The 65,182-nt window shown below is 33.4% G+C and overlaps 3 protein-coding genes and 1 long non-coding RNA gene across 5 annotated transcripts; 2 read left to right on the forward strand and 2 right to left on the reverse strand.

Moving 5' to 3' along the window:
* Positions 1 to 10,336: 10,336 nt before the first annotated feature.
* Positions 10,337 to 14,954, reverse strand: LOC124846149 (putative E3 ubiquitin-protein ligase LIN-1). 2 transcript variants are annotated; one of them, XM_047323451.2, is made up of 7 exons: positions 13,745 to 14,954; positions 13,499 to 13,637; positions 12,444 to 13,408; positions 12,185 to 12,332; positions 11,718 to 11,972; positions 11,288 to 11,597; positions 10,337 to 11,123 (listed from the first exon to the last, which is right to left on the reverse strand). In XM_047323451.2, exons 1-7 carry the CDS (start codon positions 14,833 to 14,835, stop codon positions 10,969 to 10,971), a joined length of 3,063 nt encoding a protein of 1,020 aa, XP_047179407.2. In that variant the 5' UTR covers positions 14,836 to 14,954; the 3' UTR covers positions 10,337 to 10,968. The 2 variants fall into 2 exon arrangements, with proteins under 2 accessions (XP_047179407.2, XP_047179348.2); XM_047323392.2 differs by having other exon boundaries at positions 10,337 to 11,120; positions 13,745 to 14,953.
* A 6,587-nt stretch (positions 14,955 to 21,541) lies between these two features.
* Positions 21,542 to 25,929, forward strand: LOC148194950 (pentatricopeptide repeat-containing protein At4g18520, chloroplastic-like). The gene is made up of 4 exons (XM_088094711.1): positions 21,542 to 21,832; positions 22,740 to 23,086; positions 23,322 to 23,490; positions 23,876 to 25,929. The coding sequence occupies exons 1-4, from the start codon at positions 21,679 to 21,681 to the stop codon at positions 25,651 to 25,653; spliced, it is 2,448 nt and encodes an 815-aa protein (XP_087950837.1). The 5' UTR covers positions 21,542 to 21,678; the 3' UTR covers positions 25,654 to 25,929.
* Positions 25,930 to 31,980: 6,051 nt separating this feature from the next.
* LOC148194951 (uncharacterized) lies at positions 31,981 to 32,574 on the reverse strand. The gene is made up of 3 exons (XR_015780575.1): positions 32,539 to 32,574; positions 32,295 to 32,444; positions 31,981 to 32,118 (listed from the first exon to the last, which is right to left on the reverse strand). It is a non-coding gene; the product is annotated as an uncharacterized LOC148194951 (long non-coding RNA).
* Positions 32,575 to 52,685: 20,111 nt separating this feature from the next.
* Positions 52,686 to 55,086, forward strand: LOC124849127 (polygalacturonase-like). Its single transcript, XM_047327003.2, has 4 exons — positions 52,686 to 53,209; positions 53,883 to 54,172; positions 54,261 to 54,489; positions 54,597 to 55,086. The coding sequence occupies exons 1-4, from the start codon at positions 52,754 to 52,756 to the stop codon at positions 54,813 to 54,815; spliced, it is 1,194 nt and encodes a 397-aa protein (XP_047182959.1). The 5' UTR covers positions 52,686 to 52,753; the 3' UTR covers positions 54,816 to 55,086.
* Positions 55,087 to 65,182: the final 10,096 nt, after the last annotated feature.

Below are 65,182 nucleotides of genomic sequence, written 5' to 3' on the forward strand. Positions count from 1 at the left end.
CTTCAATAATGTGAAGTAGTGGCTTAGTGAAATTGATTGCTATGCCAGTGATAATGTTTACAACTTTTAGTTGGAAACAAGAGTGATCTGACAGCAAATAGAGTTGTATCATATGACACAGCTAAAGTAAAACCTTGACATACATGTTTAAATATCAGAGTAATCGATTTTACTTTTGAATTGTGTATTCAATAACTCTACCTTTTCAATTTAGTTCTTACAAGTTCTTTGCTTTTTCAAAAGCTGTGAGAAGCTTCCCAGTCCCGTGGGACAAACATTTATAAACTGCAACAGTATTTTTTAGTTTTGAAAGAAAGTGGAACTAGTTTACTGCACTGCTTTATAAGTAAACTAAAAATTAGTTTACTGAACTATAATGTACTATAAGTGAACTTAATACCAGTTTAGTTCAATTCGTCTGAACTATTTTTTAATTCAGTTCAGACAAACTGTTTTGTAGTTAACTACAAATTTTTATAATATAGTGCAGTGCAGTATACTTTGCCCACCCCTACATGCTACTAACCTGGCAACCTTAGGTTCAAGGTGAGGTTTTAGGTTTTGTGCATTCTTTGCATAATTAAAAAGTATTTTCCATTCATTCTCATTATTATCAATTAGTTTAGTTCATTATTTTTCCATAAATTGCATAGCATACAACAATAGTATTAAGAAAATCTTCATGTCTACACCAGAGTTGTCAAGCTGTCAAATGTGGTTTCCAATTGTGATTTTTAATTTGTAGTTGTTTAACTTAGTTAACATGAAACTTCCACTCATATTCAACATTTTATATTTGTTTTAATAATTGCACACTTATATTATGCATTAGCACCCAAGGAAGGCAAAATTGGCTTAAACGTGTGGTTAGGTGTTTCAAAACTGCCAGCATTGTCCTTCACCATTATTTATGCAATAAAGGTTTTCTTTGTATAATCCCCTTGCTAAATATTTTTTTTTCTTTTTGTGTTTGTTTTGTGGTCATGCTAATAAATGAATTGTGGATTTCTAAACCTCGAAACAGCACTGAATATGCAAATGGGTTGAACTTTTTTTGAATTTTTTTAATGGTCTTGCCATTAAGTGTCTATGTTCAAAGTGTTGGGTTCAAAAAATGGAAAACTAGGGATGTTGTTCAAGAACGCTTAACATCTATAAGTGAGACTACAATTGTTATTAAGACAAGATCGTCTAAAGACTAGACCGTCTAGCTATTGGGTCTATCAAGGAGGAGGTTCTATGTGAGTTACACAAACACCAATAACATCTGAACCAATTATATAAGGGATCGACACCACTCTTTCACCTTTATATACTGCTCTACTTTCTCATTTCTATCCAATGTGGGACTTGGACTCACACTTGGATTTCCAACACTAGCAACTCAAGTTTTGAAGTTAAATAAACAACATTAAACGAAATATCATGTTGAAAGTAATGTTGCTTTAAAAAGTGTTTAAGAGAAATAAATTTTGGTACATCATTTCTAGACATAAACAAGCTTACAATAATGTTTTTTCTAAATTATATCGTGTGAAAGAAAAAGTTTTGTACAATGTGTCTAAAGAAAGGAAATGTCTTTTATAAAGAATTATCTAATGAATTATAGAATAACGCTTTCAAACTTATATTGTCTAAATGGACAACGTTTTACAAACAATATCTTACGAAAATAAGCGTCTCTCTAAAGCTTAAAAATATGTTTTACTCAGACAATGTTAATCAAGCAAGCGTCTTAAAAAATGTATTGTCTAAGGAAACTTGCTAAATGTTATAAATCACAAACAACTTTTTGAATATAAAGCATATAATCTTTCACACTATTTGATTATTATATGTTGAATGTTTTGCTAAATAATGCATTTATTAATGAGTTAACAAATGATAAAATATTTTGAACATGTAATCCATGTACGATAAAGTGTTTTGATACTTATATACCATGTTCTTGATATTTGTGCATATCACAAAAGTATAAAGACTTGATCAAAATCACTATACATAAGATAACGACGATGAGAGATATGAAGTATATTATGGAATGTTTCCCTTGAAGCCTTCTCCTCTGACTCATAGTATAAGCTATGTTTTGATAAAATCTATGACAAAGCAATGTACTTCTGTTATGTAGACTTGAGTCTGACTTCCTACCTAAAAAGGCTACTAGCTCTACATGAAGTCAACTTCTGTGTCTAACGGACATTTTTCAAAGAAAGTTATAAATAGACAGGTGCATGAAGAGAAGACAAGAATGATACAATAGTGAACTCTTGAATGCTCATACAAGCTTATTGTTACTTTATAGTGTCTAAAGCTATTTTTTAAGAGAAAGAACCTCTACAAAATCTTAGATTTCATTGTACTTTTTTATTCTCTCTTTGAGATTTACCAATACGTATTTGCTCATAACACTCATTATGTTATACATTCTGAAGAGAATTAAAATACTTGGTGTTTAGCTTAGTTGAGTTAAACAATTTTGTCTAGGTTTGATAGCAGGAGTGGTTAAACTCAGACTAGTTGTGTTAAATAGGTAAACTAGGAGTGGTGTTAATAATACTCATTGTAAACCTGAAGACGTAAAACTTGTGTAATATTCTTAAATATTAGTGAAACCCCTTAAAAGTTCTTGTAAGAGAACTAGACATATCTTAGATTGAGCGAACCAGTATAAAATTTGTGTTGTATTTCTTTGATCTTTAAAACGTTTCCCATATATGTTCTTTATAAAAACTAGCATCTAAACATCTTATTTAAATCGTCTACTTTTCGTGAATTCATTAGACATATTTGCGAAATTTTTTTAAACACTATTCATATTTTATTTTATTTTATTTTATTTTATTTAAATTAAAATAAATTTATATTTTATTATATTAAATTTAATTAAAATAAAATTTTAATTTATATTTTATTTTATTTATATTAACTTTTATATATTTTTTGTAATTTTATTTAAATATTATTTTTAAAATGTATAAAATACATATTTTTTAATATTTACGGATATCCGCGAGTATTGTGCGTTTTAAAATATCTGTGGATTTTTTGAAACGGATATCCTCGTAGGTAAAGGGCAGGTTGCGGGTGGATTTTCATTTTGCAGATCAGGTTAATGCTATAGAAATGATGTTAAAGAAGTGTCACATGCTCGTTTGTGTTTTTTTTTTAATTTCTTAATCTTTTTTTTGTTACATGTTGGTAGTCCCACGTAATAAAGTCTCAATTTAGTGTGTGTATATATATATATATGGTTTGCTAACGCGTGTTGTGGTTTTACCGTATAAGAGGCAAAAGAATAAAAGGGAAATTGATCATTTTATTGAGCATAAACAGTAAATATTTATAGTACATCATTTGTAATCAACTTTGGAAAAATATCTCCTAAATTAATTAATTAAATAATGCATAAAATCTAATTAACTAAATAATGCATAAAATCTTCCTAAAAATAAGATAAAAATATATTTTTATTTAACTGCTTTGACTCCTTCAATCAAATGTTGTTTGAGTCACAAAATCCCAACAATCTCCTCCTTGACTAAAAGTCAGCATATACTAAGTTTTTATCGTCCTTGACCGTATCATCTAAAGTTTTTTTCACTTTTGGAAGTCCCGATCACAATTTCTTGCTTAGTCTTCACGTCTTTACAATCTTTTACAAATTTCTCATCTATTTGTAGTTGATCTTTTGACTTTTCCGCATTTTCAGCTTCTGCTTCGGGAAGAGTTGTCTTAGGATGTTTTCTTTCTCTAATTTTTCTGGTTTAATTTGACTTTCACCAACTTTAACACCTACTAGCTCTACTTTCTTGTCATTCAAAGATGGTGTTCTTCTTTTAGGTTCTTTGACATCCTGCAGTTTGTTTGTTGCTCTCCAAGATTTGTCTTTTTGAAAAAACAACCTTGTTTGTTTTTCATATTGCAAAGTTGCGCATACGGGTGATTTCTCTTCTATTTTGGGAAGCCCTTGTACCTGCATATTGTCTTCAACCTTGTGCATAACAAATTGCTCTTCATCAATCAAATTCAAAGCAAAGCTCTTGCCTTTCATTCGAACTCTGAATAATTCTTTATTATCTGAATCTTTAATCATGCAGGTTTTATCTTCAAATAGAACTTTATAACCTTTCTCTAGAAGTTGGCCAACACTCAACAAGTTTTGATCAATTTCAGGAACGTATAGAACATTAGTAATTAATTTCAAACCTGTGCAACCTTTGACCGCGATGGTTCCTTTGTCCTTCACTGCTATTTTTGCTCCGTTTCCAATTCTGACAGTTGTGTTATAGGTTGCATCAAGATCTTTGAATAATTCTTTATTGTAAGTCATGTGGTTCGTGCAACCACTATCAATTAGCCAACTTTCTATTGATCTTGCAGTGGCAAAGCAAGAAACAACCAAAAGATCTTCTTCTTCACCCTCTTCAACAACAGCTTGTACATTCTCTTGTATCTTTGATGACTTGCAAATTTTCTCCACATGCCCTAATTGTCCACATTTATGGCATTTCACATCTGGCCTCCACCAACATTTCGTCTCTGGATGATTGTTTTTCTTACAAAAAGGACATGATGGAAAAACATGAAAGGATTTGCTATCATTTTTGTGGTTGAAAGACTTACCCTTGTTTTTCATAAATTTAGCTAGCAAAGCCCCTTCAATATGACCTTCTTCTCTCATGAGTCTTCTTTGTTCTGAAGCCTGAAGTGCAGTCAAAAGTTCTGCCAAGGTAATAGTAGAAAGATCTTTTGAGTTCTCCAAGGAAGTCAATGTGGCTTCATATCTTTCTGGAATTGTTACAAGTATTTTTTGAACAATTCTAGAATCAGGAATATCAGTACCAAGAAGACGTATTTTGTTTGCAATGCCGAGAAGCTTGTCTGCATAATCTTTGATTGTCTCCGAATCTTTCATCCTTTGCATCTCAAGTTCTCGAACCAGATTCAAAGCTTGCATTCCTTTGATTCTCTCACTGCCTTCATACTCCTCCAAAAACTTCCAGATTTCATATGTCGTTTTCAACGTCATTATTCTGTTGAAAATGACTAGAGATACGGTTGTGAACAAAATTGATTTGGCTTTGGATTTTCGAAGCCTCCTTTCTTTGTGATTTTTCATTTGAGCAACCGTAGGAATATCTAGCAAGGGAGACACTTTGTAGTCTTCTTCTACCGCTTCCCACACATCGTTAGCATCTAGATATACTTCCATTTTGACAGCCCACATTTGATAGTTTTGTCCATCAAATATAGGTATAGAAACGGTAGTAAAGGATGTTTGAGATTCCATCTTATGTGTGGTGGTTATTTTGTGGTTGTAGGTGTTTGTGGGTTATATCACAGATCCCGTAAGATCCTTTTTGCTCTTGATACCAATTGTTGTGGTTTTACCGTATAAGAGGCAAAAGAATAAAAGGGAAACTGATCATTTTATTGAGCATAAACAGTAAATATTTATAGTACATCATTTGTAATCAACTTTGGAAAAATATCTCCTAAATTAATTAATTAAATAATGCATAAAATCTAATTAATTAAATAATGCATAAAATCTTCCTAAAAATAAGATAAAAATATATTTTTATTTAACTGCTTTGACTCCTTCAATCAAATGTTGTTTGAGTCACAAAATCCCAACAACGCGTACGCCTGTTTTTTAGTTGGTACATTTTAGTAATGTGTATCGAGTTTTAGTAGACAAAATTACTCTTATATAACATGGATTCTAAGTTTTAAGGTTAAGGGTATAAGTTTTAAGGTTAAGGGTATTTTAATAATTTTCATATCTCAAAACTAAAAAAAAAGAAACTCCCAAATCCTTGTTCACCTCCCTTATCCCTCTCAACCCTTTCTCTTTCATCTCTCTCACTCTAACATTTTCTGTGTCATCCTATGGTAGCCCCAACTGAAAAAAATCAGAATCACTGGCTGTTAAACAATCTTACAAAAAATGATTTTATAATGAGTTTTCATTTTATAATTTTGGTTTAATAGGTTCGGAGGTCCCTATATTTGCGGGTTCGTTTCACTTGGGTCCTCCAATTTTAGAAGTGATCAATTAGGTCCCTAATTTAACAAAATTGAGTCAATAATACCCTTTCCGTTAAATGCAAGGGAATCTGAATGCAAATTAAAAATTGCAGAAATTGCCACGTATTAAGCTCAAACTCTGCCACCTGCAAATAAAATGATGCCTCAGCATGCCACGTGTTTAATTTGCATTCAGATTCCCTTGCATTTAACGGAAAGGGTATTATTGACTCAATTTTGTTAAATTAGGGACCTAATTGATCACTTCTAAAATTGGAGGACCCAAGTGAAACGAACCTGCAAATATAGGGACCTCCGAACCTATTAAACCTATAATTTTTTATCCAATTTTCACAAGCATAAAGGAATTGGTAATTGACCTGGAAAAAATCAGAAATACTCGCTCTTAAACAATTTCTTACGAAAAATGATTTTATAATGAGTTTTCATTTTATAATTTTTGTCTTATCTAAATTTATCTAATTTTCACAAGCATAATGACATGAAAGGAATTAGTAATTGGCCTGGAAAAAAATCAGAAATATTCTTTGTTAAACAATTTCTTACAAAAAAATAATTTTATAATGAGTTTTCATTTTATAATTTTTGTCGTATATAATTTTATCTAATTTTCACAAGCATAATGACATCTGAAGGAATTAGTAATTGGCCTGGAGGGTTTTTTTAGAGATGATGATTCAACATATACAAATGATGAAATTAGAGAGGTTAGTAAAGATGGTGAAATTGAAGAGATTTTGAATGAACATTTGCCTAAAGGTGAATATGTCAATGACTCAACTCTTTACAAAGGCAAATTGTTTAACGGCAAGTGTTTCTGATTTTTTTAATTGGGACTACAGTAAGGATGACAAAGAAAAGGTTGGAGTGTGAGAGATGAAAGAGAAAGGGTTGAGAAGAATGAGAGATGTCAGCAAGAGTTTGAGGGTTTCTTTTTTTTGAGAATAAAAATTATTAAAATACCCTTAACCTTAAAACTTAGAATTGATATTATATATGTATATAAGGGTATTTTTGTCAACTAAAACTCCATTGCTAAAATGTACCAACTGAAAAACATGCACGTGTTAACAAACACACACACACACACACACACATATATATATATATATATATATATATATATATATATATATATATATATATATATATATATAATTTAATTTTTTTTTAAATCAGACGAAAGTTGGTCTAGTATCACGCAACTCGTTTAAAAAACGGAGTGAATGGGTCAAATAATTATAATTTTTTTAGGTGTCTGTTAAGTGAGAGTCACCGGATTTCTACAATGTTAAAATAAAGTTTGATTAGCTGAACCATGGCTTATAAACACATTAATTTTTGTTCAGTTTTGGATGCTTTGTTAATCATTCAACAAAGATTTAATTGATACATGATATTGAATATAAAGTTTGCGTTTTTTAAAATTCTTACGCAAGTAAAGAAAAAGTCTTAGCAAAGTGTTCTGGGTAGAGACATAGCTAGAGAAACCTTAAACCCTATTACATCATTCGATTGTTGTTATTTTAAATCAACGGCTCCAATGATTTTAGTTTATTATTTTGTCTTTCTTTCTTGATTTCCCGAAACTACCCTTTGCCTCTTCTCTCATCCTTCTATGTTGCCAGAGTGTTATTATATCTTTCATTAATGTAAAACCTATAGCTCTGGTTTAGAGTTAGATTAATAGTAAAATCTTGATGGAACCCCTAAATTTTGAATAATTCGAATGTAATGATTATTAATCTATGGTATCTTAAAAATACATGAAAGAGAGAATTATTTATTGTTTCTAAAATCAAATTTGAATAAATCAAACGCACGATGAAAAAGATTTTCACCGCTAAATAATGGAGGCTACATAAGTTTTCTTTCTTCTCTCTGTCAAAGAAAAAAGGTCGAAGTGAGGAATCAAGTAGAGGTCAGTTTTTGGATTTATGCTCAATATCATTTGTTTACAAGGCATTTCCGTACAACGTTGCAACAGTTATTTGGATTATGCTATTCTAATGGAATCTTACATTACATTTGAACCTACATATTTTAGATTAATGGTTTTCAAGTTTTCCCTTAACCGGATGAAATGTTATGTGGTACATTCCAGTCCTCATTTCTCGTACCCTTTACTTTCTGGTGCAAAGAGAGGGTTTGAAGTTTGAATAGTGTTTGGTTCGTCACTATTATTCAAATGAGACACTACTGGAACCAAGAACTGAGAGTGGCATGTGAACAGAGTGAAGAATGGGGACCATGCACATTGAAAAACGATGATGATTGGTCATATAATTTCATGCAAAATTCGAGTTTGGATTCTTGTCTTACTCTTTTTGCTATGTATACGGCTGTTTTCATTGTTTTCTTGGAGATGGGGTTCTCTAATGCAGGTAAAGACAATGGAAGATACACTTGTGGCCACCCACTGCAAGCACATGGCTACATCATGGAGTTTGCCCAATCAAAAACCCTGTCATTTCCTGCTTAATTCATTGCTTAAAGATGAGAAGGAATAAATGTACCAAAATAAACTATTCTTGCCACTGGGGGAAGATTTCAAGGACAAAACTTGTGTTCATTGGTGAATCTTCTTAGTCATGCGATATTAAATATCTCACAGAATGATTCATGATTTCTTAATGCATACACTATATAGTCGTAGGAGAATTACATAGTAAAATGTGATTCGTATAAAATTTTTTAATTTTCAAGACAAATGTAAATAATGACAAAAAGTTTATTTCTAACACATTTCTTTTGTTACATAACCATGTTAGCATATTGAAAGAAGACAAATGTCATCATAAAAATACTGACACTGATTTTGTTGCTGTAATATGGATTATTCACTCAATGGGGGGAAAGTAGTTTATATCAACCGGCTATGCAGAAAGAAAGCGTTTGAAGAAACTTGGTTTGTCTTTATACGTGTGGGAAATTAGCATTACGTTAGATGACAAGATTTATAAATCGTACCAAAGGCCATATGCAGAGAGCCAAAACATCAATGTATAGATGACGTAGGACTTCACCTCTGTTCCAGCTATGCATGTTTGTTTTTGGCCTGAAAGTAACTAACAGTTGGAATCTAAGTGTCCCAAAAACTTATTCAGCTTTGCATACTTTCTTCACTATGCTTTCTTACCATATTTTCTTATTCTTAAAACTAAAGTGAGTTTATGTACGAGTAAATGTTATATTACATAAAAATAGACAAATACGGTTTAAAAAAAAACACTTCAGATAGTTGAAAATTCGAATGTGAGTCTAAGTCTCACATTAGATACAAATAAAAAAGTATAACACTATATAAAAATAAAAAATCCATTACCTCATTGTTTTAAGATTTTTGATAAAGAGTAGTGTCAATCCTTTATTCACCTTTCAACTTTGCATAGTTTATTTTATTGAGTATGATTTCTTACCATATTCTTAAAATTAAAGTTAGTTTATTTCTAAGGGAAAATGTTATATTACATAAAAATAGATAAATACACTTAAAAAAACACTTCAATTGTCAATTTTGAAATAATTGTTGAAATTTTTTTACTTGAATAAATTAAGAAAATTAACTATTTGAGGTATGAGTTGAAAAAACCTATACGCTTAAGGTTTGTGGGTACTTATTTTTATATATCATTCAACTTTTTCATTTTTTTTTTCAATATAAGACTTTCAACTCCGAGTTTTTAGTAACCTTGGAGAGGAGTGACGAACAAAAATATATTCTACGTTACAGGTTTCATGTTAGGTAGTGTAAAAACAAGAGAAGATTAAGTTGTATAGATTTAAAGGTACTCATGTGAAGAAGAACTTCTGTCTCAATGTCCTTAAACCTATACAACTCAAATTCTTCTTTAGGAATAATCTAATTTTTGTATTAAATTTGATTTCTTTATTTCATAAATTTTCCTCAACTTGATGAATTTTTTTTGTTTAACATGCAAACCGTAAAGTTCAGAGATATTCATTTCATAATTTTTTTTATTGGATACGAAATTTTTTACGTCGATTTTCTTAAAAAATCGACATAAATTGACATCGATTCTTTATAAGGTCTAAGGTAAATTTATATCAATCATTTAGAGGAACTGATGTAAAATTATGTAAGCGGACTTGTATTATACCTAAAAGGTCCAAAATAAAATAGTTAAAAAGTCTTCTTTTTTTTGTATTAGTATTGTCTCGAAAAAGGACACTGAAGAAAGAAAAGAATAAGAATTTCTTGACCAGCCTGACTACTGATCCAAGTTTAATACTTGCGTGGTTATGTGTGTATGGCATGGGTTTAATTTTGAAGTTACTATGAGCTTAGAAAAACAGTTATCTGCCCTCGTGAAGTTCCTAACGAGTGATCACATTCACATCCACATGTTTGTCTTCTATTCCCGAATGAGAATAGTTTTTTGCCAAGAGATTCCTTTTTCCTTAGAGAGGGTGGGGGGTTACTTTAGTCTGTCACAGCCTCCAGCATGAAGGTGCACATGCACAACCACGCACGCAAGAGATATAAGTTTGTTATCCATGCAAAATGCTTAATAAAGTGCCCCCCTTTTTCTCATCTCTTTTTTGTCCTCTTTCCTTTTCCTTTTGTGGGGTGATGGTAGAAAGACATTGACATAAGAACTCTTTTTGTAATCTAGGAACCAAAAGATAATACCATGATCAATGGGTAACTTCTTGTGTTGGATATGATTTAGCACGCAACACTATTTTACTGTTTTCCCGTGTTAGTTTTTTCTTTCTTTGGCTGAACAAGCTTTTCAGGTTGTGAGATCATAAGCTATCATAAAATGAAACTAGTAGACTTTTGCTAGAAACATTGCCACTCAAACTAATCAGCTATGCAAATTCAAGGGTGGTGGAGGTTACAATCACGCGTGTTTGAAAGAGAATGAACAAATAAACACACGGAAGAGTTCAACAATGAGCTTTGCTTTTCATTGTTTTGTACTGCAAGCTGCTTTTGGAGATGATTGCAATTAGCTCATTGGCAGTCCACGTAACAAGAGAGAGATTCTCAAGATGTTTGATTGAATCTTTATCCAGTGATGCCAGGAAAGAGACACATCCTGCTACGAGTTTGCCAAAAGAAAGGACATATCAAAAGAGAAGAGTTAAACAAGGATACAAAATTCTGATTAAAATCCCATTACTTTTTCTTGTGTCAAATCTAAAAGTTTGAGAGCAAAACTGAAGCAACTGGTCCCTTCATAGTTCAAGGTTTCATAGTTCATACCTGAAATTTTTACAAGGCATAGTAATGAATATGAAGCCAACACCCTTGCCCCAACATCTTTATCATAATTCAAGGATTTTAGTAGCAGTGGCGTGAGGATTGAGAATGCCATTGGTGGGAACTTTCTGTCATCAACTAAGTGAAGGTAGCTACTCATCCAAGAAATTGTTACAAGGCTAGCTCGTGCTAAACTTGGGACTCCATTGATTGAAGAATCTGAAAGTGCCTTTAGTAAATTCTGGTTTCCACTTTGGAACAAGACACAGGCTGCTTTTCTTCGCCATGTTTCAGATTCATTGTCCTCTTCGTTCTAATCAGCAACATGCAACCAATCAATATCTTGAATTGCAAGTGATACTAAAAGCGATTCGTGTTTATAGAACTAGGGATATGAAACTTTACAATTGCATAATTATAATCCAATAACTACCTTGTGAGCTGAATCATAAACAACAATTTCCTTGCCATATGAGGAACCTTCCATGCACTTTTCTTGAAAGCCAGCTTGGTGTAGAAAAGTTCTCTCCATTAATGATTCTCCTGTATAAGTAAAGTGTCCTGCTAACAAGAGTAAAGCTCTTGCTGATTGTTCTTGTATTATATCATTACACACTCGACAATCTAAAGCAACCATAATTGCCTCAATTGCTTCTGCTCTATAAAAGCTCTCTTTGAAAGGATCTTCCTGCAAAACAACTGCTTTTCCATTGGTGAACTCTTCAACAAACTAAACTTGATATATTACGGACTAATGGACGGTTAAACAGTCTAAGAGCTTGATTTTGGAAACAAAACAATTGGTTATAGAACAGCTTGGAAAATTATTCACCGAAATGTTTTTCTCCGAACAATATTGTTAATGTTTCCATACAAGGATTAGTAGGCTGAAAGAATTACCATAATTTCAAGCATCAATAATACTGCTGCAACCAGAGGCCGTTGTTCAGGTGGAGCTCTCTGAAGATAGATGAACAGAATGTGCATTGTGTTTAGGCCACCCCATCCATCTTTAAGTCCCCTTAAGAAATTTAAAATCTTGGTGGTTCTGACAATTTCAAGAGACTCACGTCAGCACTTTCTGGTAAAATTTAGTAAGGAAACAAAGAGAAGAAGAATAAAAAGATATCATCAAAAAAGTTAGGTAGGGAAAAAGTGCCTTTCAAGATAGAGCAACTCAGCTAGCACAGCAAAGGCACATCCACTGCAACTTTTACTATTGTCGAGAATAATGAGTTCTAGTAAAGAGCTCTTCTTTATATTGTCAGATAGAAAACTCCGGCAGCTTCCTTCAGCATGAATGCAACTATAAACAATCAAAGCAGCTTTGTTTCTCTGGTGAATCTCTCCTTCTTCAATTCTTTTCATAAGAAAGGTCAATCCCCCAAGAGAAACAACCTGCCTAGCATTCTCTAAATTCTTATCTTCATCAAAACCAGTAAGAAGTTGGTCCATAAAGTAAATTGCAGCCTCTTGAGGGCAGCATTGAACCGTGAAGAGGGTTAGAACTTTGTCTCCAAATTCTAACACTCGAAGTACAAGAGACACCCATTCTGGTGATAACATCTGTTTTGCCTGTGGCTTTAACAGATAAAGCAGAACGGCAGCTTTTAGGAACAGGCCAGTCCTTCTTAAAAGTCTCACAAAGATATCTAGTTGTGGATCCCAGCTCAATATAATTTGTCTAATTGCATCATTCCTCCCTACTAGTTCTGCTAAAACTGATATAGCCAATTCTAGAATTTCATCTATACTTGAGGCAAACAGTATCTCCAGGATAGCCTCAACTACACTAGATTGTGACACTGCTTCTTCAATTAGAGGGTCAACATGAGAGTTCAACCAGGCTTTGGCAATCACACGAATTGCAAATTCGCATTCACTGAGAACATCTGATGAACATATAGTTGTAATAGCTCGAACAAATTCGCTTGAAAGAGAGGTTGCTTCGTTTCTAAATGAACCATTGCAGGATGTGTAGTTGCTGTTCGTCAAGCTTTCTGCTTGCATACTCCTACAAGAAAAGCATTGGAAATAGTCCAATCTCTGTGACCCTGGCTTTAGTTCAGCATAACTATTGTCAATTGACCTTGAAGATTTTCCAAGGAATATAGAGTCTTGTTTCTGCCAAAGGTGAGAAATAAAAGGCCATTATATGTTTCAAATGCATTCTATATTTTAAATCTGTCATTCAATGAAGATACTGAAACTTACCTGAAGTGAACTGCGGTTGTAGTCATCTCCATACAAATTTTCATCATTCCCTGAGCCCCATTTGATTGTCAGCAATCCATTTTGATCAGCCAGGGCGGTAGATTTCAGTTCTAGTTTGGGGCCAAATACTTCCTTGTATCTATTGCAAGCAACCAAAACACAAATTACCATTTACCTTATTTGTTTCTTGTGAAAACATAACTAGAATGAATGAACCAGAGAATGCAAAATATCCACGTTACTTACAAGTTTTTGTTGGTTGAAGAACTCAAAACAAAAGAATCTGAAGACATTTTTCTTGATGATCCTCGACTTGGTCTTGATGGCAATGGAACAACAGGAAGAGGAGGCTCGTTTGCCCCAACTTTAAGCCACTGCTTGTAATACAAAGCAAACAAAGCAGTTCCCGTATCCACTTTTTTCCCATACACTTTACTCAAAGTCCTCATTGTATTATCCTTCGCATCCTGACATTCCCTCGAAGCCGAAAGTGCATCGAGTTCCTCAGCATACCAAATTTTAAGATGGAGAAGATGAGGAAGGAAGACGTGCTCCCAAAGGTCAGGAAGCAAGTAAGTCCTAGCCAAAAATGGTGAATCAGAAAACACTTGCAGAAGGTGCCTAGCACAAATCCTGTTGTTCTTCTGAAGCTTGTAAACTATTGCCAAGTAGAGCTGAGCACAAGCAGAGATATGGGAATTGGGTATTCCACAAGTTGAACCAGCTTCCTTTGATGTTTTACTTTTACTGTTCAATGAAGAAACTATGGTCAAAAGCTCAATGGAGTTCCTTAAGCTTTCCATCTTTATCTCTTTCCTTGTCCCTTGATCCTGCACCAACTTGTAAATATTCTCCATGGCTAGTTTCATGTTCACCAGAACCTCATCTTCTGACCCAGAACCGTTTCTCCTTCTGATCAAATAGGAACTGCACTTGTCTCTCACTATTTTCCTGAAATGATCATCTTTCAAAAATCTTCCAATGTAGCCACTGAGGATAGAAACCACTGCTCTGGTGGCTACTTCATTCATGGGAGGTCCCACGGTTCTGGAACCCGGTGATAGCAATGACTTGGAATTCTTCCAAATTTCAGAAACTGAACCAACCCTTTGAGAGTTGGATTGAAAAGACCAAGACCCAGTTCGTATGGTGGAGTTGTCCAAGTTGTTGTTGGAACAATCAAGGCTTTTTCGATCGTTGCATATGTGTAGAGGGAGTGAGTTTATTATTATCTCTGGTGTTTGTGGTGAGAATTTGAATTTTGGCTTCAAAGGGTTGAGGTTTGAAGTTGTTTGATAGAAGCCTTCTTCTGTGAGAAGCTCTCTCAGGGAAGTCATCTCCAATGGCAATGGGAGAAAGAAAGAAAGAAAGAAAGAAAGAAAAATTTGAGCTTTCAGTAAAACCACTTTCTTAGAATTCAGAGCCAACGAATACACAAATCAACTGTTTCTTCAGAGGAGAGAAACCGCCCGTGTTAAAAAAGAAAGAAAAAAAAAAGAAGTAAAAAAAAGGAAGAAAATAGAGAGTAGAAAATAATAGAAATTAGTTCAAAAGAAAGACAAATTTATTTATATTTAAAAATTTATTATTATAATACTTAATCAATTATATATATTCTTCATAGTTAAATACTTTCATTAAAAGTAACATGTATAATTTTTTCTCAAATAAATATATATTTTTTAAAATTACACACACTGAACCCAAATAGACCCATTATAATTTGATATAGAGAGTTGAGTGTTTACCAAATATATACTGACAATTAATCATAAAATATAATTATATATAATATAGAATTTGACTCCTCGATGTCAAATTTTAAGGTGTAAGGAGTAGAAAGATCTATTTGTATACATGAAAGGATAAGTAATCGATTTATAGTTTAGTATAATAAAAAAATTATTAAAAGGCTAATTTATTAATAGTTATCAGATATATTTATTAAAACGCTAATTTCTCTTTAAATAGTTACAGGACAATTATTAAAAGTTATCATGAAGGCTTTAGAAAATTTATTTATGTAATTTTTCTAAAAAAGATTTATTTGAGAAAAAACAATGATAATGTATTATATTTTATGTTATTTGTTCATCTTTTGAAAAAAAAAAAGTGCATAATAACAGTCATTCTTCCATTTTCTGTTTTTTGGCATTCTTTCAGTTTGCTGTTGAATTGGAAAGAAGAAAAAGTAGAGAAGAGAAGACAGCTAGGAATGAGAGTGGAGACAGTAAGAGACATAGGAACAGAAATGCAGACAAGAAAAGTGTTGGGCTAATCAATCAATCATGTATGCTGAATCTTTCAAGGTCTTTTAACTCGTAACTTCGTAACTTACTAAGTTTTCTTTTTTACTATAACAATATATAAAAACTAAATTTAAAACCACTTAATATTTTTATTATTTTAATCATAAATATTCAAATATAATTTTAGTTAGATTTGATTAACTTTTAAATATGTCCCGAATTGGTATATTTTTTATTAAATTTTCATTCAATTTTTTATTAGGTATTCAAATCTTATTGTATTCATTATTAATAATATATTTTATGATAATAAAATAATATTATAGTTAATATAAAATAATAAATCATTTTTATTATTTTATACCAATTTTAAAATTGTGGTAAAAAGAAACAAGATAATATCTAATCAATAAAAAATTAAAAGAAAATAATATAAAAATTTGTTTATTTAATAAATAAAAAATATTATTAAACAATCAATTGAAAATAAGTTTATAAGAACTTCAAATATTTATTTATTATTTTCATGTTTCATCATAATAATAACTTTCCTCTTGTTCGTGTTTACAAACAACATTATATATATATATATATATATATATATATGTTTAGTTTTAAGTAATTAATTTTCTTTTATCAAGCCTTATAGTTTATATTGTTTAAGAGTTAAGATTAAGGTAGTTTAAATATTTTTTCTTTTTTCATTCAAGACAGTTTTTAAGAATAAAATGATGATAAAGTTTCAGTCTCCAATAGGAATAATATCTTAGGTGATAAGTAATTTATCTTAATAATATCATTCCACAATCAGATATTGAAACATTAACACCAATTATGGAGTCGATAAGGGAGTTTAAGATGAACCATTAATTTTTTTAATAAACTCTCCATTAAGATGATGAATCATTCTTTTGGATTACCAGAAACTTATGTTTTTACCAATTTCAATAGTCTCATGTCATTTAGAAATCGAAGTAAAAAATAATTTAAATAATACTTTTTTTTAATCTCTAATACATGTTCCAAAATCAATAATATTTCAAAGAAAAAATATTGATGATAATAATATCATTGGACTGATATTACAAAACATCCAATATCTATTTTACTTATTTTACTTACAAAAAGTTCCTTTCTTTGTTAAAAACTCTTTTAACTATTAACAAATAAAAAGAATTAATTATATACTAATATTTTTCTTTTGTGATACTAATTATTGTATTTCCTAAATACAATATAATTATTGAATTATATATATATATATATATATATATATATATATATATATATATATATATATATATATATACTAATCGCTGAATTATTTAATTTAATTTAATATAAAAATATTATTATTAAATATTAAAGTAAATTGTGGGTACGAAAATGGAAACCATCGTTACTGTTTTGTGGTTTTGGTAGTAGTGTTGTTTTTGGACATAATAAAGGTACACACAGTATAGGACAACAAGGAGCACAGTTCATGGAGTTCCAACACAAAAGACAATGTTCGATAACATGTCTGAAACTTGAATTGTTTTTCTTTTTCATCAAGGTATAACTTCAAAATATACTTATTAATTTTTATGTTTTAAAATGTATTAAAAGAAAGTTAATATACTGATATTAATATATTTTTAATATTTAACAGAAGATAATAAAAAAAATCCAACAAAAAAATCTGGACTTTCACATTGTTAGGTTTCACAGTATATTTTTAACATTAAATACGTATATATTTAAGGCAATCTATAAACTAATAAAAAAAAATCAGTTCTAACATGGATTCTCCTATTTAAAAATGGATGGTGATATTTGGATTGATGTATTTATTTATGCCGGAGTAATTCTCGTGGATAAGAAAAAACACTGATGAAAAAAGTGGTTTATTTCTACTAATTTAAACAGAAATACGACCATGAAAATACGGGAAAGACATATTTGGACCTTTCTTTTTTTATGAAAATCTAACTCAAAGATGATTTATTTACAACTTTAACAGCAAATAATGTGATAATCAATTATCTTATATAAATAATAAATTTTATTTATTTATATTATACAATACAATCAATTATATAATTATTTATTATATATATAATAATAAATAAATCTATATAATAATATTGATAAAAAAATAATAAAAATAAATTAAATTTGTATAATAAATAATACTAATAAAAGTATAAAATGATAAAAATATTTGTTTTTACAGGGTCTAGACCGCATTCCTTGGTATAAGTGGTGTGATGAAAATAACTTTGAGGACTTTGATGTTACCCTTAAAGATTGTAATAAGAGGAAAAATCTATTTCCAAACAAATTCTAACACTCAATTCAGTAAAAGAACTTTAGTATCTATGAGAATAGAGTAGTAAGTATAAGAATTGAGTAAATATTCCTTCACAAATATAAATGGTATTTATAGGATTGGACTCTAAACCTATGTTATAATCCTAACAATATACTTATCTTAGATAATAATAATGAAGTTATCTTCTGTAATGATAGCCATCATATCAAATTGATGAGATTACATTAACATGTGAATATTTTTTCAATAGATGTCTTTTAGGTTATTCTAAGGTTTAGGATTTAGGGTTTAGGGTTTATAATTTATCTAAAACAAAAGAAAAAAATAGAAAGGAAAGAAAATGAGAACATGAAAAAAAGTATAAATATATATTTATAATAAACCTTGTTGTATTGCGGTATAAACTACCTTTACAAACATATGAGAGAATATGTACTATCTAGAAATAAATAGATATACAAGAGATTGACGTATTTGGAGTCTCATCATCATATGTACTATAAAATTTGGATCTGCATCACGAAAAAAAGCATAGGAGAAAGAAAAAAAAATTGTAGACTTTTTTTCATGTTAGCACACAATTAAATGTAAAATTAACCAAATGGTTTTAATTGGTGCAAATTATACAAAATAGGATGAAATTGAGACCTTTTTAATAACAGGGACGAAGTTGAAACTTAGTAGTGAATTTAGGTACTAAATAAGCAATTAAACCTAAATATTAATAATAATAATAATAGTAAAATTAAAATTACAATTCAAAATGAAATTAATTTTTAACAACAAATATAATTTGATCATTTTATAAATATATTATTTTATATATTTTTTAAAATTTATTATACCAATTAAATCATTTTATATCATTTTGATTTTTTTAATCTAAATAAGAATTTCCATTCTTTTCTTTCATTTTCTTCCTCTTTCTTTTTTCAATTTTTTCTCCTAATTCAAACACATAAGAGAAGTGAGTATTAAGGTTTTTATTTTATTATTAAAGTAAGGTCACTTTTTGGTAAGATATAGAAAGTGACATTTTAAAATTGATAGTATCTTTAAAATAATGAGAGTGAATTATTTTAATATTAAAATACTTAAGTATAAATAGAAAGTTTATAAACGAGATTTTTAAAACACATTATCTCTCTAGAAATTACTTTTAGAGTTTTTTGCCTTCTCTTTACTTTGTCTCACCTTATGTTCATATGTTTGAAAATCTAAGATGGTAGGAGCGATCCTCTCGGCGAGTTCTTTTTATTCATGATCAATTTTTTTCATTTGAGTATATAAGTTAATTTTTTTGCTCTTTTCTTGGTCAAATTTGTCCTCTCTTCACATGTGTTCCTAAAGTTTTCTATATGAATCTCTGTTGATGAGTGATTATAACAGTACGACTTGATCATCTTTGTAATATTTCTATGTGTAGATAGCACATTCTATGAAGTTGAAGGAGTTTTGATGTCTTAAAGAAGTTTGAGCAACTTCATTTGGTAAGAGAAGCTAGCTTGTATCTTTGAATGTGGTTAATTTATGGTTTAGTTGGATATTGCATGTTGATTGTGATGATATGGTACATTGTTGAAATTTGATTGGAGTGTGTTGATATGTTGTGGTAATGTGTTATTTTAGTGGTTAAAATGTGAGATTGTACTTTTATATGTTTCTTATGGGTTTTGATGAGTGATGGAATGCGAGAGTCTTAATTTGAGTAATTTGACAAATTGGAAGAACTTAGAAAGTTTTTTAAAACTATTTAAGTCAAAGGAAATAATAGAAAGTACCAATTTGAGCAAGTTAAACTCCCTCATTTGTAACACTTTCTATCATGGCATTGAGTGGTAGTAGAGGGGCACTAGGCGCCAATTCATATTTTCAAGTCAATGAGTATTTTTGCTTTAGGGAACTAGGTGTAGATGATACCCTCGAATGCCATTTTGGATCGTGGGCCTCTGACTTGGTTGTCATTGAGTGAGTATATGCTCTACTAGACGAAACCAAAGTCAAGGAGCTTGCTGACTTTGTGTTGCTAGAAGCCACCTTGTGCCACTGGGCATAAATCTAAAAAATTCATCGAGAAGGGTTCCAAGGGCCTTAGCGTTGTGCACCACAATGGTCTGTTGGGTGCCAAGCCCCTTGGAAGCCAACACTAGGCTCGCCTTTTATGTTGTTGGGTGTCATTCTGTTTTGTATGTGTTTGTGGGTTTTTTTTTTAGATTTCTTGATATTATTGGTATCATAAAAGTGTTATTAACTGATAAATACGAAACAAAGTATGAATTGGTGATAATGTAAAGATTTCCAAGGAGGAAATCCTATTTGAGGTGTGATTCCCTAGGGTGTGCATTAACATAAAGACTATTTCATGTTGCAAACCTATCCTAAACTCTACTCATCATTCATACTCATGCAGAAGAGAGTGATAGTGACATGAGGTCCTTTCATAAGAACAACTCTAAGGATTCTATATGTCAAAGACTAATCTTATGTGTGATAATTCGGTAAAACAGGGTATATTCACTCTAAATGTATAACTTCATGTGTTTGACTCAAGTACACATGTCTCAATAAATTGAGTCTAAAAGATTTTGGTTATATTTATATACTTATGTAATGTTGTAATTAAATGATTTATTGTATTATAGACATGTTGTTTCTTTTTGAGCTAGTTTATCCTTTTGTTGTATATTTGTTTTTTTTTTTCAATAATCACTTTTATGGTGTCAGTGATATAGAGTTGATAGGATGAGAACCTCCAATTTAAATCATAGGATAGTTTTTTCTTTAACGTGTACAATCTTAGAGAAAAAACATTAGTTTAATAGTTCCTTTGTATATATTATGTTAATATAGTTCTCTTTCTTTTGAATAATTATACAATGTTATATATACTTTGAATTATTTGTTTTTAATATTGACAATAAAATATTTAATTTTTATTAATTTTTCATATTGACAATAAAATACTTTGACTTCATTAAATACGTAATTATTTATCTTAATTATTTATTTATTTGCCATTAAAAAAAAACAAGGATGAATTATCTATAAAATAATCTAATTTTTTTTTTATAAAAAGTAACAAATTTCATAAATAAGTAAAATAAAATAATAACAATGATTTGAAATATTGATTAAAGAGTTTTTGTATTGTTGTTAATCAACACATAACAAAAGTTAGAACAAAAAGTTTGTGTATATCAAATATTAAATAATTCAATATTTTGTATTAAATAATTTAATCACGTTAATTGAAATGCATTTAACACATCAACTTATTGTAGGTTAAAAATTAATAAAAATTGTACCTGTTTAGACAAATTTATGTAAAAGTATTTACAAAAAAATAAAAATAAAAATTTGAAAAAGATACATTTAAATGAAGTAATTTTAAGTTACATATGCAGATCCCTTATCCCCTCACTGAACTCTTTAGATACTTCACCTCCCACAAAATATCAACAATCCATTCCATCCCAAAACTTAAGATATTTTTAAACTTCTTGCAAGTTTCAACCTTTTCATTTTTAGTTCTAATTTTTCTTCACCACCAGTGTCTGAGCTCAGAACTCTTTTTCTTCCTCCACAAAACCTCACAATCTCTTCCTATACTTTGACATATGGAGTTACCGTTAAGGACCGCAATTCTCCATTCCTCTTCTTCGTTTCAACAGAGATTTCACACTCACAAACCCACTCCAGAGTTACCCTCACCCTTCTCCTTGTTCGTTGCAAATCCACTTCGTCTTCCATGCTCAACTTTTCCTTCCAAAGGTCACTCACTGCTTTTCAACTCTATGTTTTCTCACCCCACTATTTTTTACCTGTTTTCTGTGTTATATATTATGTACTGTTGTTTGGGTAGAGCTTAGAAGGTAAAATCAGCATACGGAGTTCCATTTTTTTTTTGGTTTATCTTCACTGTCGTGATTTGTGACACTGAACAAACAAAAAGAAAGGTGAAGGACCCGAATTGTTTTTTTTTTAATGAAAACGGTTTTGATGTGATTAAAGAGTCAATAAATAATATTCGTTTTTCCCGGTTGAGATTTATTGATAACATTAAATTTTATGTTTTTTAGCTGCCCTTGTATTTTATTCAATGGAAAAAATGAACCAAAGATCACTGGAGAAGGATTGAGTCTAAAAGATGGGAGGAAACATCCCAAATACAGAAAAGTGTTTTACTTGGTGAACACCATGGCAAGCATGGAAATGAGCAGCATTATTTGCTTCTCTATGGCAACAGTTCGCAAAACCGCTGTAAATATGGAGTTGTCAAATATTTAGCGGAATCAAACTTATTTTAAACCTAATTTGTAATAAGTTAAAGTATTCATTCGGTCCCTCTAATGGTTTGCATTTCAAGTTTTAGTCCTTGTATGAGAAAATGGTAAGTTTTAGGTCCTGTAGGTTTTCTTTTGCAACGGTTTATCACTGCCAAAAGAATTTTGTAGCTTGTAACTTGTTTGATATTAACACCTGGAACCCAAACTTAGTTTTCATCCATGTGTAGGAACTAAAATTATGAGGAATAAATAAATAGTTTTGAAAGTTGTAACCCACTGTGATGGTGTATTTACAGCATAATTGTATTTATCTCACTTGAATTGATGGTGCGTTTCAGGAGAGGATCCTAAATGTTATGCTAATTATGCTAACTTGTTTCTTGATCTAGCAGATCAGCAGCATTACTTTCCAGTCAATGCACCTGACACAAAAGCAGTGCTGAATCCTATCAGTAAAGGGTTTTCATGTACTGGTGCCTCTTGTGGTGATAGTTCTTGTGATGATGTTGATGATGGTATGGGGTTCTTGGATAACTATGAAATGATCTTTAGAGATTGTGACAAGCTAATCGAGTCTTTCATGCTGCACGAGACCGATTGGAGAAAGTTTTTAATTTTAAACAAAAAGTGGAGCAATATTAGGCCCCATTTCTTTAGACACTGTCGGGACAAGGCAGATGCCATAGACAATCCAGTGCTGAAGAACAAACTGCTCTGGCTTGGAAAGAAGCTTAAAGAGGTCTTTCATTGCTTATTTGATATTGAAAATTATACCCATCACTCTGTCATCATGATATGGGTGGTGACTAATTAAAATCAATCTGGCACAGTTCTGTTCTATCTAACCTTTTATCCTCCACCCCTATAACAAAGAAACGTCATTAATGGAAACGTTGTATGTCTAAATATTATACCAATCCTTTAAATTGTTATTTATGGCATTCACAAAGTCATTTAATACTCCTCTTCTTCAGATAGATGAAGAGTTGCAGAGACACAATGAACTTATCCTAATGATCAAAGAGAATCCATCTGAAATTAGTGAAATTGTTTCAAGGAGTCGTAGAGATTTCACAAGAGAATTCTTTATGCATCTTCATACCTTAGCTGAATCTTCTGTCAACAATCTTGAAACACAAAATGGTGAGACTAAATGCTTTGAATTCTGAATTAGTGTTTCTTATGAGAGTATATTTTGCTTTCAAGTATTTGGTCAGCCACAGAACTGAATGATATCCCTTAGTTTCAGAGTTTTTAGATATTTTATAATGTTGGTGTCTTCTATAATCAAATCCATCCCCAGAAAAATCATATTACATTTTCATTCTCATCTCTCCAAAAGTTCTTTTATAACTCATTGTTCGGCTAGTGTTTGTCTGGCTTAGCCATAACCTTTGATAAACTGTGATAATATGCCTTGGGATTTTTATGTCCTTGATGTTAGTATTCAAGTAATGAGTCGATTTATAGTTCAAACTTGCCTAATTAATTAATCTGGTATATTTTCACCCTATGTTTATGTAAGAAGATTTTGCAAAGCTTCGGAACATGTTTTTGGCTGCCGTAAAAGACTATGACAGTGCAATGGAAAGCATTGAAACACTAAATGCTGCAGAATTGAACTTCCAAGATATTATCAAGTCTCCTTCAGATGCTTCCTGCTGGAAGATAGACAACTTAGGTGAGAAAAATCAATGCTTCAATCCAGAATTAGTTGCTCATTGGCTACAATTGTGTTATAATGTGGAAGAAGTTGGAAGGGTACATGCAATTGTCTTGAAATGTTTTAGACATTCAAATACTTATGTTGATAATAATTTGATTTGTAGCTATTTAAGATTGGTTGAGTTGGATCGGGCTCGTTGTGTGTTTGATGGAATGCCAAGAAAGAATACAGTTACATGGACTGCTATTATTGATGGATATTTAAAATGTAACTTGGATGATGAGGCTTTTAAGTTGTTTCAAGATTCTGTTAAACATGGGGTTCCAGCCAACAGTAAGATGTTTGTCTGTATCATGAATTTGTGTGGTAAAAGAGTGGATTTAAAGCTGGGGAAACAAATCCATGCTCGTATTTTGAAAAGCAGATGGAGGAATATAATTGTGGACAATGCTGTTGTTCATTTTTATGCAAAATGTGGCGATATATCAAGTGCATTTCGGGCATTTGATTGTATGGCAGAGCGAGATGTAATATGTTGGACAACTATGATCACTGCCTGTTCCCAACAAGGGTTTGGGTATGAAGCTATGTTGATGTTGTCACAAATGCTAGGTGAGGGGTTCTTTCCTAATGAATATACTATATGTAGTGCACTAAAGGCTTGTGGAGAAAATAAAGCACTGAAATTTGGAACACAGCTTCATGGTGCCATAATAAAGAATATCTGTAAGAGTGATGTTTTTATAGGAACTTCCCTAGTTGATATGTATGCAAAATGTGGATTGATGGTGGATTCTAAAGGGGTGTTTGATAGAATGAAAATCAGAAATACAGCTACTTGGACATCTATTATATCAGGATATGCTCGAAATGGGTTTGGTGAAGAGGCCATAAACTTCTTTCGATTAATGGAGAGTAAAAGAATGCATGTTAATAAATTGACAGTTTTAAGTGTCTTGATGGCTTGTGGCACAACAAAAGCTTTGCTAATTGGAAGAGAGGTTCATGCACAGATAATCAAACGTATTTTCCATACGAACATGTATATAGGAAGCACTTTGGTCTGGTTCTATTGCAAGTGTAAAGAATACTCTTATGCTTTCAAGGTGCTTCAGCACATGCCACTTAGGGATGTAGTTTCTTGGACTGCCATTATCTCTGGTTGTGCTAGACTTGGGCTTGAACAAGAGGCTCTGGAGTTTCTGCAAGAAATGATGGAAGAAGGCGTGTTACCTAATTCCTATACTTACTCATCAGCTTTGAAGGCTTGTGCAGAACTAGAAGCTCCAATGCTTGGAAAGTTAATTCATTCATATGCAAGCAAGTCTCCTGCCTCGTCTAATGTATTTGTGAACAGTGCTTTAATATATATGTATTCAAAATGCGGATGTGTTGCTGATGCTTTTCAAGTTTTTGACAACATGCCGGAGAGGAATTTGGTGTCTTGGGAATCCATGATCTTGGCTTATGCATGGAATGGACATGCTAGAGAGGCTCTGAAGCTCGTGCACAGAATGCAAGCTGAAGGTCTTGTGGTGGATGATTATATCCATACAATAGTTGTTAGTGCTTGTGGAGGTGTTGAGCATGGAGACATTCATCAGAGTGGTGAATCTTCTTCACATTACTTGTATTCCTAGTAATCTTCTACAAGATAGGAGCATCAATCAATATTGAAGAACAAGTGACCATACCTAATTAGATTATAGCTGCAGCTAAAGGATACTGTATATTCAGTAGACGAGGAGTATACATAATGATTTTTTAGAAACATTGTGCCACAAAATACTAGTGATAGGCTTCTTTTTCTCTCTTTGTATCTACCATTTATGTAAAAGAATGAACAATGATGAGAAAATGAAAAAAAATGAAAAGGAATATCTTAATCACTTCATCATCGAAAGGGATTTTTAACAGTGACACTGTCTCTGAAGACTGCATTTATGATGAAGGATGCTGCTCTCATATATATCTTTACGTTTTGTGCTTTATATTTTATATTGGGTTATGCTCGTCACACCTTAGGTACAATCCTAAAGCAAGAACAATGATATTTTGTGTTACACTATAAATAAACACAGAACATGCTATAATCTGCTTGTCTTTCTTGATTATTTTCAATGGCAAAATCATGTTTTGTCCTTTTCATTAAAGATATATTTAGTTTGTCTCAGTATTTTCATTTCTGATTATTCCTTTTTCATATCTTGATGTTTCGTTCCTTATATGCGAAGGTGATAAGTGTGATTTGTTATGAAAGTTATCTTCAAATGATGGATTAATACTAGGGTTATGTCTGGATTTTATCTTCCTTGGGCTCTGATACAAAGGTTGAGGAGGTTCAATATACATACATATCTTCACATTGGTAAGATATTGTCCGTTTTTGATCAAGTCCTCACAAATTTGTTTTTGGTACCACTCCAAAAAGCCTCTTACCAATGGAAGTATCTATGTGTATATAAATCCATGTCCAATTTTTTTTTATCGGATGTGAGACTTTATTTGTACCCAACAATATTAGTCACTTAATTGACTAAGATTAACATGTATTTATCTATGTCATGGTTTGAGAGATGTATGTGTGTGCATGTCTCGTACTTCATTTTCCTTGCATTTGTGCATTTTTTAACAGAAGCAAATGAGTACACTCCATCCTCTTTCTTCCTCCTTAATAATGTGAATTCAGAACCAAATACACTGATAATGATTTATTAACGTGTAAATGGAACATGTATTTGAATAATGCAATCTAAATCCTTGAATTAGGCAATGCAATTTCAATAATTTATTCTTTCCACAAAACTTTTAATCACTTAATCACACGTGAACAATGTTTAAACTGTAAGAGAGATGTGCCTTGACACTCCAATGCAATGTTTTAAAAACTTCAATTGCTCTTTGACTTGATTGGAATACGATATATTTTTGTAAGTTACCAGTTGCAGTAATAATGGTAAAATATTCTTTAAATTATGTGTGTATATATGTTACTTTTTTATATAATCATTTACAATTAACGTGGTGTAATGATTGATCAGAAGTGTATAATGACGTTCTTTTCACTAAAATTATGTATTTGATTATAAAAGTTTAATAAAGAGATAAATGTGAAAGTTTAAACAAAAAGTGAGGTTTTAATTTCAATAAAGTTAGAATTAAATGATAGCTTGGGACCTTTTTTTTATTATCATTACTACTAGTATATAAAACACAATGTATTTCTGAAAATAAATAAAAAATCTATATTATTATTAAATACTATAAATAAAAAGTTATAATCCTTTTGAAATATATTTTAAATTATCTTCTATGTTAAGAAATACTGAACAATAAAAATGAAATAAATTATTATAAAACAAATGGACAGTTATACTTAATAGTAATCTTGACAAATAAAATTGTATACACCAAAGATAATCTTTTTTTTTTATCAGCAAACTAAATATGTATTAATTAATATCAAATTAAGGATTATTCGGTGCTCTGTTGGAGGCTATCCACTGTGGTCTGATTATGTTGCTAGAAAAATGGTTTATGTGAAATATTAAAGTATAGTTTATGAATGCATTTATCTGGTATTGTAGGTTCATTATACCAAAAATCACAACAGCCACTGCTGCTCAGCCACTCAACACTTTATCTTGCTAATAGTTCTGTTGTAATATGCATTCTCCTGCTAAAGGACTGCAGATCTCTGCATAATATGCAAAGTGTGGCATATGAGTGTAACTTTGCTCCTTAATCTGACCTTGTATACCCTTTTATTCCTAATCCCTAATCCTTAATTACCTCATGAATTTTGAACATGTTATAAGGTTAAGACACCAATATGAGTTGGTAAATTGTGATTAAGGAAATTTATTAGTTATCCACTCCACGTAAACGTCTTTGGAGCATTTGTTATTTCATTTATGAATATAGTATTACTTCTTTTTTTCCAAATCACCCATATTACTTTCGTCCATTTGCCATTTTGGCATTAAATGAGGTAATTTAAATTGATAGAGATGTCATTTTGGCATTAAATGATGCACAATTCTAATATAACTCATTTCTCGTTCCACATGTGCCCCATCACATATGATGAAAACTAGATGACTTACATATTCGTTTATTACTTCACACATGATGCATAATCTATTAATTATCACAATTCTTTTATTGATCAAATTATTTGTTGTAATTACTTTGTTACATATGACTTTTTAGTGAGAAGAATGTTTGTATGTTTCATTCTATTTTTAGTTATATCAATAAACGATTCAATAGAATTTTTAACCTCTCAACAGAAGGGTGATCAACTAAACTCTATTAAATCATGGTTATGATATTCACGTACAATCTTCAATACCCACTTCTCTCAATTTAAAATGACATTCACATTTTCTTGTTCTATATATACTAGGATGAACATGAGATTTGTATTTCCTATACTTTTTACCCCTTTCACATCCTAAACACCAACATCTTTTACATCTTTCTCCCAAGTTAACTATTAGCTTTATTAGATCTTATAATTACGACAACAATGCCAATATAAAAAGAAATCCTATTATATGGATTTGACAACCTACAGATACATTGTTTTCTGCAAACTATAAATATGAGATGATAATGTTCCCCCGATTTTAAATCTAGGTTTTGATATTGTGCCTCGAATTTTAAAATCCTATAACTAATTATGCCTCGAATTTTGAAAGCCCTACAAAATTAGTTATATTCCCAATGCAGATTTCAGATGCTTATATTTGAGTTCTTGCTTATAATTTAGTTGTAAGATGAATGCTTTATTTCGTTTATGACTATTTGTTAAGCCCAAATGATATTGAAAGATTAGTATTGGAATATTGGGTCTATAACTTGGGTATGCATCCACATAGAGATTGAGGAAGGGAGCATAATTTTGTTACTAATGAGGAGCATTGGTGACTTGAAGATAATGATTTTGATGATGTTACAAAGTGAAGAATATGAAGACCCTTGTTACATTAAGTTTAAAAGCATTCATGTATGTTGGTCCGGGAGGAAAACCGAACAGAGTACAATAGCTAAAAGGACAAACGATCACTAACGGATGAAGGCTGAACACAGGACAAACACAGTTGAAGACCGAACGACGTCAAACACAAGCCGAACGATATTGTGTCCAACTAACATTGTAGAAGAAAAAGTTAAGAGTTGGAAGGTATACGAGAATTGAGCCGAGCGGTGGAAAGCTGTGAGAGAGAAGAAGAAGGACCGAGCGGTGGAAAGCATGACCGAGACTAAGCAGTACGAACCGAGCGGTGGAGGGCATGACCGAGACCAAGCAAGGTATGACCGAGACTAAGCAGTAAGCACCGAACACTGGAAAGATGTGAGGAACCAAGCCAAACGACAGAAAGTTATAAGGGGTCGAGCCGAACGATGGAAGCCAATGAGGAATAGAGCCGAACGATGGAAGCCAATGAGGAATAGAGTCGAACGACAGAAGGCTGTGAGGGCTCAAAATCGAACAGTGGAAGGAGGTGAAGAACTGAAGCCGATCGGTTGAAGAGTTAATATCCTAATTGTTTCAAGTCTCGTAGATAATCGATTATCACTTACAATAATCGATTATCACCAACAGTTGGGAGATGTATTTTCAGTTTCTAACTCTACACGAACATGGGCTTTTAAATAGTTTTTTCCACAGCTATAAAAAGGGAACTTTTCGTTTAAGAGTATTAGAGCTTTGTGCCTAAGGGAAACTCTCTGTGAGTGAAAAAGAGACTATGCCATTTGAGAATAGAGTGTGTCTAAGGAAGTTCTCAAGTGATATCTCTTGCTCTTGTCAAGTCTTGTGAATAGGAGAAGCTCGCGCTTTGTGCATCAAAGGTCAAAGTAGTTCTCTTCAAGTTGGCAGAGTTGTTGCTTCCGGTTTGTTTGTCGAACGAGGTTTCTTCTGTTCGTTCGTCGAAGGAAGGTTTTGCTATTCTAGATTTCCATTCACTATTTTGTAATTGTGCAACTGTTTTTAGTGAAAAGCTTAATCACTATTCATAGTGATTAACGACTGGACGTAGAATCTTTTGATTCGAACGAGGATAAAAATCATTTGTGTAATTTTTCTACTCCCTACATTCTTTATATTTTTTGCACATCGATTGTTTGATCAAACATTTATAAAAAAATTAAAGGAACCATTTTTTAAATTGACCGTAACACGCTTTCTACAATTTTATTCCGTTGTGCGACTCGACGATACCGATTGCTGGTACCAACAAATTTGAATTATTTATTTATAGTCTTTGTAGTGGAGAAGTATATATGAGTTATGTAATATAATTTTATATAATATAAAATTATTTATTAATTTATTTGTTGTGCTATATAATATAATTTTACTAAGTTCTATATTACTAGGCATAATTTAAATGTACATTAACTTTTACATAGTGGTTAATGCTTATTCAAGGCTGTAGGCATTATAGATCAAGAGGTCCTAAAGGAAGTAGGTGATCAAAGTGGGTTTCATTCCTTTTAAATGTTTATCGAAGATGATGTTAGGTATTTTATGAGATTTTTTGTAAATATTATATGTATATTCATTATTTGATGAGGTTAGGATGTATAGTCATTATTAGATTATTATAAGTATAATGATTTTATGAGGTTATGATTGTATTATATTTAATGTAAATATTATAACTTTGAATGAATATACATGTTGGTTGATTGTTTTAGATTGCTATACGTTATTTGGTTGTTTTGGACTACATTATATGTAGGTTTGTACGTGTTAGGGAACATATACAAACCTTCCCTTAGAAAAAGAGAGACTTTTATACCGGTTCATGCTCTAACTAGTATAAAAAGTGATGCTTTCCTATACCAGTTAGTGCCCCAACAAGTATAGAATGTGAATCTTTTTATTATAACGATTGGTGCTGGAATTAGTATAAAAATTGCAATACTTTCTATACTTCCTGTTTCTATACTAATTTGTGAACCAGCATAAAAAGTCATTTTTAACCATGTAAAAAGGCTTTTCTATATTAGTGAATAGGTTAACAATAATATTCATAGATTTAGTAATACTTATAGATTTAGTAATACTTATCAGAATGAACTTTTTGAAACACATTAATAAACCAATTCCGAAATGCCTATGTTGGAAGGCATTAACGAATTTGGAAACACCTTACGAAATTGGCTTTCTGGAAGAGATTTATTATTATTTTTCAAAAAGTGTTCTCAGATCTGGTAATGTCATCTAGAATGGGCATTATGGAATGAGTTTATTAATGTGTATTGCATGTTGTATAATTTGAATATGAATTCTTACATAACAATTACAAATATAGCAAGGACCATAGGTGGTGCAAGCCAACCTGAAGGTAATATAGATGGTGCATATACAACTACTACTTCTATTCGTAGAAGAAATCATGATGAAGTTTCGGGTTCTATTGCTTTGGATATAGATCATGTAGTTGCAACTATAGGGATTGATGTGGAGCACGAGTAGCAAGAAGGATTTCCTAAAGGATCATTTGACACTTCTTTGCTAGTGAATTATGTTGATCATGTGACATGCAGACTCTAGGAGGATGAGCACTACAAAAAAGAAGGGCATTACCGAAGGCCAGAAGCCCTCGGAAACAGCCCAAAACCGTCGGTAAAAGGTAATTACCGAAGGCTTATCGACGGCCACAGAGCCCTCGGTAAATCCCTTGTCGCTAACATTTACCGAGGGCTTTTGCCCTTCGGTAATTACCGAGGGCCAAAAGCCTTCGGTAATTACCGAGGGCCAAAAGCCTTCGGTAATTACCGAAGGGCGAAAAAAAAAACAGAGCGTTGTTGCTGCAGAATGTGATGCATATATAATATAGTTAATCAAAATGGTATGCAGTATGAAGTCCTATCCCTACATGGACCATTTTGAAAACAGTTCAAGATATCTGTAGTTCTACATATATACATGAACCGATGAAGCAGCCAAAACAATAAACAACAGTAAATAAACAAGGAAGTATGATGCAAACCTGATCCTTCACCCGTTCCTCATCATATTCTTGATTTTGACGTTTGAATTCAGCAATGGAATTCTCAACCTCTTTGACGAGATCCTCGGTAGCAAACTACAAAACACACAAATGCACAAATCATTTTTATAAGCAAAAGTGACCTTTATACTTAGACAGATCACTGAGAATTGGTCCACTTGTTCCATATTTTGACAAGGAGAAAGAATTTGTTGTCAGCATGACCTGAACAAATATGTATATAATGGACACATCTTAAGCAAACATGTTACCTGCAGATTTTCACGCCTATATATATCACCCACTGCCAGATTCTGTTTTATCAAATTTGTTATATTTTCCTTCTGATGCTCAAGATATTGGTTCACAGCCTTTGGACTTGAGAGAGATGCCAGTTGTTGCTCACTTAGTTTCATTTTTGCCTGAGAGAGATCAGAGTTTGTTTGTCTTCCCATTAAACTGTGAATAAAAATGTAAAAAGATTGGCCTGAAAATGACGCATCATGCAATCAATACCTGTATTTCTAATAGGTTGGCTCCATAAATTAAATACAGTCCTAACCTTTAAATAATTTCAGTCTTAAAGGTGGTGTTTAATCCTACATCAACTAGAAAGGCAATTTCAATAGAGCTAATAAAGCTTGAATTTCACTTTACAAGTTTATGAGATTGAATTGGACTTTAAATCCAAATTCTAAAATGGATGTCTACCAAAAATAATGAAGATGATGATGATTACTCGGTATATCCATGTTAGATGCAAGTGTGCTTCATTATGCACACATAGAAAACACGTGCAAGGTACATGGTAATAACCTAGGAGATAAGACAAAATCAATCTAATGTAATATTACCTTAGAAATCTGATCTAAGATAGCATTATCAGTTGCTTGTTCTCGAGCTGTTTGCTCCACCTCTAGGCATCTCTGTAACAATAAGTCTTTGACCTGACAATTCATGCTAGAGAATTTTACTCTGATTTCAACTCAACAAAATTCCTCACTTCAGTTAACAATCATAGAACGGGTAAAAAGGTCACCTGCTCCACTGTGCTGCATCCAGGGAGAAGCTTATCAGCAATAGAATCATCCAGTTCTGGCAAATCTCTGTAAAAAAAGTTCTTTGCATTCAACCTGTTATGAATGAAAGAGAGTTTTAATAAGCATGATCAGTATATGCAGCAAAAGAGGTTTTTAAGCAATCTACAACAAGCACACAAGCAGAAGCAATATATAACCATATAGAAACAAAACAAGAAATTAAAATTGAAATGATACCAATAAGGAGTTGGACACTAATGGGAAAAACTGTAGTCTTTAAGGAAGAAAAGGTTCAGGCCAGATCCAGTAAGCCTACCATGTGGAAAGGGATTAACCATTCATTTCCAGGACCTGAGAGATTAGGCACATCTCCATCCCAACAGCACGAATAAATTAAATAAGAAAAAAAAAAGTAAAAAATTATGGCAGATTCCCAGAACAAACTTAAAGTTAAAAATGCAATCTTCACAGCATCGTCAATCAATCTACACTCATTCTTTCGTTTTTAGGAGAGAATAATTCAGCACTGCAATTTTGGATCAACCTTACATTGACATCATCTACCAAACCAGAACACAACTTCCTTATCCCCTAAGAAACTAGATTACATGTGTTAAATTCTATCTCATATATATTACAAGAAAATATACTTAGTTTTGAATCACAGAGAAAATGAAGTTACCCATTTCTATTTATCAATGAAAACAAAAAAGATTAAGGGAAAAAAACACATTTTGTTGAACTAAACCTAAGTTTCATTTTCCCTGCTTGGTTCAGATGTTCTGATTTGATGCAGAGCACACGTCTTTCATTTGGAATGGAAGTGAATTAGGGGTTTTCATTATACATTTGCACACAGTTCATTCACACAGTTCATTCACAAGTTCAGAGCACACCTCTTACCTCGTCACAGACCCCTACATTGGCCTCGCCTTGCGATAGTGGAAGCCCTGGTCACGCCGCCACAGCACCGTCGTCACGCCACTACAACACCGTCGTCACACTGTCACAACACTGTCACCACACCGCCACAGCACTGCTACAGAACCCCCAAATCGCCACAAACGACCAACCACCACAACCCACAAGGCAGCGTCACCGAACCTAGCACCCAACCCCCAAACCACCGTCAATGAACCAACCAAGCAACGGAGACTAGAGCAACCGTTAATTCACGGCACGAGCACAATGGGGAAGGAAAGGAGAGGGGAGCTGGAGACGAGGAAAGGGGAGGGAAATTGGGGAAATTCTGAGTATATGGGAACGAATACCAAATTCGAGAACTTAAATTATCGTGGACATTACCGAAGGCCAAAGACCCTCGGTATGTTATGTCTGACCCTCGATAAATAACTTAATGAGAGCCGTCGGGAAAGCCTTCGGTAAATGATCCTTACCGAAGGACTGAAAGGCCGTCGATAATATGCCTTCGGTAATCAGCACATTTCCTGTAGTGGAGGTTAGTAAACAAAATTTACCTTTATCTTAATTTGATGATGATTCTGTAATTCATATAGTATAACACATAGAGGTATTGTCTACGACTATAGAGAATTGAAATTGGTGTCTTATGGACGTAAATTAAGTAAACTAGGATTTTTATTGAAATATTGAGGACTGTATTCTTAATTTGGGATGTATTCTTAATTTGGGATGTTGTCTTTGTGCAACATTAGTTATAAGACAATCAATAAGGGATTGTTATCAACCTTTATGGAGAGGTGACATAGAGATACAAACACCTTTCATCTTTTTATTAGTGAGATGACCATAATACTAGATGATATATATGAACTACTTGGTATACCTATTATGGAACATATTTGTCCATTTGTACATCTTGAGCTTGTTACTATTGTGTTGCTTTTGGTGGAGTTACTAGGAGTAGAATAGTCAAATGTGACCTAAAAAATGAGGCATTGTCGTGGGGGCACATGTCAGACTTAATTGGCTGAGAGAGGTGTACAAAGACTTATTCCTCCAGCACATGGGAGTTTGCAACATAAGCGTTCTTATTGCATCTTGTGGGGTGTGCTATATTTGCAGACAAGAGTGTGACTTCTAATAATGTGTTGTATATATATAGTTGTTTAGGGATGTGAGGTATTGTTGCAAATATTCAAGGGTAGTCGCCACGTTGATACATATATATGAGTAACTAAATTATGCATGCTTTGCTCACATAAAGCAATTAGATGTTATAGGGCAATGATATATAATTTGAATACAAATTAAATTTGAATCACCGTGGAATCATCATGCTCCCCACCAATAAATAGAGTCACCACTATCTTTCTCACCTCCACATTCAATAAAAGAGATTAAAAAAAATATTTGCATTAAAAAAAATTATTAAACCAAAAATATGCAAGACAAAAGAACAAACCTCTAGCCACTTTCGAAATGGAAAGAAAATGGATGCTCATAATAACAACGCAGTGACACACTTTGTGTTGGCTGAGGAAGGAAAGGAGGAGATTGAAGAAGTGGTGACGAAAGTGGCAGCGTGGTTCACGTTTGGCCATGAGGAAGGGAGCAAAATGATTTTTGCAGTGGAGATCTGATGGAGCGACATCGCAATTGAAATTTTTTTGCTGGGAATACAATGTTAACCAGACGAATATGTCTCGATTATTTAAAAAACCGCTACTTAAAATTTTTGAAATAATTTCAAAAATGTCACGAGTGACATTTCTGTAATTATATATAGAAATTATAGGCAAAAGTTCTTTAAAGAATTGTTGCCTATAATTTTTGTAGATAATTATAAAATTAGCACTATCTATATCTGTAGATATTTTCAGAAAGGCTACTAATGGTATTTTTGAAATTATTTGCAAAGCTACAAATCAAAACATACACAATTATATATTTTAGTTACCGAAGTCTATAGTTATGAATTTTTTTTTAAAAATATTATCAGATTTTAAAATATTTCGTTGTAAAGTCTTGAAAACTCAACCAGCCTCCACCTGTCAAATCCCATTTTAATTACCCAAATACTCTGTTCAAAATTTGTGTTAAGAAACGCACCCAACCCCACACTCTGACCATCATTAAATGCACTCGCGCCACACGTGCAGTGCCATTAAAACGCACTCACACCCACTCTGCATGCAACTGCCAAGTGTCGCTTTGGAACATTCGAAATCGTTAGTGGAATCCAAGTGGCAGCAGGAGAATGGACGTTCGTCCTGCATGGGAAGGGGAAAATGATTTTCTAAAAAACTCTTCCCACTCTTCTGCATGCTTCTTCTTCTTCCCCAAAACTCTGACCTTCCAATTCTCTACCTTCTCTCTAGAACCTCCATCTTCTCTCTACCATAACTCACTTTCTTCTTCTCCGATCAAATTTCAGAAACCGTAGAACCATCCCTGGAGTCGTAAGCTTCGTTTTGAACCGATCACCTCAACGTTCTGACACCGGTAAGTTTCTCTTCTTCGTCGAACGTTTTCTGTCTCATGCAAAGTCAAACTCTGGTTGCATGAAGGGTTAAGTTCTTAGTATTTCTTGGCTTTTATGGTTAGATCTGATTGGAAGAATTAAGTGATCCCTTGAGGGTAGAAAACTGTTAGCGGACGAACCAAATACTTTGAGTTAGGACGTTCACTACTGATCCAAGTAAGGGAAGCTTATTAAGTTTAATTCATGTGTATGTGTTGTGCTGTATGACGTGTGTAAATTTATGAAGTATGAAATCTGTATTATTGATCTTTGGTATATGATCTGGATGATGAGATGATATATGGAAATTTTGAAATGTGCTGTGATATGAGTATTTAAATGTATGAAAGTTTATATTGAAAAATGAGTTACTGTAAGTGAGAATTTGAATATGAAATGCTATGATAATGAACGTTCGTTATCGAACGGTCTTTGACCGTTCGGTATTCTAGTAATTCCCTTGATAAACAGAACTCTTCCATTTGGAAAGAATACTGATTTAGGACGAACGCCCTCTTATAGTGGTCTTACGTTTGAGCGTTCGGCCAAACGTAGGTACTCTGAGTGTTGTGTGAGAAATTTAGAAGCTTGAAAAATACAAATTTCTATACTTAGTCAATTCCTAAATAATTCACTTCCAAATGGTTATCTTATAAATTTCTATTCTATTCATATTTCGTATCAGCTATGGGTCTCGACCCAAAGCGTTCGTTACGAGTGTCGCTCGGTCTTATACCGAACGCTCGTCCTTACACTCGATGACCAAACGTATGTATATAGCGTTCGTCCAAATATTTAATAAATATCTATTACCGCGTTCGGTCATTGACTGACGGTTATTCTCTTTTATTAATTCGTACTCGGTATCAGCATCTAAAAGCCTTGCGGTGTATTTATTCTTTTGGAGTTGATTTATAGTTAGTATACTTAAATTATTCCAAGTATAAAGTGAATCGTTCTAGAATCAGTTCATTTAACTGATTCAAGTGGTCATAACGTCCGTCCTTGAAAAGACGTTCGTTTCCTTCCGTTCAGAATCGAGAACTTCTTTGGATCATGTTAACGTTCGTCCTCATTATGAAGGGGGCTGAACGTTTGTCTTTTTATGGAATTAAGATGAAGTATGAAAATGATATTGAGTTGCAAAATTATTAACGATGAACAGTATATGAGGTGAAACTATGGTTGTGGAATTTGGACGAGCGTTCCGTGGAGGAACGACTCTTGTATTAAGTATTGAGAAGTGTGTGGTATGAGTGTGGTAAAGCTGCTGATGGCAGTTCATCCTGATGTTCCGTGAGTGCTCGTCCTCAAGTAGAGGGGAGTAGGTCATGTGTGGGAACGGCAGGAGGTCCTAGTCCTTCTGAGTACTTTGGACTGATAGGGCTAACCTCGGGTGGCAGCTGTTGTGTGTTTATCAGTTACTACATCACCCGGGTGCACGAACGCCTGTAGATACACAGATTCATGCAGTCCGGACGGTCTGTCTTATGAGAGTTTTTGGATGATTTTATGTGTTGAGATATTTCTATAAATACTGATATGTTGATTTGTATGAATGACTTATGAATTAAATTTATATAAGCTTACCCTGTGTTATTTCCTTGTGTTGTCGTTCGTACCTGTACGTCCGTCTTGTCTGTGCAATGATCATCCGTGTGGATGTGAGTAGACGGAGAGGCGTTGCTTGAAGAAACGCTGGAAGAAGAAAATTTGAAAGACGCCAATCTGGTCGAAGTAGAGGTTAAAGCCGAGCCCTAGAGTGCTCGTTAAGTTTAGTCTTTAAGTAATTCTGTTTAGAAAATTTTGAACGTTCGGTTACTGTTTGTAAAACCGTTCGTCTCTGAACCTGGAAATACTGCTGCGTTGTATTTAACTCTGTACTTAAGCTGTTCGACTTTATTAGGTCTTTATTAGTGTAAAAACTGCACTGTTTTACTGTTAAATGTAATTAATTTCTGATTATGGTTATTACTGTATTTTGGGATGTTACATTCATTTTTCTTAAAAACAAATTATATTGAACGATTTCGAAAGCCTAGTAAATGACAAGTATTTCCTTATTTATTTGGTTTTTTTTTTTCTAACTACCTTTTTCACAAATGATGCCTATTGGTATTTCTAACGACATGGTAGATGCATGATATTATATACAGTTTAACATTTTTCTTAATATCTTTGCCTACTTATTCCTCCAACTTTGCTTTTAATGAAATTTACGTTGAAATTCGTTTCTTTCATATTCTTTCATCTCTCTCGTTAGCTTCCACCGCCAATAACATGTATAAAACTTTGAAAAATCCCAACTCAACATGTAATTTCCGAAAACGGCTTTGACTTGATTATTGTGATTTAACTTTATTGGTAAGTTATATGCAACGAAACTTGTGGCATATTCTTACGATAGATTAAGCAACTCCCATGGTTCATGCATCATACAAAGAAATCCCCACGTCGTAACAATCATCAATAGTAAACTCAATTCTAAATATTTAAAAATTGTCGGCCAAACCTATTGTTTGAAAAAAATATGTTCGAACTTAGAAACTTATTTTTTAACACATTTTCAAATAGTAAGTTATACACAATCACAAACTCTGAGATCATGTAAAAAATTATTTTAAATTCGTTCAAAGAGTCACTACTTAAGTGAACGAGTACCCTCAAATTAACAACAAGCAAAGTTGAATCTAAAATTTTGACAATTTATTTAGAGTATTTTCAGGAATATAAAATTTATACTATTTTGCCTTTTTCACGTCACTTTTAATTTTTTTTAAATGTAGCACGCAATTGACTTACTATATGGGATTTTAGTTTGAAAGAAAAGCAATACATTATTTCGTAACGAACCTAACCCACTTCAAAACAGTGATTATTCTAGTTGTTTCCAAGTGCAGTTGCATGACATATTAGGAATCACAAGAATTGACAAAAAGGCGTTCGTGTGAATTAATACACGAGAAACATGCATCTATCTATGTAGATCTAGTGTAACACCGCCTACCCAAATTCGTTATCGGTAGGTTTCTTAAACTTCCAAATCTTGCAAAAAGGCAACATAGATAACATTGAAAATGTCAAACAAACTGATATTCCTTGTAAAATAAGTACCATGAAAAGGAAAAAAATAAATTAAAACAATTAGTTAAATCATTTTTAAATATTAAATGACATTCATGTTTACGGCGATATTTCTATGAAGATTGATTTGATATTCATTAAATCTTTTATTTTCATTACAGTGGAGAGAAACCAGAACAATTATTTTTTACTATTTGTAGTGATTAAAGAACTAATGTATATCCCGTCGAAGTAAAAAATGGTGTATTTTCGTTCTGGTTAAGAATCGAGGAAAAAGAAAATCTATTGTCTCAGTTGATTTGTACTAAGGCAGTAAGGGAGGGTTTTGACAGCGATTTTGTTTGCAACCAAAGCTATAGAGTGTATTTTATATTTTATTTTTTGTTTATTATCTCGGTTCTCTCTTCAATCGCTGTCATTTTGTTTTGATTTACTGCCATAATAATGGACACTTTGTTCGAAACGGTAAAAAGTTCCATTGTGTAAAAACAAAACCTGGACAAAAATACAAACAAACCATTATTTTAAGAACTAAAACAAAAGAAACCACACCGTTAAATGGCGAAATGAAGCAGAATGAATGGCACAACGTTGGTTCGAGATTGCATAGGCGAACAAAGAAGATGAACTATTCTATCCTTTGACTTTTCTTTTCTTTAACCCTAGTACTAGCTATCTCAATTCATAAGAAAACTGAGGCAATCACTAGTAAAAAATTGGGTTTTTACAGCGCATATTATGCCACGGTTCACTAGGAACCGCAACATAATGGTGCGCGGTGGCAGTTTTGTAAATAATCACAGCGTATATGCCGCGGTTCTGTGGAAACTGCGGCATATACCCCTATCAATTTATTGCAGGGACTGACTGAGTCAGAGAATTTCAGAAGTTACAGGAATATATGCCGCGGTTCGCTGGAAAACCGCGGCATATACCACAGTAACTTCTGAACCTCTCCGTCAGTCAGAGAATTTCAGAAGTTTCAGGGGTATATGCCGCGGTTTTCCAGCGAACCGCGGCATATACCCCCTGTCATCTACTGATATTCCCCAAAAGGCAGTTGGGGAGACAGTTGTATTCAGCACGTTACAGGGGTATAGGCCGCGGTTCTCAGAGTAACTGCGACCTATTCTCCTACCTGAAATAAATTTAAAATGAATTTGAAATATTTTAGAGGAATATACCGCGGTTGCGCGCTGAACCGCGGCATATAGTTTAAAAATAATTTCAAAAATGCCATTTAGGTTATTTTTTCAATGAGTATAGGCCGCGGTTCGTTGTGAAACCGCGGCATATAACCATCTTATACCGCGGTTAAGTAGTGAACCGCGGTAGATTCATGAGTCAGAGTTAAAATATAAAACTTTGGAACAGTATCGTCTTGTTCGCGCAGACAGACACGCTGCGAGCTTTCTCTCCCGCCGACCACCCATCATCTCAGTTCCCTCGTTTCTTCACCGTTTAAACTCAAAATTGTTCGGTCATTTCTAATTTTTGACGATAAGAAACAGTTTTAGCCGATCAAAATCGTTTGAAACGCCTGTCATTCCTCTCCGCTGCCATTTCCCTTTGTTGCACCAAGCTTTTTCGCCGCCCCTGTTCCAGGTATTTATGCCCTTTTGCATTCTTAACATGATTTCTTCATTAGTTTTTGCATAATAACAATTGCTATAGTTTTGGTAATGTATGAAATTACTATAGTTTTGGTAATGTGTGGTATAGTTTTTGCTAAAATTTTGGTAATGCATGAAATTGTTATAGTTTTGGTAATGTATGGTATAGTTTTTGCTATAGTTTTGGTAATGTGTGTTGTAGTTCTTGCATTATTTATAAACCTTAAAATATTATTCACTAAGTTTGATTTTTAGTAGCTTATCTTTTTATGTAATATTTAGGAATATGGATCGAAATTGGATTAATTTACCACGTATTAGTGCTGAGTACGAGAGAGGTGTAGAGGAATTTATACAATTTGCGCAACGTAATGAGGGGAGAAGTGATGATGAAGTGAAGTTTAGATGTCCTTGTGTGAACTGTTTTGAATGGGAGAAAGTTGAACGCAACTCAAATTAGAGAACATCTTATATGTGATGGTTTTCTAAGATGCTATACAACATGGATATGGCACGGCGAAGAAATGCATTTTCCCACTAACTCTCAAACTGTAAATGTTACTGATTCCACCATGGAAGAAGATCGACCGGATGAAGACAAATTGGAGGACATGATCCGCGATGTTGGAGCAGAAAATTTTGCCAAAGCTCATGTGTATGAGACGATGTCGACTGATGCGGAAACACCTTTGTATGTCGGTTCAACTAAGTTCACACGTTTGTCAGCGGTGTTAAGGCTCATGAATTTGAAGGCGAGTAATGGATGGACTAATAAGAGTTTTACAGAACTGTTGACGTTGTTGAATGAAATGTTGCTAGATGGAAATACACTGCCCACTCGTAATTATGATGCGAAGAAAATTCTTTGTCCAATGGGTATGGAGTATAAAAGGATACATGCTTGTCCCAATGACTGCATTTTGTATAGGAAAGAGTTTGAATTTTTGACAAAGTGTCCAAAATGTGGCTTATCACGATACAAGTCAAAAAACAATAGTGAAGATAATGGTCAGATAGAAAAAAATGGATCTGCTTTGAAAGTAGTTTGGTACCTTCCAATAGTGCCCAGACTTAAGCGTTTGTTTGCGAATCCCAAAGATGCTAAAAACCTTAGATGGCATGCAAATGAGAGAAAAATTGACGGGCTGCTTCGTCATCCAGTTGATTCAAAGCAATGGAAAAATATTGATCGACAATTCCCCGAATTTGGTAAAGAGTGTAGAAATCTTAGGCTTGGTTTAGCCACTGATGGAATGAACCCATTTGGTAATCTGAGTACCAATCACAGTTGTTGGCCAGTTATATTGATAATTTACAACTTATCTCCTGCATTGTGCATGAAGAGGAAGTACATGATGTTGTCTATGATGATATATGGTCCAAAGCAGCCTGGAAATGACATAGATGTTTATCTAAGCCCACTAGTTGAAGACTTGAAGGTTTTGTGAGTTGATGGGGTTGAAATAAATGATGCATTCGCTTCAGAGACTTTTATGATGCGTGCAATGTTATTTTGCACCATTAATGACTTTCCTGCTTATGGTAATTTGTCAGGATACAGTGTCAAGGGTCATAAAGCGTGTCCTATATGTGAAGAAAACACTGCAGCTCATCAATTGAAACATGGAAGAAAGACGGTGTATCTACGTCATCGGAGATTTCTAAAACGTAATCATCCATATCGAAGGTTAAAAAAAGCATTCAATGGAGATCAAGAGAGGGACGAAGCACCAAATCCACTTACTGGCCTTCAAGTTCTTGAAAAAGTTAATAAAATACATCATGTATTTGGGAAAACATCCAAGAAGTCATCTGTAACGACCCCTTGAAAGAAGAAATCAATATTCTTTGATTTTCCATATTGGTCAAAGTTAGATGTTCGACATTGCATAGATGTGATGCATGTAGAAAAGAATGTGTGTGATAGCTTGATTGGTACATTACTCAACATTCAGGGAAAGACAAAAGATGGAGTGAATGCTCGTTTGGATTTGGTTGACATGAATATCCGAGAAGAGTTGGCACCCAAGGAGATTGGTAAACATACTTATTTGCCCCCTGCATGTTACTCAATGTCTAGACAAGAGAAGATAAGTTTTTGTGTATGTTTAAAGAGTATCAAAGTACCACAAGGATACTCTTCAAATATGAAGAGTTTAGTGTCAATGCAGGACTTAAAGCTTGTTGGCATGAAGTCTCACGATTGTCACGTCTTAATGCAACAATTGTTACTGGTGGCTATTCGTGGAATTTTGCCCAAAAATGTTAGGCACACCATAAACAGGTTGTGTTCATTTTTCTCGTCAATATGTAGTAAAGCCATCGATCCTACAAAGTTAGATGAACTTCAAGGCGAGATTGTTATCATCTTGTGTCAACTAGAGATGTTTTTCCCTCCATCTTTTTTTGACATCATGGTACATTTACTTGTTCATTTGGTTAGAGAAATCAAGTTGTGCGGACCGGTATACTTAAGATGGATGTATCCTATTGAGCGTTATATGAAGATTTTGAAAGGGTACGTTAAAAATCCATATCGTCCTAAAGGTTCGATGATTGAAAGGTATATTGTTGAAGAAAGTATCGAGTTTTGTTCAGATTACATGACATCAACGAATTCAATAGGAGTTCCTCGCACAGCATGGTTGAATAAATTTTCTACAAGTAAAAGCATCCGAGGTGTCAATGTGGTGACAAAAGATCGCGAAGAATTGTTGCAAGCGCATCTTTATATATTGAACAACACAGATGAGGTGATCCCTTTTTTGGAAGAAAACAAAGCCATTGTTAAGAATAAAAATCCAAGACAATCAGAGAAATGGCAATTGATGGAGCATAACAAAACATTTATGTCTTGGTTTAAATCTGAAATTGACAAAGAGCCACATTCTTCTGAAACTTTATTGTGGCTTGCAAATGGTTTGAAGTTTGATGTCGTGTGTTGTACAGGTTATGAAGTCAATAATTGCACATTCTATACGAAGACTTTGGCATTGGCAACTTCTTGTTATGTCTATGCAAGACAACTATGCTTTGTGGTTCTGTTCATTGCACAGGCCTCCTCCCACACAACTCAAACAAGCAATTGATTAGTAAGAACCTCAATGTTTGGACTTTCTTTGTTATATAAATGAATGCTAAAACCTTTTTTTATATACAGTTCTATTCCAGCAAGTATGATGATGGGTGGGAGATCAATTGTTAATAGTAGAAAGATTGCTTGGATTTCTCTCAAGGTTTGACATATGTTAAAGTCATACTTTGTTATAATTGTTTTATTTTAATGTTATTCACTAACTATTATCAACTGTGATGATATATTGTAGTGTAACAGACAAAATGGGTCATATGAGTGCGAATACTATGTAATGTATTGGATGACCCATATTGTTCGTTCTCACATCACAAGTCGCTGGGAAACGATAATATTTAACTTTAACAAATTTTGATTTTTTCCCAAATGTTGAATTCATATACACTAATTAATATGAATTGTCTTTTGCAGAGATTCAAGACTACTACACCAGTTCCTGAGAAGTCACTATTATTCATTAGGAACGCTGCTGCGAAGTATATAATTAGATTATACAATAGCTCTTAGATTTAAACATTGCATTTGATTAGATTGAATTTTCTTAGACTTTGTACTTTATTTGATGTTGAAATACATTTGAACATGTGTTTGTTATGTTCAAATTGAATTTGTGTACATGTTTTTATGTGCAGGTCTGTTTTTGTGGTAGTGGATATCACAAAAACAGACCTGCAATTTTAAAAAACTGCAGGGGAATATGCCGTGGTTGTAACCACAACCGCGGCATATAGTGTTTCGTTTTTTTAAAAATGAGACATATGGCCGCGGTTAGTGCTAGAACCGCGGCATATACTGGAGTCTTTTGCCGCGGTTGAACTGCGGCATATCGTGGACAAATTTTTTTTTTTTAAAAAAAATTGGATTTAGGCAGCGGTTCCTTTGGACAACCGCGGCATATTCCGCAACCTATATACCACGGTCATAACCGCGACCTAAAGTCTCTTACTTACTACCGCGGCTGAATATGCCGCGGTTCGTAAACCGCGACGTATAGTGAAAAATAACCGCGATAAAATCCCCTCGTTGCACTAGTGAATAGAGTGGATATTGCCTTGGTTCTACTAAAAACCAAGGCCTAAAGTCACCCGAAAAATTAAAAATAATAACTTCAATGACATTTTTGAAATTTAATTCAAACTTTAGACTTTAGTTGGCATTATAACCAAGGCATAAAACCCTTATGGCACTAATTGCACAAAAAACCGAGGCATATAGTCTTGTCCAAACAATAAAGAGAACGAAATGATATAAATTTAAAACAATTATGGAACTGGTTCTACCTCTAACTGAAGCTATAGAGGAGATACAACCTCAGTTTTATAGACAACCGAGACATATAGTCTTGTCCAAGACAGGTGGGTAGTTGAAACGTTTGTCTGTAAAAAGGATGTGAGAGCCTATGGCCTCGGTTCTGAAGACAACCGAGGTATAGTCCTGTTAAGAGATTTTGGTAGTTGAAGTATTAGTCTGTGAAGATCTATGACCTTGATTTTATAGACAACTGAAGCCTATAGTCCTGTCCAAACATTTTGGCGGTTGAAACATCAGTTTGCAAAAGGAATGTCAAGGCCTATGACCTCGATTCTGCAGACAATCGATGTCTATAGTCCTGTCTAGACATAATCGGTTATGCATTAGTATGTCTATTTTTTTTTTTACTAGTGTTCTTTCCCGTGCCAAACTAAATGAACAAGGAATGTCTGTTATAAATTATTTTCTTCCATGAACTAATTGAGGAATGAAGCCATAGAGTGACTTTTAATACTATTCATAAACTTTCAAAATAAAAATAGTGGTAGGTCCATAATTAAGTGTGAACTTGCATAATAATGCGAGAAAAATGAAATGGATAATATAAATGAATGTTGATGAGTAGTTGTGAAGGAAAAACATGGATGCATCTGAAGCTGCGAATCATGTGTCTACACCTAAAAGTTATAGATTAGGGCTATATTTGCATGCTGGTCAACCAAAATCACATGGCTCCACAAACTGTATAGTTGCCATGAACAAGGAACCATGAAACAACTTCGTATTAGAAGTACCATTTTGTACGCTAACAAAAACTGTACACACAGGAAATTTGGGTGTGTTGTGGATTATATACTTTGCAGAAGACAGAGCTCATTTTCAGACACAACATGTGAGCCCTCTCCTGTGCCTCCACTTTTGCATTCTTTCAATTACATACATCAAATACTTAACTTCTTATATTCTTGAATTGCAGATGGTGAACGCTTCATTATATATTTTCAGAAACTTATGAGATTCATTATTTTATTTAACAACTGCTATAATTGTTTGTGACGTCACAATCAAACAAGACCCTTTAAACATTAGATATGCATGATTTAAATTTGTCTCAACTATCTATAAAACATGGAAGTATGTCTTAATGTGATCCAGATTACTTATATTAGACAGAATCCATGTTGTCTGTCACATTTAACTTGTCTGTCACGCTAACGAACTGTCCCTACAAAAAAGCAACATAAAATTAATTCTCAAATATTAGAATTGTTTAAATTCTAGTGTTATTAGAATCACTTTAACATTCTTTGACATAACGTAAAAGATTACTTTCTTTTTAAAAGCTAAAAACGTAAATTTTTTAAACTTTTTAATAAATAAATATTTATGTTACTGTTGTTGACTTGATCCGCGATAATAGAGAATAGAGTTAATTTAACAAACTTTATAATAGTATACTAATTATTTTTAACCTTTTTAAATGAAAATAAATATTTATGTTAATTTTAGATTAGTGTCGGTTTAGAGTTAATTAAATTGACAATAGTTTATATATTTTTAGTATTTATATTTATTTAAGTTAATGTCACTTTTTTACTAATTTATGTGTCTTTATGGTAATGAATAGGAAGGGTAAAAGTTACTTTTAATCTAAAAGTTTATATTTAATTAAAAATGACAAAAAAATTTAATTCATAATTTTTCTTACTTAATCTTTATATAAATATCTCTCTCCATATTCCTTACACACTATCTTCCTTTACATTCATAAATTTCACCACAGTCATATTTTCGTTAAAGAATTAGTGTTCACGATTGTCACACATGTGACATAAATATGACACTACTACCTAATTAAGGATGGTTTTTGTGTGTTTGCATCGAGGACTAGATATTGATTTTCTTTTACTGAGGGAACTCCAATTTCGATAAAGAAATTGGTATACATGTAAGATAAATTAGTTCAATTTGTAAAAATAGAAAATAATTATTGAGTTCACTTATTACAGTAACAAACTACAAATAAAAAAATAAAAATATATAATTTTGTTTGAAAATATATTTCAGAAATTGTTATTTATATACGAATAAGAGACATAGACTTTCTTAAGATGAATATATACGTGTTCTACATGCAATAGTGTGCCCGTCAACCAGTTGAATTTAATATTGGGGATGTCTATAATTCTCTCTTCAAAGTAAGAAATTATTATCTCTCTAGATTTGGTAGGAATGAACAATATTACTAATTGTAATAGGAACACATAATGAACTTAGTGTAGTGTGGTTCAATTTGTTTCTCTGATACAGTTTGTGACCTTGTTTATGCCTTATTGTGTCGTTCCAATTCTGTCATGACTTGTTATGTACTACTCACCACGTTTTGCTTTCATTTTATTCTTGTGTAATTAAATATATACATTATACAACATACAAAATTCTAGACTAGTTCTGGTTAATTCTTTAATATGATTTCAAGAATAAATGCAATCCTTACTGTCAAGCATTTTATTATTGGGTCTGAACAGTGTTGTAACTAATAACCTCCAACACTGAACTCTGTACTGGTACCTTGTAAGATGAGCATGTTGTGTACAAACTGCAAAGAATCAATTCAACATTTTTTTTATATAGCAAACTTAATTTGGGATATAATAACAATCTCACACATCAAAACCATGCAACATTTTTTGAAATTAATGAGAAGTATATATGATCATAAAAAATAACATTTTGTTCAAAAATGCAAAGGATGAGAAAGAGATGGCTCAAGAGTTTGGAAAACCTAAACCAAACTTAATAATGAAGTCTTTTATTTAAAATTTATTTTTTTATATAAAATTATTTATTAAATTTTGTAATTAATTTTATTTAACTTTCACACTGTTATCTAATTTAAATTCATGTCCTATCCATTACGGTAGAAGGGGCTTTTCACGACAGTTAAAATAACTCTTCAACAATGATTTTCGAACCCTCATAGATTTCAATGTCGTTAAAAGTTTGACAAAAAAGACAATGGTTAAAACAACCATCATCAAAAGTTTCAAAAGATCATAATTATTTTTAATCGTCGCTAAAAGTCATAAAAAAATAACATGTTACATGTCACGATGAGATTAACAAAGGCAAACCTACCAATGTGAAGCAAAAAAAACATCTTCATTCGAGTGTTAAAAAGCACAAAAGTTTTCCATGAGTTAATCATTTACTTGCTTATAAACCGTGAAAATAAATAAAAAAGTAGACAAATTATTGAATAAATGTAAAGTACCAACCATAGGCGAGGAGGAAAGTCACAATGAGGATTTTGTAGCATAGTATGGATAGCTTCGTGGAGGAGTTTCGCAATGTAGTGTGTAGAGTTTTGCATAGGAGTATCATGGTGTGGGTTTACAACAAGATGTGAAAGAAGTTTGCTGTGTGTAATGAGATCGGTAATGCTTCACAATTGAGATTTGTGTAGACTAGTTAGCGACTCACAAAGGTTTACCATTGACACTAACGACGATTGTGAGATGAAAAGGGAAGACAAAATGAAAAGGTAAGGGAAAAATAAAATAAAAGCGCAAGGGGCAATAAGAATCACTCAAATGAAAGTTACATCGGATAAAGAAGCATGTTTTCTTTTTATGAAAGTACTACATATTTGACGACGGTTCTCAATATAACTATTGTCATTTCTGAAAGTTTAAATGACAATTCCCTATATATTTATCATTATTTCTTGTATGTCCCATTTTTAACAACGACTTTCTATATAAATGTCATCATTTATACTTTTAATGACGGTTATTTAGACAACAAACGTCATCAATCAATATAGTCAAAAGTCCTTCTTGTATTATTTTATTAGAGAATTCATTTTCATCATCTATCAAAAAGCTTAACAATTCAGTCCAAGCGAAAATTTAAGATCCTCATTAAAATAAATGCTAAAAAGCTCTCGAAACTCGTTAATCGAAAAGTACGAAAAAAAAAATCAAATAAAAGAAACACATTTATAATTCTAATACAAATTCAACAAATAGAATAAAAACATTACGGACACAGATAGAAAGAAAAACATTATAACCATATAAGGGTAAAATAAAATTCAATGAATGAAATATGCTAAAACCCTAAAAAAAAATAGAAGAAAAAGAGAGAAAAGGAGGAATCAATAGATGAGAAATCATATAGGATAAAATGAGAAAATAGAAATAAAAATTAATTATAAGATAATAAAGATAATTAATAATTTTTTTTCTTAGACCAAATTATAATTTATTGAAAAATAATTTTAACTTATTAAATATCATTTTTAATACTAATATAAAGTTAACGGACACGGATAATAATTTTGGTTTAATTTTATTTTCTAATATAAGATTATAATTAATTTAATAGAGATATATAAGTACTAAATTTTTGGAGGCTTTTTATTAAACATAATTTTATAATTAATTTAATAAAAATATATTCAAAATAAAAAAATGATATTTTTTTTCTTAAATATACTTTTATAATTAATTTAATAAAGAATATTAGTACTAAAAAATATTTTGAGACCTTTTTTAAAAATTTAAAACAAGTGTTTTACCAGCTTTTAGCCCTCGAGCGTTGAGGTTTATATCTCGTAATGCTCAACTGAAAACATTTATATTTGAGATCCTCATGTTTGTAGAGGTCCAATTGTATATCTAACATGTTTTTTTATTATGAAAAAAAGTTTTAAATAATACGTACTAATGTTCTATTGGATATAAAAGTTGAGAAAGATTCACGTAATACTTTGAGGTTTTAAACTAATGTATCAGATTCACTTGGTAATTATAGTCAGAGGAAGAGGTCTACCCTATATTTATTCACCTTCGTCTTTCAACATGTAACATAAGACTAATTTAATATGTTACAATCTTATGCACATTATTTAATTAAATAACTATATCCTTAAACTAATTCTAATAATAGATTTCTTCTTTAATATATATATATATATATATTATGGTAAAATTTAATATAATAATTTATATTTCATGTGAGAAAAATACTTAATTACTCGAAACCCAAAAGATACATTTTTATTCTCGTATAATTGAATGACAATGCTAAATATATTTATTATGTGACTAAATATACCTTTTATCGTTTTATTCCCTAACATAAGAAACATATTATTACATTTACAAACTTGATTTTGAGTTATTTTAATTGCGGTGATTAGGATGTCTACTCTTTTCAAAATTCATACTTTAATTTTTGTGTTTTTCATCCATAAACACTTTTTTCCGAGTACATAATCTGATCCCTAATCTATTGCCATTTTTAAGTTGAAAAAACAAGTTATGTGGTTGTGTATAACTACCTAATAGCTAACTGTTGAATGCAATAAATTTATTCAGTTTTAATTGTTTGACTATGTAATTTTCAATGAAATAAGCATTAAAACCTTTAAAATTCATGACATTCAAGAAAGAAAGTAAAATCCGTTGATTGCTGAGTTGAATTGAGAAGTGGATTCAAAACTTTGGTCACAGAAAAATCCAAAATCGTAACTTACAAAATTTGGATAAGACATTCTCTTAGCTCCGATATCAATGTAATAATACCAAACACGTTTGAAAAAACAAGTTATTCCTAGGACCAACTTAGAACGAATCCTAAAAAGGTTACCCAGAGCTCAATTTTTTTTATAAGTAATATAATTTGATCAAATATACAGAGTTTTCCAAAATACAGAGTTCATAATTCCTAAATCAAATATATTAAGTAATATTTAATTTACCCTTTTTTTTAAATGGTTGGTAAGTCATTTGTTTATATTGAGATTCAGTAAATATATGACTTATACAACCTGCAACAAAATTTCAAATACACAAGTAACACGTGTATTGAAAAAAAATTGAGCCGTTTAAATTGTGAATTATTTGCTCATAAAACATCCCAGGTGTAAAGTGTATAATATTATCAGAAGACTGAAACAAAAATTAAGTCTCACATCGAACACGGAACCATTTCGAAATTAGTCAAACCCCGCTACATTGCGCCACAGATACAATTTTATTTATAATGGCTAGTATTTTTCTTATTTTTATCATACTATCTCCAACCCTTGAATAAAAGTATCATCTATTTTAATATATTTAATAGTTTTATATAATTTAGGAATCGAGATAAAAATATATATTTAAATTCGAGGATGAGCATTCAAGATTTTTTTATATTTTTATAAACTATATCGTCACTTTTGGATTGCTTTTATTTTACAAATTATAATTAAAATTTTAAATCTGAAACTTACTTATATACCCACATGTTCGTATTTGACACACTAATTGAACTATTGGAGCATACGGCCTGAACAGCCACAATGTTCAGTTATAGTATATATTCGGTATATATGCTACAATAATTAACTCCGGAAAATGAGTATGAAATGATGGCGTGATTTAGGGTTTTAAACTGTGCACCATGTTTGCAACCTACGAATACCATGTCAGTTATTGGTCTATTTCCTTATTTTGTCCAAAGAAAATTATCATTAATTAATTTATATTTAATAATTTTCTTTCTATTTTCATGCAACCATATATATATATATATATATATATATATTATACTTGAGTTTTTTATTTAATTTTGTTTACATCCTCCAATTAAACTATGAATAATAAATAAAATTATGTTATTCATACAAAGAAAAATTAAATTAGTTCAAATAATTAAGTTATCTTTCATTTCATTCATTAATTTTCAATCCAATTAAAAGTAAATATTTATTATAACTCAAAACTTGATATTATGAACATGATATTGTAGTGACCAATCACGCTCTCAAGTCTTGTGTAAAATCTTAAAGTCGGAAGGAGATTAAGATAATGGAACTATAACGCACGCAAAGTGCACTTACCGGTAAAACAGGTTCTCCCTTTCAAAAGTTGGGCGCGACTTTTACTTTCTTCCCATTTCATTCACACCTTAAATTATTTATTTTTTATCAGTATTAAAAAAATAAAATAAATTATAATTTTATTTATTCTTTATTATGACAATACATGTAGCAAACCAACCAGTACAGTGTGTTGTCCCCTAATTTTTAGCTATAAATACTCTCTCAAACCGTTCCAACTTCCACTCAACATTCCATATTCTTCACCACTTCTACCACTTCATCTTTCAACTTCTCACTACCACCGCATTCAACGCGACCAAATTCCAAAAAATGGCAAACCCAACACCAAAACCTAGTCCCATTCTCGTCCTTCATGTCATCCTATGTTGCTGGTTGTGTTCGTCCATTGTTATGGGAGCCACTTACAATGTGGTCAACTTTGGTGCCAAATCAGACGGTAAAACGGACTCAACCAAGGCGTTCCTCAATGCATGGGCCAAGGCTTGTGCTTCAACCAGCTCTGCCTCCATTTATGTGCCACGAGGAAGGTTCTTGCTCAGAAGTGCCACCTTTGGTGGCCAATGTCACAACCAAGCTATCACCTTTACCATTGATGGCACTCTGGTCGCTCCTTCTGATTACAGGGTCATCGGTAGTTCCGGTAAGTGGTTGCAGTTCGAGGGTGTGAATGGGGTTTCCATCCGCGGTGGGGTGTTGGATGGCCAAGGAACAGCCCTGTGGAATTGCAAGAACTCCGGCAAAGGAAACTGCCCCACCGGTGCCACGGTGTGTTTCATTTTCATGCACATTATTTTATTTTATTTTTTCAATTTTTTAATTTAATGTTGGAGGTGGAGTTGGCCTTGGTGAGTAGTGAAATTTGGTTTTATTTAATTAGTGGGGACTCATGGAAAGGTTTTCAACTGCTATAAGTGTGGTTTGCTACAAGAAGTTGAAGCAAATATCAAGCAAGGAGTTAGTGGCAATAATATCTACTACTCATAATTAATAATTAACAAATACTAATGATATGTTATATGGTGGCTAGAAGAAGGTTTGGCAAATTAATTTGAAGTGAGGAGTTAGTCACAGCATTAACATAACTAATACTAATTAAAATATAAATAAAATAATAGGTTATGTATGGTTAGTTTGCTAGAACAATAGCTATTGTTGACCTCTGGATTTGTTGATAATTTGTCTCTAACTGAATCTTGTTCGTTTTTTTCAATCATTACAGTTGTATTCAATACTAAAACCTAATCACCCTCTGATGCAATCATTTGCCTTGAATTTAATTATACACTTAATTATTTGATGGTGTGTTTTATATACCAATAAGCCAAGTGTACTAACATAACCATGTTGGTGTGTGCTGTTGGCTCTTTGTCTGTAAAATAATAGTAATTCTTATAAATTTATTCTAAGTGACGGTCGTTTGGTTTTGTGTTGTGTTCAGACGTTGGGTTTCACCAACTCGAATAACGTCGCTATTAGTGGGTTGACCTCGTTGAACAGTCAAATGTTCCACATTGTGTTCAATGGATGCCAAAATGTGAAGTTGCAAGGAGTGAAGGTCATGGCGGACGGAAACAGCCCTAACACCGACGGCATCCACGTACAAATGTCCTCTCACGTCACCATCCTCAACTCCAATATTCGAACAGGAGATGATTGTATCTCCATAGGTCCAGGAACCACAAACTTGTGGATTGAAAACATTGCATGCGGACCAGGACACGGAATAAGGTCATCTTTCATTCAAAATAAGAAAAAGCTACTGTGTTATTGTTTTCGGTTGTTCCATAAGTATGAACTGTTGTATTGGATTTTGCAGCATTGGGAGCTTGGGGAAAGATTTCAAAGAAGCTGGTGTACAAAATGTGACTGTTAAAACGGTTACCTTCACCGGGACTCAAAATGGCGTCAGAATCAAGACCTGGGGGAGACCCAGTAACGGCTTTGTGAGGAATGTTCTTTTCCAAGACGCTATCATGGTCAATGTCGAAAACCCCGTTATAATTGACCAAAATTACTGCCCAGGAAACAAGGGCTGCCCTGGTCAGGTATGCATGCATATCGTAATTACACATTATCAAAGAAAAAATAAAAACATAGTCTGATACAAGTTGAACTGATGTTGATTTTTGTTTGCACAAATAAAATATAACAGGCATCTGGAGTGAAAGTGAGTGATGTGACGTACAAAAACATTCATGGAACATCTGCTACACAAGTTGCTGTGAAATTTGATTGCAGTTCCAAGTATCCATGCAGAGGGATCAAGTTGGAGGATGTGAAGCTCACATACAAGAACCAACGTGCTGTATCTTCCTGCAACCATGCTGATGGAGCCTCGCTGGGCTCAGTTCAACCCCAGAGTTGCTTTTAGACCCTAAAATATGTCATCACCATCCTGCACAAAAAATATACTATTAAACCAATATTCTAGATGGAGTCATATAGGACAAGATCATAGGCATACAGTGTGTCGCTACGTATATGTTTTTTTGTTTTTGTTTATGAATAGTGTATCAGCTTGTCACAGTTTGAGGCGTTTGTAGCCCATTGTGCGGCTGTGTGCATGGTCTTACAATTGTTATGGACCAGTATGAACATTTTCATAATTGTATTTCTTTTATGAAATATATATTACAATATTTATGGTACTTTTATTTTCCTTTTTGTCTATTGATTCTACCATTAGCTAGGCCATAAATTTTCTTCTATGAAATATAAATTACTTACACTGATTCACAGATTTTTTTAATAAATTAAGTGTGATGGGTTGAATTTGATACTGTTTATGTCTCCAAAATTTCGCAATGGGAGCTTTGAATCATCCCATAACACATTTTTCAAAAGTAAATATTAGATACAGTAGTTCATAATAGAGAAAGTGAATGTCCATTTTTGCACTGAAATTGCACATAGTTCAATCATGTTAAAGAAGATAATTTGGAAAAAACAACAAATTATCATTCATTGAATATCAATTCAAGGGTTTTGTTTTGTACAAAAAAAAAGTCTGCAGAACATGAGATAAATATTAACTGCTAATTATAGAGAAGATTGTGAAAAGAAGTTTTATCAGTATCTTTGAGAAAAAAAATCAATAAACTGGTTGACAGAGACAATAAGGAGAGGATGACGCAACTAGCAAAGAAAATAAAAACATTAAAAATGAAAGAAAATAATAATATAATTTCATAAACGAAAATGTGTATGTATAGAGTTACAAAACTTGTATAGTATAATAGGTAGACCAAACGGTAAGCATCCAAGACGGATCGGTCTATCTACTGTAGCAGTGCTCGTCAATCAGGACAAACCAGGACAACGTTCGTCAACCAGGTCAAACCGTGACAACGCTCGTCAACTATGTATTATACCTAGTAGAGACCGAACAGTCATACACTCAGTACCGAACGGTCATACACTCAGCACCGTTCAGTCACCATTATGGCCAACCAGGGCAAACGGTTCTATTAAAGCTAGGTCACAATTGGGCCAAAGCTTATATTATTATTGGGCCCGATGTCCAACGGATGATAAAATAATCAAAGATATCTAATTAAAGATCTTGATAGGCGGTTTATGAGCAACCAACCGGATTATAAGGTAAGTATGTTTATATTTTATTGGACCTGTGTCATTTTAGGGTCCGTGAGATAACTTATAAATACAGGGTCAGGGCCAACAGTCAGGTACCTTCCACTTACGTTCTACTCACACTCGCAAATACTCCACAGTGATAACAAAATCACTTTCTTGAGAGCTAAGGCTCCATAACCTATGCCTAACTTGAGCGTCGGAGTACCTTATGCAGGTACATCCACCTCTGTTGGTGAAGGAGAACGAACACTGCGAACTAAAGGAGCGCGACCGACCCATCGAAGGACAAGCGAGCGGTCCATATTGTAGGAAAGCGAGCAGAATAGACGTCCAAAGGCGGCAAATACACGTTAGCAAAGGTTCGTCTCTCGGTCCCACAAAATCCTTACCGAAACATTTTGGCACTCATCATGGGGTCGAGCGGCATCTCGCTGAAACTGCAAGGAACTAGACAATGACGCAGTCTCAACATCATCATGTCGACTAGGCCCCTACATATTGATCTTAATTGAAGAAACTTTCACCATCAACGTCAACAAACTTCTACGGCTTTACAGATAAATATTTTGATATAACCCTCTTAAGTTCATTTTATTATTTAATTTATATTATATGATTTAATTTATACTTCTAAACCATTTGGAATATTAATGTTATTCATCTGAACATATAAATGCATCCTCTATAATTGATGCATCACCTAGTAAAAGATTCACCAACAATATCAAAACAGTACTATTTTTTGGTTGAATGATTCTAATTCAATATATGAGATTGGTCATTGCTAGCATCCCCCACTCTCGGCATCTAACATTACCCCAAGCAAAATCAACAACTCCAAAAGTATAAGGTGGAAGACACAGTTCCACGCCAACCAAGCCTTTGACATTGCAAGATCCTTTATCAAAGAAAGGATGGAAAAGGGACTCTACCACTCAGCCCTATATGCTTTCCTCAAGAACTGTTAACGTTATTATTTTTAAAATGTTCATTGCAGGAATAGACACGACAACAAGCACCAATCAAATGGGTGATGGCAAAGCTTCTACAAAACCCAGGGAACACTATCCGAGAACCCCTGGTCCTAAATCGAGCGGTGAGGAGCGTTCTCTGTGAACTCTCACTCTCGTCCTAAATCGAGCGGTGTTGCACGTCACCAAGGACTAGCACTCTCGTCCACTAGGAAGTTCCAAAACGTAATCCTAAGTCGAAAAACCGAGCGGTGGGGAACGTTCTCCGTGAACTCTCACTCTCGTCCTAAACCGAGTAGTGAGTAACTCTCACTCTCGTCCTAAATCGAGCGGTGAGTAACTCTCACTCTCGTCCTAAACCGAGCGGTGAGTAACTCTCACTCTCGTCCTAAACCGAGCGGTGAGAAACTTCTCCTTGAACTCTCACTCTCGTTCTAAACCGAGCGGTGTTGCACGTCCCCAAGGACTGATACTTTCGTCCACTAGGAAGTTCGAAAATAAACTCCTAAGTCGAAAAACCAATCGGTAAGGAACGTTCTTCGTGAACTCTCACTCTCGTCCTAAACCGAGCGGTGAGTAACTCTCACTCTCGTCCTAAACCGAGTGGTGTTGCAGTCCCCAAGGACTGACACTCTCGTCCACTAGGAAGTTCAAAAACGAACTCCTAAGTCGAAAAACTAAGCGACAAAGTCTAGTCCACGAAACCCAGGGAACCCTCTCCGAGAACTTCGGGTCTTAATCCGAGCGCGCTCGGGCCATCACATGAAAAAGTTCTAAAAAGCGGCAACTTAAAGTACATCCCCAATACAACGGGAAAAACCTCTCCCAAGCGCATATAAGTCCTATACTTAACCTTGGTTAAAGCCGAATGGTTAACTCGGACTTGAGGGGCATTATGTATAGTATGATATGTAGATCGAACGGTAAGCATCCAAGACCGATCGGTCTATCTACTATAGCAGCGCTCGTCAACCAGGACAAACCAGGACAATGCTCGTCAACCAGGTCAAACCGCGACAACGCTCGTCAACTATGTATTATACCTAGTAGAGACCGAACGATCATACACTCAATACCGAACGGTCATACACTCAGCACCGTTCGGTTACCATTATGGCCAATCAGGGCAAACGGTTCTATTAAAGCTAGGCCACAATTGAGCTAGCGCTTATATTATTATTGGGCCCGATGTCCAACGGATGATAAAATAACCTGTTAAAATAGAATGACTTATTTTTCAACACCAAGAGAGGGGGGGGGGGGTGAATTGGTGAAATACAAAAACAATGTTTTCTTTAAAACTTTTTCGCAGAGTAGATGACTTTAAAAACTTTCTTGAAACATAAAGAAAAAGATTTTTAAGTGCAACGAAAATAAAGTTGATTAAACGCAGTACAGAGTTGATTAAGTAAAAGTGTAGGGATAGAAAAATCAAGCCTACATCCAATGTCCTTCCTCACCAGGAAGCAAATGCACTATAATGATCAAGGTTTTTACAACAAGGCTTTTGTAGAGACCTCCACGTCAAAAATATAAAACACTTCTCTAACCCTCTAATAATCAAAATATACAGATACAACACACAAAGACCAGCAACAAGATGTCCCCTCTCCTGCCGTTTTCAACCCTTTGAGAAACCCCTCAAACTCCAGAGCACAACACGTCCTTTTCCTGTAGTCACTGATGGACAAATTTGTAAGCACCAAAATATGATGTCACAAACTTGTTTTACAATCGGCAAGTATGACCGAATCGTTTCAAGTAATAAACTTGGTAAGACCAAGTATCGTTCTCCCAAAGGACTCACGGCCTAGTTTAGTTATGTGATTTGTTGATTAGCTAAGACTTAAGAACACAATAATTGAAGTTTAATATGCAAAGACGAAAATTAAATATGTATGCATGAATTGATCAATGACAAAGACAAAAGATAAACACTTTCAAGGAAATATATGAATGAATATGTTGTTGGGGGTCAATTTCATCTCATCCACTCTCATATATTTTAGGAATTCAACATTCAAATCATCATTGTTAATGCACTCTCTAATGTACCATTCTAGATGGCTTCTCCCTAATCAAATAGTTCATACAATTCCTAGCATTCCTAATGATTAGTTCATGAGTGCAGGAGCTTAAAGGCAACCAATATAATATTGTCAGTATAATATTGGGAGAAATTCCCCGGATCTAGATTTCCCCGTACGTGTCCGTATCAACAAAACCAATAATCATGCATTAGAATGAGTTAAACAATGCAAGCATTGAGCAAAGAGGAAAAACCCTAACTAATGATGAAAGAAAGCATATGTCTTAATTCAAAGATGTACTCAACAAATCCATATATGAGAGCTTCAAGAGATTACTTTGACTCCCCAACAAACATACAAGGTTTAGTTCACCATATTCATGGTGAACCTAGATGAATTACAATGAAAGTATGAAAGAATAAACCCAATAAAGGTGAAGAGGTAGCCTGAGCATCCAAGATCCTCCTTCAAAGGGGTGAAAGAGAGAGTGTTTGCCTCGTTTCTGCCAAAGATGCCTAACTATAGGACGTGCAAGCCCTTATATACTAATCTAGAGTTACAAAAGATTACAAAAGTCCAAGCCCAAAAAGTGCCGCTCAGCGGTATTTACCGCTCAGCGGTGATTGCGCGTCTTCTTTCTTCCCCTCAGCGGCCATTTTGCCCCTCAGCGGTTCCAACGTCACCTCTTGAGTGCCGCTCAGCGGTAGTTTGCCGCTGAGCGGTGCCTTCGACTTCTCCTTTTTGCACTCTTTCTTGTCTTTTCTAATGTCCTCTCTCTTATTCTTCACTTCTTTCACCAAATTCACCTCAAAACCTGCACAAGAACACTTAAATCAAGCATAAACCTGTCCAGCTCTCTTATTTCTGAAAATATAAACAAAAGGCATGATTTCAAGCTAGTTTCTAAGTCTAAAGGTTGCTTTTAGTATCAACTTTAAGCATGAAAATAACAGTTTTTCAACTGTTATCACAACCCCAAACTTAGAACTTTGCTTGTCCTCAAGCAAATAAAATGTAACTCCATCTCCAACCAATTCATATGATGGTTCACTCATTCAAAATCCTCTTTTCAAGATAAGTAATAACTTCACTCAAACTTAAGACCAAGAGTTCAATCAAGATGTGCACATGCTTTAGTGTTCACAAAGTCATTTAAATTCCAACAAATGCTATTTTTCATGAATGATCAATCAATTAAGCATGGATGTTCATGTGCTTATGGAATATTTCCTCACTAGGTAAAGTGTTTCACTCAACACACAAGTGTATAAGAGGTAAAGTGTTTCACTCATTCACTCCACTATCACAATGTCACATGAATCAACTTTGCCTTTCATTTAACCACAATCAAATACATTCACAAGCATGCATCATCACAAGGACTTTTCAATGGCTTATAATGTGGCTGGGCTAACAAGAAAATTGGTTTTTCTGGATCACAAAATCCTTGAGTTAAGAGAATCATAACAACACAATCTTCTTATTCATTCCCAACTTTCTTTTGCCTTTGCTTTTGCATTTGCATTGAGCTTTGCTTCTTTTTCTTTTCTTTTCTTTGCATATTCTTACTTTTTAGCTGTTAGCTCAATGCTTTTTCCTTTTTCATGTTTCCCCAATAACCCCAAACTTGAACATTTAACAATACCACACAAGATCTTCTACTTAACTCAAGGTAAAGATTTTCAATCAAGGGTGTTCAGTGTATATTTAAGGCTAAGGGTTCAAAGGATAGAACACAACGTGTTCTCTTTTAGAAGGCTAACTTTATGAATTTGGCCAATAAAAAGGGTTTCAAAAACACGACCTTTGATCATATGATGCAAAACAAGCAATTGATTCAATCATAGAAAACCTGGGCAAAGTCATTCATGCTTTCAAAGTAACAGCATTCAACAATAACAACTCTGGAGCTCATAACCTCACATATAAGCTCATTCACATTTGACATACACATCCTGCTTAATTTCACAATCACAATCATGATACCCTGCATTTGTTCACAAAGCTTGTGAATCACCTGTATAAGCATTTTAATGTGCACATCATCTCAACATTAATCAATCAATAAGCATCATTCAATCATTACTTATCACACAATCACAGTTAATAGCAAACCATCATAAAAACCAGGTTTCCAATAGAGTACATCAAACCCTAATCTAAAAACAAAAACAAATAAGTTCAGAAAACTTAAACCAACAAAAGCATAAGCATATGATAGCATTCATCAGCAAATGCTATCTGAGCTCCTCATCAGTCTGAGATGTCCTCTGTATCTTCCTTCTTCTTGGATCTTATAGTCTTGATTCTTTTTGCCCGATGAGGAGGCCATCCCTGCATCAAACATAATTCACAAAACCAACAGATACATTGTTAAGCATTAGTAAACCACAATGAAGAAATCATCCCCTTCAATGATGCTCTCTCCCAACCCCAAACTTAGATGGAAAACTAGTGAGAAAGTGAGTGAAAGGGAGATTTTCTTAAGAGGGAATAGGGAAAAGATGTGGAGAACCTTTGAAAAGGTATGTGGGAGTGTGTGTGCAGAGAAGAGCCTGAAAATAGAAGCTTATGCGCAGCTTAGGGTATAAAAATACCCTAATGGGCTCGGGTCCCGCTAAGGGGAACTAAAGCCCATTCTGCGAGAGTACCGCTCAGCGGTAAAATACCGCTCAGCGGCACTTGCGTGATGTGCTCTTCTCCTTCTTTTCTTTACCTACGTGCCTCCTAGACATACCCCTCACTGGTTCCCTGCAATTCAATGTTAAAAATGCTTATGCAAACCCTAACTAAAATAAACAAACAGAAAACAATCTATCAACTGGGTTGCCTCCCAGGTAGCGCTTGTTTAACGTCACGAGCCTGACCCAAAATCCACCAACACCCATCAGTAGGTGTTTCAAACTTACCAGCACCCATCAGTAGGTGCAAAATCTTCTCACCAACACCCATCAGTAGGTGTTACAAACTTAGTATCCTTCAGTAGATACTTAACCACCTAGCATTCTTCAGTAGATGCTAAATCTAACAAAATAATGTCCAGAATAATGTTCACAAATTATAAATTATAAAACCAAATCAAAAGTTTGTAAATCTACTGGGTTGCCTCCCAGCAAGCGCTTCTTTAACGTCACTAGCTTGACCCTGTTAAAGCTCACGTTCCATCTTCTTTATAATTGATGTAGTCCTTCCACCAACCTTTCAACTGCTTCCTTTGGACTGTTTTGGACTCTCTAGAATATGGAGACTCTATCTCTATCATCTCCTTCTCTTTAAAGCCTTTTATAACCCACAACTTGTTCTTGAGTCTTACAGGTATGCCAAGTTGGAGTTTTAATTTTTTCCAGTCTCTAGGAACTTCTTCTCCTTTTCCAATCTCTTCTACCTTGGGTGCCTGAAAATACAAACAATGGTTATCAGAAACCTCAAGATTTTTATTTTTACCTCTAGTTATGGGTGCATCTCGAAATGCAGCTTTATAACTGGCTTCTTCCTCCTTTGCTTGTGTTTCATCTTTGAAGACATCCACCACCACTCTCTCCTCTCCGTCTTGGAGAACCACTATACCTTCATTCACATCTATGATAGCCCTGGCCGTTTTCATAAACGGTCTTCCAAGTATAAAAGGTATCTTCTCGGTTTCCATCTTCATCACCACAAAGTCTGCCAAGAACTGAAGTTTGCCAACACAAACTACAATGTCTTCTGCAATCCCACATGGCTCCTTTGAAGATCCATCAGCCATTACAAGATTAACCTTTACAGGTTTTATTTCAACATGGCCAATTTGCTCCAATAGAGAATAAGGCATCAAGTTAACACTTGAGCCTAAATCAAGGAGAGCTTTCTTTACCTTTTTCTTCCCTATAATGCAAGGGATAGAAAAACTGCCTGGATCTGCTGCTTTTGGTGGGAATGATTCTTTCTTAACAGTTATACACTTTTCTTCCTCATCCTCTCTACGTCTTCTTTTTGTAGAGGTTCCTTCATCTGATTTGGTGTAAACTGCTATTTTCTGTAGAATTTGTTCCCAAGGAGCTTCATTATCAACCATTTTGAATAAATCTGTGAAATCCATTGGTTTCTCCTGATTTGTTAGAAAAGGAAAAATGTCCTTTCTTTCTTCTTCTCTTCTCTCTTCTGTTTCATCTTCTTCCAACTCAATGATCTCTTCATTTACACTCTTGACCACTTTGCACTCTTCTCTGGGGTTAACCTCAGTATTAGCCCCAAAGTTTCTGTTGGGTCTTTCTTCCAATTGCTTGGTGATCTGACCCATCTGAATCTCCAAATTCTTTATAGCAGCTTCAGTGCTCTTTTGAGAAGATTCAGTTTTCTGGATGAATTGCTGAAGAGTTTCTTCCAACGTTGTTGATCTGTCATTAAGCATAGATAATTGTTGCCACAAGGTTGGTTGCTGCTGCTGCTTATTATACTGATTAGCCTGCCCAGTTTGTCCTTGGCCAATGCTTGGATGTGGTTTCCAACCCTGATTATAATTCCCTTGACGGTATGGAAACTGATTAGCCATGAAGTTAACATCCTCCACGGCCTCCACTGGAAAAGCACACTGGCCATTTATGTGATCACCTCCACATAGTTCGCACAACTGGGTTTGTATCTGGGCAGCAGACTTCAACTCTTTAGGTAATTGAGCCAAAGTTTTTATCAGAGTCTCTAGCTGTTGAGTTAGAATTTTATTCTGTGCTAGCAGAGCATCATGCGTTTGTAATTGTAGAACCCCTTTCTGTGGCATAGGAGCTCCTCTTTCATTGTGCAGCTCATTATCACTTGTGGCCATATTTTCAATGATTTCAGTTGCTTCCTCTGGAGTCTTCCATTTGATATTGCCTCCAGCTGAGGCATCTAGCATCATCTTGGTTTGTGAACCAAGCCCTCCAAGGAAAGTTAGGACTACTTCTTGATCTTCAAAGCCATGCGTGGGAGTTTTACGTAACAAGCTTTTATACCTATCCCATGCATGTCCAAGTGATTCTTCCATGCCCTGCTTGAATGAAGATATCTCTTGCTTTCCCTTAGTCACTTTAGATTGTGGGAAGTATTTATTCAAAAACTTTGCAACCACTGCTTCCCACTCCGTGAAACTTTCTTCTGGAAAAGAGTTCAACCAAAGCTTAGCATTGCACCCCATTAATCTTGACCGTGTTACAGATCTCATTAAATGTTGTAAGGTGCTCATATGGGCTTTCATGTGATAACCCATTAAATTGATTACTCTTAACCAGTTGAATTAATGCTGGTTTGACCTCCATGTTGACTGCATTGACTCTAGGTCGAGCTATGCTATTGAAGTGCTGAGGTCCAGCAAGATTAGTGTAATCTGCAAGAGTTCTTCTAGCATTATTATTGTTCTCCATACTCCCTGTGCTATGAACAGAACCTTGTGGTGATGATTGTAGGAGAGTTTCAGGAGAAGGGAAAAGTTCTCTGGACGTTCTGATTCTTCTCCCCCTTCTACTCTCGTCTAGCCCTTCAAGTAGTGGTTCTGTTGTTTTCTTACTTCTAGTTCGAATTGCCTCCTGCATGCACAAGAAAACAAAACCCTAGAAAAGATTTGTTAGCACAAAAAGATATAGAAGAAAATAAAGATTGAAAAGATATAAGAAGATAAAAGATTTAGAAGATAGAATCAAATAAAATAGAATAAAACCTAATCTAAAAAATAAAATCTAATCTAAAAGATAAAATAAAATAAAATCTAACCTAACCTAAAAGATAGAATAAGAATAAAATAAAATCTAACCTAAAAAGATAAAAAGATAAAATCTAATAAAATAAAATAAAATCTAACCTGAAAAGATAAAAAGATAAAATACAATAAAAACAGAAAAATAAAAACAAAAATTCAAATTAAAGTCAAAGATAATCAATAATCACACAAATTAACCAGTTAAACCATGAATCCCCGGCAACGGCGCCAAAAACTTGATGGACAAATTTGTAAGCACCAAAATATGATGTCACAAACTTGTTTTACAATCGGCAAGTATGACCGAATCGTTTCAAGTAATAAACTTGGTAAGACCAAGTATCGTTCTCCCAAAGGACTCACGGCCTAGTTTAGTTATGTGATTTGTTGATTAGCTAAGACTTAAGAACACAATAATTGAAGTTTAATATGC

The sequence above is a fragment of the Vigna umbellata genome, chromosome 7, assembly GCF_029865625.1.
Source record: "Vigna umbellata cultivar VRB3 chromosome 7, Vumbellata_1.0, whole genome shotgun sequence".
Lineage (NCBI taxonomy): Eukaryota > Viridiplantae > Streptophyta > Magnoliopsida > Fabales > Fabaceae > Vigna > Vigna umbellata.

What these genes read in the sequence shown, in the direction of transcription:
- LOC124846149 (XM_047323451.2), bottom strand. Translation starts at nt 14,835, where the DNA reads ATGACTTCCCTGAGAGAGCTTCTCACAGAAGAAGGCTTCTATCAAACA. An exon ending in TCTTCAACCAACAAAAACTT is followed by an intron (nt 13,638 to 13,744) that starts GTAAGTAACGTG and finishes TGCTTGCAATAG; the next exon opens with ATACAAGGAAGTATTTGGCC. An exon ending in GAGTTGCTCTATCTTGAAAG is followed by an intron (nt 12,333 to 12,443) that starts GCACTTTTTCCC and finishes TGAAATTGTCAG; the next exon opens with AACCACCAAGATTTTAAATT.
- LOC148194950 (XM_088094711.1), top strand. Translation starts at nt 21,679, where the DNA reads ATGGAGTTACCGTTAAGGACCGCAATTCTCCATTCCTCTTCTTCGTTT. An exon ending in CTCAACTTTTCCTTCCAAAG is followed by an intron (nt 21,833 to 22,739) that starts GTCACTCACTGC and finishes TTGATCTAGCAG; the next exon opens with ATCAGCAGCATTACTTTCCA. An exon ending in TTGGAAAGAAGCTTAAAGAG is followed by an intron (nt 23,087 to 23,321) that starts GTCTTTCATTGC and finishes CCTCTTCTTCAG; the next exon opens with ATAGATGAAGAGTTGCAGAG.
- LOC124849127 (XM_047327003.2), top strand. Translation starts at nt 52,754, where the DNA reads ATGGCAAACCCAACACCAAAACCTAGTCCCATTCTCGTCCTTCATGTC. An exon ending in ACTGCCCCACCGGTGCCACG is followed by an intron (nt 53,210 to 53,882) that starts GTGTGTTTCATT and finishes TGTTGTGTTCAG; the next exon opens with ACGTTGGGTTTCACCAACTC. An exon ending in ACAAGGGCTGCCCTGGTCAG is followed by an intron (nt 54,490 to 54,596) that starts GTATGCATGCAT and finishes AAAATATAACAG; the next exon opens with GCATCTGGAGTGAAAGTGAG.